The sequence below is a fragment of the Centroberyx gerrardi genome, chromosome 6 (genome assembly GCF_048128805.1).
Source record: "Centroberyx gerrardi isolate f3 chromosome 6, fCenGer3.hap1.cur.20231027, whole genome shotgun sequence".
Lineage (NCBI taxonomy): Eukaryota > Metazoa > Chordata > Actinopteri > Beryciformes > Berycidae > Centroberyx > Centroberyx gerrardi.
The window spans coordinates 7,945,333-8,013,408 of NC_136002.1; the positions used below are offsets into that span (position 1 = coordinate 7,945,333).

Here is a 68,076-nt window from a genome sequence, read left to right on the forward strand (position 1 = left end):
AACATCAAACATCTTCTTGAGGTGTGCTTGATTAAGCTCTCGGGACGCCCCAGGTGGAAGGTAGTGTACTGCACACACACACTCTGTTGGTAACGCTGCTGTTCAGCGGGCTAATTCAAAGACACCGGAAAATGAAATACTATCATGAAGCAGGTTCTGAAGTCTGTGTGGGCACCTTTACTCCCGTTCTGCTATGGCAACCAGGTGGGCCTCTGTCTCTGCCTCAGAGAGGGTCCTAGGGGAGGGAGAGGGGAGAAGAAGAGGGGAAGAAGAAGGGAGAGAAGAGGCAGGGAGGGGAGAAGACATGGGAATAACAACCAGATGAAAGAGGAAAAAGAACAAAGAACAAGGAGGAAAGACAGACAGTAGGGGAGAAAGCAAAAAGCAAGTTAGACACGGCCATGTCGAGCCCTTCATAACAGCCCAGTGCATCTATGAACTTTTTGATATGGTAGAGGGTGCATTCTTTTTTTTATTTTATTCATTAAACCTTTATTTAACAAGGTTAGTTCCACTGAGATTAAGCAGCATCATGACAAAAATAAAAGACCAACAACATACAAGAACGCATGAAGTCAGACTTACATACTGTCAACATTACACTTAAGAGAGCAAGATAAAACAATGTGTGAAATCAAAAAACAATCAAAATCACATAAAATAGTGAACATAGTCAAGTTTTCTAACCATTCCAAAAGACAATAATCCAAAGCAGAGGCAGCTCCTTTGAGTCTGAGCCACAAGATCCTTCATCATTGGTGTAAACTCACCATTCAGGCCACTATATCAAACAAAAACAAAACTACTCCAGCTAGAGTCAAGTTACCTGAACTTAGGTTGTTCCTTGGTGACTATTCCCACCTCCAGCTCACTGGCCTTGAAGTCCGTGGACAGGATGGAGGACAGACAGGAGATCGCCATCTGGAAAGAAAGAGGGGGATAACGTGAGGGTGCTGACTAGCTTAAATACATAAACACCAACTTCTGTCCCATACAGCAAACACCTAAACCATCTTTTAACACATGCTATAGAAAACAAACACACTGGAGAGGTGCTAAAATACAACCGAAGCTAGGGTTGTGGGTAGAGCAAAGGTTTTCAGTCAAGGTGAAATTGAAAAATCTACTAGTAGAGTTCTAACTTTTGCCCAAGGTGTAACTCTTTACTATTACATAAGGTGAACTTTCAGTCTTCAAAAGCCTTCATTCTACAATACATTTTATGCATAGAAATGTAGTGTGAGTGAGCAGGTAGGGGTTCAAAGTCTTACTCAAGGACACTTTGATAGGACTTATGGCTGCTGATGGCCTTTCTGTTGCGGGACGATCCCTCTAACAGCACTCAGAAAGCTCTTGTTGCTCTACCTGTACCGTCCTGTCCTGGCTCAGGTCGGGCCTCTTCTTCAGTTTCTTCTCCAGGTAGCTGTTGGCCTCTGTCTGTTTGGCCCCAACCGCTGTGGCCCTGAAGCCACAGTAGTAGCCCGCCGGGTCACATTTATACAGCACGGGGCCCTGCTGGGGGTCTATGGCCACCAGGATCATACCTAGGAGGAGAACGGAAGAGGGAGGGAGGAGGAGGATGAAGGAGGCTGATAGACAAAATTCACAACCTTAAAGTCTAAAAACTAGAGAGTGGTTACACTCACAGCAGCCAAGAGGCCTCATCTCAGCGTTCTGTGTGTAGACCTGGGAGATGTCAGCCATCCTGCGGCACAACACGTCCGCCGCGATGTCGTAACCAAACTTGTATTTCCATTCCCCCGCCTCCACTCGCGCCCGGTGAACCTGGGAACGACTGTCCGCTGCACAGGACAGAAGAGGGGAGACAGTTAAAGGTGCTACATGTGTCATTTTAACGTCAAAAAATTATTATCACATACATTTTGAGACATTCGTATAAATACCGAAACAAACAAACAAGACCATTGCCGAGAAGATTGGCTGCCTGTGTCTGTGCGTGTGTGTGTGTGTGTGTGTGTGTGTGTGTGTAGTAGATACATACCACCGTGTCCGGTCATCACACAGCCGATGCGAGGAGTCAGTTTGTACATGTTGGTGAGGGTGGAGGAGTCCAGCAGCTTGTCCTGCGTGTGGGAAAAGGCCACAGTGTCACATCCACTTTACATTATCATCTTGTGACAACGAACATCTATATTTCAGTATGTTATGTAATAAATATTAATATTACATTTACAAACAAACACATTATGATCAGGGGCGTCAATTCGCTAAACCCTAAGCTATGGCAAAGTCCCTGCATCTAATGTTATTTACCACCAAAACTATAAACCTGCTTACAGTAGGTTTCTGGGGACAAAGAGGAGCAATGACTGGTGACTGACAAGATATTATTATTTGGTCAATATGATAATTATGTAGCTTAGATGGAACCTTAGTCCTGAATGCTCTCCTGATTTATTTTTGATTTATTTTTTGATAAAAAGTCAAATTCCACCCATGATTATGATGATGATGATGATCAGAAATTGAAACCTACATGATGAAGGCTTGCTAAAGCATGAAGCTGCCTCTGGCTTGGTAATGTGAGTATTGGGTCTAGGTAATATCTTCCACTGTCAAGTCAGCAGAAAGCTGGAGTCACGACTCTGTCAGGCTTCACTGGTCATATCTGACCCCTTTACTGTTCTGCTTCATCTCACATCATCATCCCGGTGTGTGTGTGTGTGTGTGTGTGTGCGTCACAATGTCTTACTGGTACTTTCTTCTGTGTGACCACCACAGCGCAGTCCGTCCCCCGGATCCCCACTGACGTTAACCCACCCTGGGCGATGGCTTTGAAGGCATACTCTGCAAGACAGTACATATATCATATAGAATAGAATAGAATAGAATAGAATAGAACAGAATAGAAAGTTTTAAATGTGTCATATCCTGTTCATCTGTTGAGAACAAGCATGTTTGGTCCTTCAAACTTCATGAATATGTGGACAACTCAATTCTGATTTACAAAAAGTCAGATAGAACCATATAAATCCAAGCTCAATATTTCATATTAAAAGTGGCACTACAAACTTTTTAAATAAATATTAAGTAAATAAATACATATTTTTATATTTCGTGACATTGGAATTATAAGGTTATTTTTATTTATCAAAATTGAGTTATCCACATATTTACCACATACTTGCGTGGTGTTATTTTGTTAAAGAACCTTTTGGTTAAATATTTTAAAAGAAAGTAGACTACATAGCAGTTTTGCTAGCTGGTGTGTCAAATCTTTGATGCTCAGTATCTCAGAGCTGCACTCCACCCAGATAGACCCTTATCATTCAAAGCTCGCGATTTTTGTACGTTGTTTCTGCGTGTTATTATCATTAGTAGTAGTAGTCGTAGTAGTCGTAGCCGCAGTAGTATTGCGCAGTATGCATGTTCCAGGACTGTAAAACGAGGTAAAACGTCTCACCGACTTGGTAGAGGCGGCCCTCCGGTGAAAAGATGGTGATGTGTCGGTCGAAACCAGCGTTGGAACCACGGGACATTTTCTTCGTGCGCGTCAAAACAAATGTGACCTCAAATGAACTCGCGAGCACTTACTCCACCTTTACAAGTTACACCTGAACCACCGAATACTCCTGTCTTTGTGAGTGTCAGTGAAAATGAACCAGCATGACAGAGGATTAGCCTAAACGATAAGCAGCATAATGGAGTAACTTCCCTGTAAGTTTTTACTTTCTCTTTCAGTTATTCAATGAGGTGCGCGCGGTGTCATCTCACTTATTATTATTGGATGGCAGCAATAAGGAAGTCAAGTGACTTTACCAGTTAGACTAGGCTACTTTGACCGGTGGAGTAAAAAAAAAACCTCATGACTCTGGTGTACTTTAAAAAAAAAAAGTGAGGAGTTCTGTCGATATGACATAGCAGACATTTTAGGAGGAGGGTTGAATGGATAGGATCGAGGCATCTACTACAGCTCTCTCTCTCCCTCTCCCTCTCTCGCTCTCTCTCTCTCTCTCCCTCTCTCCTGTCATTTGGCCACTGGTGGCCCCCAGAGACGGAGCCAAATGTCAGGCCGCAGGGTGGGCTTCTGCCTCAGCGATAAGAAGCGCAGGAGGATGAACCTGGGCGCCTTTGCAGAGCTCTGTGCGTAAGTTGACGCTCTCTTGTACTATTCATATAGAACTTATTATTCCAGTATGTAATAGATAAAGTGACGGTGGTTCTCAAGGTGGGTTCGTGAGGAGGTTCCAGGGGGTCCCACAGCAAAATGAGGAACAGATTACTTTCACTATGATTTAATTCACTAGAAATTGGCCCAATTAGAGGATGTATGAGAATGACTGTTGTAATCAAAGGTTTCATTCTCACCACTATATACAGTTATGCAACTCAGAACGTAATCAACAACAACAAAATGTTCCCATATGAGGGTCCCAGAGACAAAACCTTATCCAATGGCGGGACATCTTTTGAGAAGTTTTGTTCTATATCATCCTTGTTTGTGATCAGAAGACTCCAGTGTATGAATCACTGGGGAAAATGACACCACCAACAGTAAAATATATAAATTGCACTTTGTACATTGTATTTTTCTGCAGGGGCCATGGGGTGGAGGTGGTAGAGGTAAGTGATTCATGAATAATAATCATTATTATTATCATTATGTTAAGACTTTGGTAATAGGCACAATGAAGGAATGAAGAAGTGTGAAATCTGTGGTGAAAAGCGTGGAAGAGGTTATGCCATTTTTTTTTAAGGCTGTAATTATGTAGCAATCAACATTGTGTGTGTGTGTGTGTGTGTGTGTGTGTGTGTGTGTGTGTGTTTAAGATAAGATAAGATAAGATAGCACTTTATTAATCCCCTTGAGGAAATTCAGGACAATTTACATTTATATTTACATGCACACATTTATTTGCGTGCATGCAAAACACACACACACACACACACACACACACACACACACAAATACAGCAGGATGACGTTACGCAAACAAAAGCAGTTAAACAAATTACAGTTAAACAAAGCATAGTGACAGTAATGACAGTAACTGTATCACAGTGTAGGTGCAACACATAGGAGAGGATTGGCACATGATCACACACACATGCACCCAAGCATAGTGTCATTTACAGGTGTCTGCCACCTTAGCATTATGTGTCACAGCCACCTGCAGCCACCCCCAACACTCTCCTTGAAGCAGTACAGTAAACAAAGCCTGCTTGGCTGGCACTACTGAAACATTTCATTGCATGTGAATGTCTCTACAGCAGCTTGGGAGAGAGTGGAATACGTACAATAATGATTTAATCATTTCCCACATGTTTTATGTGAGTTTATGACATGGCTTGATGTCAAAGTAGTGTAGCATTTTGACATCAATAAATCATCACCACTTTAATTCTGCCTAATTCAGTCTCTACACTGCACTTTACATTGTTTGCCACCGTGTCAGACTTCGCAGGAAATTTGCTGTATTGCTGTATGGCACAATGGGAGATTGATTTACAGCATAAAACAAGAAGAGGGCACTGTTCTTCTGGTGAAAATGAAGCAAGTAGCGTCAGGGAGCGCCAGGGATGGGGAGGAGGGACAAGTGGCAACATCCTCTGAATGTGAAGGAGAGGACATGTGGTCTTTGAGAAACACTGGCACTAACAACACCACTGGCGTGAGAAAGAGGCTATCGATCGTCTTGACCATGATCTCATTTGGTTACACATTACATGTCAGCATTACATTCCCAAAACATTACCCGAAAATGAGCAAAATCAAGAGTTCCTCAGAGCTCCTCATGCCCCACTGCTACTGTTTGCCAGGTCAACCAGATGAGCATAATGTATACACAGGATGCCCAGATCTGTAGTGTTTCTCCACTGTGGTAGATCGACCTCAGCCAGCCGCTGGTGTCCCAGGGACCCTTCAACGTCATCGTCCACAAATTGTCTGATGTCATCGTGGAGGCCGAGCACAACAGCCAATCGCAGCAGCTCCTCGCCAACTTCCAGGTAGACTTATTTATCATTACCTAGTATTGCTTGCACAAGCGGATAGTACTTATAACGTGCGCACAAGCCTTTATACACTGCGCCACTTTAGCCTCAAGAACTATATCCATGCTCCACAAGGTTCAGAACTCCTATTCCTATTGAGCACAACTAGGCTATCTCATGGTGTGGTGTTCCATTGCAATGCTGGACTCGCAGTTTGGCTGCAAACTACTGCATGTCACACTGCCTGAATGTGTTAAAATGCTTTGTGTATAAAATGTATCTAGAGGAATATATATTTATGTACGGTTTATGTAAAAGTTTATTTATTTAAGAAAGGGACAGTGCACATTAATAAACATAAGACCTTAGATGCCCCATGTAAATGTGCCTGACGTAGCCGTACAGCCTAATTTTCATCTGTAGTCCCTGGGCAGGTCGATGGTTTAAGGAACACAAAAGAACATTCACAACACATGAGCGCAGACAAATGAGCTAAAACTATGCAAACATTAATAAGAAGCATAATGAGCAGCATAAAAGAACATTCACAACACATAAGCTCAGACAAAGCATAGGGAAGATCATACAGCATGGAAACACATAAAGCATAGCACAGGCATCTAGATGACAGTACCATAAAGCATGAGAACACATCACAATGAATATAGCATTACTAGTAACCTCGTTTCTTCTGTTATGAGAGCATTTTTGACCAATAAGCACTGTTTTATAGATTTGGAAAAGGAGTTAAGAGATGTGATGTTCCTTAGTTCTGTGGGTATAGTGTCCCAGGTATGTGCTGCTCCATAGGAAAAGGCTGACTGCCCAAAAGCTCTGGTGGCTAAGTTCTGATTTTTATTAATGAATTCATTGAGTGGAGGGGGGGGGGGGGGGGGGGGGGGGGGGGGGCAAGCCATGGAAGATTTTATATACAAGCAGAACGTCTGAAAATTTGATCATGCTTTCCCAACTTAAGAAATTATATTTATTTAAAATTTTACAATGATATGACTTTGGCTTTTTATCCAGTATTTTCAGTGTCTGCTTATAAAGTGTTTCAACTGATTTTAATGTTGACTTACATACCTGTGTCCAGCTAGTAAGACAGTAGTAAACTCATGCACTATGTCCTGCATTGACCTTAAGGCGGCCATTGAACACCCTGACACTCTACCTGGAAGAGCAAGTAGCCTATACAGCTGTCCTACTGTTGGTAGACCGTGTAACAAGAAACAAACATTTATCATTTCACAGATTCACCACTGAAAAACATATTAGAAATGGATTTATTTGAAGAATACAGAAGGATATAGGTTGACATTTTAATATATTTTGTCCATTAACACTAGTTACCAGGGTGCTAGCTAGCTTACTTCCCTGCTAAATTCAAGCATTTGTTTTAGGATAGTTGTTGTTCCCGAGATTGTGAGTTAATTTGATAACTAGGTTAGGTTTCACTTATGTTTTGAATAAACATTAGTTTTATACCAATCCTGTAGGTAGAGTTTCCCACCCAGAGTGTTCAAAATGGCTGCCGTGGGTCAATTATCCCCTTGCACTAAATGTGAGGCCCTGTTGCTGCACCAGTGTCACCAAGACATACAGTATATAGCCTATACATTGTGCCTCTGGTTTTGATTTTGATAGGAATGTGGATTACTTGCATACTGACAACTATATACAGTATATTTGCTAATGATTAATAATGAAATGCATCAACCAGTGGTGCTGGAAGTGAGAAGTCTTCCCTCTCTCTTTCACATCACAGAGTTATGTGTCAGCTCACCCCAGTACAGTTCTTCTGGACCCCCTGCCTGCCATGACCCAGCTGCTGGACCGCTTCACCTCCTATCGGATCATGAGCAAGCTGCACAACTCGCTCCGAGGTGCAGTAGCCTACAGCTCCAACCACATGTATACTGTAAATACTGTAGATTTACTGTGTGGTGGCAGATACAGACACCTCCCTTTTTATAAGGCAAGCAGATCTTCTGAAAATGCATTATGCGCTGAAATGGACAATGGTGTTTATTTATATATTCTATTCTATTCTATTCTACAGACTGGCGTATCTGCAGTCCTCCTTATCTTGAGATCCACAGTGCCAGTGACATGTTGTCCATTCAGCAGGCGATGGTGACCCAAGGCCTCAGCTTCCCTCTCAGTCAGTATACTGTGTTTGCAGCTTCTCAGTTCAATAGTGAAGCTTTGAATGTGCTGATCTTAGTACTTCTTTGTCTTTGAATGCAAGTAAGAAGTAGTTATGAGATATTTAAGAATTCATAATAAAGAAACAATATATATAATAAAGAATGTTTCATCTTATCTCACCTGAGCAATTTACATTTCATTTCTATTCTATGTAACAATTTATGCTTACATGCAATTCATTCACTTTGTGTGTAACCTGGGTTTATAAGCTCACTTACAAAAATATCCTCAACTATTTTTCATGTTTCCTGGGAATAAAGTTTTAGTTTAACATCATTCTGACTGACACTGCTGAAACCATTAGTTAACTTTTTATTATTTTATGAAATAGGACAGGCTTAAAGCACTTCCTCTTTTTTTCTGTTGCCACCAGTTTGTAAAACCAGAGTGGCCCATGGCTCGCTTTCCCATGAGGTGAGTGGTGTGCGGATATCTTGTTCACAAAGTCTCACTTCATGCCTGTGAGAAATTCATTTTACAAGGTCCCCACGGGTCCTTGTAATCCTTGAAAGTTTGTGAATTTGAGGGGAAAAAAATCAAGGCCTTGAAAGTTTTTGAAAATAGACATAAATAGACATGGGTCATTGAAAGTGCTTGAATTTATATATTTTGTGCAAGAATAGAAATTGAAGTTCAAGAGACCACATAGTCTGCCATCACTATAACACAGCACAGTTGAGAAGTGTTCACACATTCAAGCTTCTCTCTCTTTTTAATTGTTGTCTGTGAGCTTCTGTAAAGCCTGCTAGTTCTCATTATAAAAATTCTCAGTGTTGTAACAGTAATTAACCTTGATCCGTGTCTCAAACTATGCCGTGTTGGGTCCTTGAATTTGAGGGAATTGGGCCTGGAAAGTCCTTGAAAAGTCCTTGAATTTGATGTTTAAGAAGGTGTGGGAACCCTGATTTTAGCTGTACATTTGTGTTTGTGTTGTTCGTTCATTGATGTTCATTCCTCTCTCTGTTTGTTCTCCAGATGTCTCTGATCTTCAGTGCAGGGAGCCTGGCTGATGTGCGTCGGCCCTGTGTGCTCCAGAGCTTCGTCAACCACGGGGCCGTCCTGCACAAGGTGTTTGTGGTGGGAGACAGACACTTCTGCGTGGAGAGACCCTCGCTCAAGAACTTCCCCTCTGGACCCTGTGGTAGGAGATCTCCTCTCCTCTCCTGTTGTTTTTCTCTATTCTTCTCTCTTCTACTACTTTATTCCCTGTCTCCATTGCATTTGTGGTTTCTCTGCGCCTCCAGACAGGAAGACCATCTTCTTCAACAGCCATGAGGTGTCCAAGCCAGAGTCCAACTCCCACCTCACAGCGGTCAGTATTACAAATGACATTACAAATATAAACAAACCAGCCGCAACATACATGTAACATGTCATATACTGTGTATCAAAAGTGCAGTGAAAGAAACGTCTTCAATTCCATAACTCCTTTTTTAGACAAAGTCACGAGTGGATGGTGCCAGATTGGGCCTTTGACCAAAAAACTGCTCTTTCATCACTTTCATTCCCCTCTCCTCACAGTTTCTGCCTTTTTACATCCCACATTGACCTTTTATCAATCTCTCTCACTTTCCCTCAGACCTTGTTCAAATTTTAGCTGCAAATAAGTCGTAACGTTTGTTTAAAACTCCCACCCATTTGGCACCCATAAGTAGTCTGAAATACACCCTAACAAAGCTCTCTCCTCCTGCTCTCCTCAGCTGGACGAGCAGATGCCGTGCCTCCCCCCTCCCAGCTCCGAGGCGGTGGCCGCCCTGGTCAGGGAGCTCCGGGTGCAGCTGAGCATGGCCCTGTTCGGCGTGGACGTCATCATCAACATACACACACACACCCTCACCGTCATCGACATCAACATCTTCCCAGGTAGGTGCACACGGTGGCCTACGAGCACACACACACACATGCACACACAGTGAAGTTGCGACATACACACCCCTCTCTCTCTCTCTCTCTCTCTCTCTCTCTCTCTCTCTCTCTCTCTCTCTCAGGCTATGAAGGAGTCCCCCAGTTTTTCTCCTCTCTGCTCAGCCACATTGAGTCGGTGTTGGACAGACAGACTGCTGCTGGCTCCCAGGCTGCTGGATCTTCTGAGGCAACGCAGGCTACAGGTGGCCCATCTGCGCGGACAGCTAGCCTTTAAGTAGCCTGAGGAGCGGCTTACTGATTTCTACAGTGCCTCATCGGCCTCCTGGGACCCAAGAGAAACACAAGACGCTCTTCGACGCAAGCTTTTTCACTGTGCTGTTGGGACCAAAAGGATTTCCAGTAGCAGATTTAGCTCTACATTGACTTACATTGTACCCCCTGTCCACTAAGCCTTACCCAAACCCAATTAATTAACATTGCGGTTAAGAGATGCTACTTAATTAATGACAACCACAAACCAAGCAGACGATGCAGAGTGGTTCAGTACACTTTGCGTTTATTGATTGACAGGTAGCATAGAAGAAGATACAGCAGGCACAAAATACAGCACTCTGATTGGCCAGTAATATTACGAATGGTGTTTTTATTATCCTTTTCCTATTGTTTGAAATGCCCTCTATTCCCTCATCTCTCCCCCTAGACATTTTCCTAACATCTGTCTTGCTGGTTTGTAAGATACATTTTGTGGAAACGTTTTGCACTTCTATAGAAAAAATCATAATACATTCATTTTTCAGTTAATCTCAAGTGAACAAACACCTCATAATCTTTGGAATAGACAGTAATGAGCTAAATCAGTGTTAACTGATTACATGTGTGTTATTACCATGTGTTTATACAAGTTGAAAGGCTTCGTTGCCAGCGTTCAAATACACAAATGTGTTGTAAATCTTGTTGTTGTGTAGAAAAAAAGAGATTATATTTAGAGTACTATATGATGCACTTTGATTACATATTAAAATACATTAAAGAATTCATTAGAATGTATTTGGCTAATTATTGCATTCACATGTGCTGTAGTCTATATTGTGTTATTGCAGTTAATGGGCCTCCAATGGTAACCCTGGTAATCTCCTGCGCTGTGTGCATTTCTATCCCATGACCACCTGGGGGCGCTGTTGCTTCATATGTTCCTATGACCTTGGCTTACAAAGACAATGCTCTGGTATTTACATGGGTGGCATGAGAACAACAGCCATGAAAACGGTGATGTAACACTACTGAGCAGTCATCAATATTATTTGTCAGTGTCGCTGTTACCGAGTGACAACAAATGGCTTAAGTGTCTCCCTCTTCCCTCGACTCCTCCTTGGCTTGTTAAGATAAGAGTGCAAAGCTGGCTGAGAACCCGAGGTGACACTTTTAGACCTTGTAAGCTGTAAGTACATCGCATCCTGTCGCCGCACACTCGCCGCGTGTGAGACAAACTTGACGTGTGAAGTTTGCGCGTCGGCCTGCAGGATTTGTCGTGTCACCCCGGTTCTTCGCAAACAGTCTGGTTTTAACAGTGCATGAGCCAAATGAAACACAATCCTCGTTACTATTTTATCATCGAAAGGAGAGAAATAATGAGTGTTTCCGTGTAGAAATATCAGCAATACGTTGCTTACATTAACAGTCAGAACAGCAGGAACAGCTTACACACAGTTATCGATTATTGCACAAAATATATATTGAAATAACACAGATTACGTATTGAAGAGAACTTTTTTCCCCATCAAGAACACATACTTTCAGAGAAAAGAAGCATCAGTTCTAAGGATTGCCGGTATTCATCGATGATTGGCAATCTATCGTCTAAAATAATGATTCATGAAAGTGCTGAATGCTTTGCATCCATACTGGTTCATGTGTGACCCAATTGAAATGATCTGTCTACCCTACAAACAGCATTTACATGTACAGAGACAGGGACACAAGTGGAGATGGACATGAAGGACGCTTTCACATGGTCTAGAAAATGTGTTTTCCTTTCCTCGACGCCTTAACCTCATTCACAAACATTCAAGGGAAGCGTCAAGGAAACGATGACATCACATTCCAGGCGCTCCGAAAGCAGAAATGAAACAGCGGTATGTACAGTTTTGTCCTAAAGTCCCATGTTACAGATTCACAGCTGAAGACATTTCTCTGAGTGCTGTAGGGATCTGAAGACTGTTAATCGAGAATGTGTGAACTGAATGTGTGAATGTGACAAAGGGGGTTCGACTGTCAAGTCTGCTGTGTGTGTGCGCGTGAATGTGTGTGTGTGTGTGTGTAGGTGTGTGTGTGTGTGTGGGTCTTATCCTCTGCGAAGCTCCCTCAGCTCTGCAGCAACTCTGCGCAGCTCTGCTTCGATCTCCAGCAACTCCTGCAGACAGAGAAAAAGGCTCAGAAAACAAATAAGGAGTGCACACTCTCTCCCGCACATATTATCTACAGCAGCGTACCTCCCCTTCGTCTTCCTCGGCGTCACCCTCATCGTCGTCTCCGTCCCCCCGCTCATCCTCCCTGACGTATTCGTCCTCGTCTTCCTCGTCCTCCTCATCTCCGTCTCCCTCTTCCTCTCCGCCCTCGAACCTCTCCCTCTCGAACTGCCGCGTGGCCTCGTCGCTCGCCTTCTCCATCACCCTCTTCTGCTGCGGCTCCTTCACCTCCACCTCCACCTCCACCTTCTTCTTCTCCTCCTCCTCCTCCTCCTTTTTCTTCTCCACTTTGCTCTCCGCCTTCTTCTCCGACTCCTTTTCTCCTTCTCCCTCCTTATCCCCTTCCGTCTGCTCCTTCACCCCCTCGTCTCCGGCGCCGTCCTCCTTCCTCTCCTCCTCCTCCTCCTCCTCCTCCTCCTCTTCCTTCACCCGCTTCATCTTCCCCAGCAGCTCGTCCAGCTCCTCCTGCTTCTCCTTGCGCTCCCTCTCCTGCTCCGGCTTGCTCTTGCTGTCCTGCTCCTGCAGCAGCTCCTTCAGCTCCCGCTCCACCTTCTCCTTCTCCACCATCAGCTCCACCTCGTTCTTCCGCCGCTCCTCGCTCCTCTTCTTCTCCTCCTCCTCCGCCGTCTCGCCCCCCTCCTCCTTTTTGGCACCCTTCTCCTCCTCCTCCTCCTCCTCCCCCTCCTTCTCCTCTTCCTCCTCCTCCTCCTTCTGCAGCTCCCTCTCCTTCGCCGCCTCGTAGCGCTTCTTCTTCAGCTCCTTCAGCAGCTCTTTGAGCTCGTCGTCGTTCCGCTCCTCCTTGCCCTTCTTGGTGATCTCCTCGGCCAGCAGCTCCTCCAGCTCCTTGGCTCTCGCCTCCTCGGCGGCCGTCCCTCTGTCCTCGGTGCGCGGCTCCTCCATCTTCTCCTTGGTTGCCTCGTCCTCCGTCTTCAGCTCTGTCTCATCGTCCTCGTCGTCCCTCTTCTCTTCCGTCTTCTTCCCGGGCTCGGTCACTTCTCCTCGCTCCTCCTCGTCCCTCTGCTCGAAGTCGCTCTCGTCGTCCGCCAGGTTGTACTCATATCGCTCCCTCTCATTCTCCCCCTCCCTTTCTCTCTCTGCAAGCAGACAGCGATATCCAGAGAGTCACTCGCCTGTGTGTATGTGTGTGTGTGCGTGTGTGTTTTTGTGTGAAAATGTCACCTCTGTCAGATGAAAACATGCCCAGGAGAAAAAGCGGGCAGGTTCTTGCACTAACACTGTCACCTGTGCATAATTGATACAATACACTGGCCTTTGAATGGCTTTCAGATATGGAACCTACTCAGCATATACAGTATACAAACTAGTACAAACTAGTACAAAATGGACGGGTGTCACACTCTGCATTACAAGTAATATTTAATTAAAAACATGATGTTTTGGCAAGAAGGCCTTCATAAGACAATGCAGCAACTTATAATAGAGTATGGTGTTCATCCATTTTGTACTTATAGACCACTTTTATGGTTGCACCGCTCCTTATTGGATTTTTCACTGTGTAATTCAAGCAAAAATGAAATGAAAAACACCAAAATCAGAGTTACGTTTTCTTGCAATTGCAATGATGTGTTGGAAATGCACAAATGTGTGTGTGTGTGTGTGTGTGTGTGTGTGTGTGTACCATCATCAGCCAGCTCCTGCAGCTCCCTGAGCAGACCCTGATGTCTTTGCACTTCATCGAGCTCCTCTGCAAAGAAAAAACAAAAGACACAACAACACTTAAGGATGGCAAATCCACTGAAACCACAGTACAACACAGCAATACCTTAGGAGCAAATGCAAACAAGCTAACTATTTTATACAACAAAGGAATGCATCAACTAGATTAGTGGAATATAAAGCACATAAATATGTAAAATGCAGTAAACGTGGTAAAGCAAAAGGCAAAAGCATGGATTCAGAAAGTCCTCTATCCTCTATTCTCAAGTATTGACTTTCTCTACTGTCGCATTTACTGTAAACTGGAATTGTACTGATACACTGTGAGTCACAACTGAGTGCTGATGAACAGAGGTGATGTTATGATTATAATAGAGATGTCACCTGTTAGCCGCGGGTCACAGTCGTGGTGTGACCCGTCGCCATTCAGCGTCTCCTGAATAATACATTCAACCTTGAAGCACAACACACAAAACACACATTGTTAGTGGCAAACAGATAAATAAAGCTACATAAAGATACACATTATGCTGAGTGGAAGGGGAAGAAAAGGACTTGATTCCGACCTTGGCATCATTTAGGGGCGAGGATACTGGCCGGCATCCCACTAGGACACAGAGCGCGGAGGGAGGTGTGGAGAGAGAGAGAGAGAGAGAGAGAGCGAGAGATGGAAAGACAGAGTTTAAGGGAGAATGGGCGGAGGTGAAAATCAATACATTTAGCATTTCCGCAGCAGCTACACTTGCACCAAACTACCCTGACCGCTTGAAACGAGCACCGGGGATAAAGCGGTTTGTTTACTTAGTGATGGTTTGTCCCAGGTGTGGGTGGAACTGTTCCCTCATTAAGGTAAGCACAGTCACCCTGGTACAGCGACCCAGGAAAGAAGCTTTTCTCTCTCTCTCTCTCTCTCTCTCTCTCTCTCTCTCACTGTGTGTGTGTGTCTCTCCCCCGGGAAGCAGCTATTCCCAAAGGCTTTGCCTCACAGGTAGTTTCCCACCGGAGCTAAATCAGTCGCCCAATCCCGGCCTGCCAGCAGATCATTAAAGGCACACTAAAGCAGCCATCAGTGTCTTCCTCACTGAGATACACAGGAACACATGAAGAACGATTAACAGCCACGGCAGCAAGTCTGGCAGCAGCAATGTCCATCAAACTGGATTAAATGAAGCAATACTATTTGTGAAATTGCATTAAATAAAGTATTTCCACTTATAAAAATTGACTCAAACACAGCTAACGTAAATGGAATAAATTAATTTAAATGTATGCAAGTTGTGCACATAATGCCAATGCATTTAAAATGTGTTACTTTTATTAGCTGAATGGCATTAAACGATACATTATGTGGTTTCATATATCTAATAACAGTCAAGACACTTCAAACCATTTTAGTTCATTTTATCTGGTTCAGTTTACTTCATATTAAACTGAACAAATTTGTGTTGGTTTGATTTTTTTAAAAATATTTATTGAAACTGTGTTTATTTCAATGAAATCAACAAGGATCATGTTCATTTTTGAATGTGCTGTTAGACATGGAAACCTAGCCTCATATTTCACCAATATTACCTCAAACTATGATTGATAAAGACTTCTAGCTTGGATATTGCAGATACAGACTTGAACGGAACACTGTTTTCTATTAAAGTGTTAGCTCCATTGTTTGTCACCCACACACAGAAGCCACCAGCTGTACGTTTTAAAACTCTGTGGTCTGTGTGGACACACTGCCAGACCAGCAGAGATCAGGATCAATAGGCCTAATTGACACTTGGCTATTGATGAACCTCCACAAACACGTGAGTACAGCTCCACCCTGTAAAGCTCAGCATGTCCATGTGATGGAGAGGGGTGTGCGTGTGTGTTGGTGTGTTACTGTCTCTCTAAGCTGTGACACCCGGCCCTAACACTGTGATCTGGCTCTGCTCTCATTGGCTTGTCCTGCTGCCACCCTATGGTGCCATGCTCAGCCAAATGGTCCACATTAGACAATAAGAAAGACCAAATCGTCAGTCAAAGTAGGTTACTGCAGATAATATTCAAATCATTCCACAGTTTCAGCACCAAGGTATGAAATGTTATAGATGATTAAAGGGACTGGAGCCACATATATGGACTAAAGCAGTGTTTCTGTGGTACTCAATAGTGAGTTTATAGTGACCTTACTCTACTTCATGGTTATTTTATCTCCTATAATATCACTATCATATTCCTATAGGATATTATCTGCAGTTTTGCCTTTGTTGTGATATTTTTAGTAGGCCAATCTTTCAAAAAATGTAGGCTATAGCTCTATTTCGTTAGGGTGGGGTTTGGTTATGATGTTTTTTCACAGCCATGACACACTGCTGTCTGCACCCACCAGCTGAATAAACCCTAAACCCCCAAACAAATAGGCTGTTCTATTAGTCTATGTACAATATGAAGCGTATAGCCGGTGTTACCGCATTACACTGTGCGTAACAACACTAGAAACCCTCTTTCGCACGCCATCTCACTCCAGCGCGCATTACTTAGACTCGCGTCTGACATAGCAAATCACAAACATAGCTGTTACAGCCAGTTAACACGGTTTTCACAGCGGCTCCCGCGGTGCGCACATGTGCGCCGTTCCGCTCACCTGTGCGGGACTTTAATCCGCATTTACCAGGATTGGTTTGGCTCAGTAGTTAGATATAATAGGTATTGGCTTCTATGTAAAATCTACACAACAACAGCCCAAACAGCTATAACAGTATATCGCCCGGCATAGATAATCGAGAAAACACAACAATCCAGTAGATCCATATAACATACAGACATAAAGGTGGGCGCTGAAGAAATTATGTAACAACGCCTTTGTTTATTAGTCTAAACCTACATGGGTTGTTTCGCCATTAGGTTACCACGCACCTATAATTATATTGAGGACAGTGTTTATCACTGGCAACGCATCCATGTTCCGTCTGTTTATTCTAAGGCTGGTTTCATAATATCATAACCAAAAAGGCTTCCACGGCTGAAAAAAACATAATTGTGGCTACAAATGAGCTCAGCTGCGGCAATAGGTCTATCAAAATATTGTGTGAAATATGAGGCTCGACACCGGCGTATTGAGCGCAACTGGCTACTCGAAATGTGTACCGTTATTTCATATTGAAGCGCCCTATCATAATAAAGTCTATAGACCATTAATTACTGTAATGAATCCTTACCTCCGACGGCAGTCCAGAGGAAAACTGCAAATATCAAAATTCCCATAGGATCCGAACAGTGAGGCCCCTGCAGGAGATAACCTTGAAATAACGGGCAGGATCTTCCCCACACACCCGCCGAGCGAGGTGGAGCCAAGCAGCGCAGTGTGTGTGTGTGTGTGTGTGTGTGTGTGTGTGTGTGTGTGTGTGTGTGTGTGTGTGTGCGGTGTCAGGTGACTGAGACCAGATCAATGCCGGAACCTCGTTAAGGTGCCAGAAAAAGTCAAGTAGCTTTCCTGCAACTATGTCATCACTAGGCTACTGTACATGTTAAATTATTTAAAGTTAAACACGCTCATCTGGCACCTTTCTATCTTCAGGTGTATTTATAATAGTATCAGATAGTGGTTTCCAAAGTGGGGTCCGAGGAACACCACGGGTCCTTGTGGGGGTTCCGGGAGGTCCACAGCAAAATGAGGAATACTTTAATTTCACACCCTAGAAATCCCAATGAATAATCCTAATGAGAGAATGTATAAAGATGGCTGTTCTGATCAGAGGTTCCACTGCCCTCTCCCTATCTATATGTACTGTATCTATGTGTCTATACGTCCCTATATGTCTAAACCTTATCAGAGGGGGTTCCTTGGGACACAATATTATTATTAAGTAATGTTGGGACTAGGGATAAACCTAAGTGGGTTAGTGGGTTGTGATTTAGTAAATCATTCTTTTGACATCTGAGATGGGCTTCTGAATGAATGCTCACCCTGGATTATGACTGTAATATCAAATCCTGCATATTGGTAAATGGGGTCTGTGGTCTAATATGTATTTATTTGTGGGTCCTTGGTATGAAAAGGCTTGGGAACCCCTGCTGGGAGATATTCAGTTAGTTGCGTGGCCTCTGCAAACATCACTATCACCACCTCTAGCTGTTGGTTAATTACTTTTGCACATTAATTATTGATACTTCATAACAGTTGGTAAAGGAACACACACAAACAGGACTAATGTCACCTCTGGGAGCCATTAAATACTCTTGTCTGCTCCATTTGCCAGCCTCCTCAAGGTCACAATAGTACAGCAGTGAGTGTGAGTGAGTTTAAGTGTGTGTGTCTGTATGTGTGTGTGTGCCTGTATGTGTGTGTGTGCATATGTTGGTTTCCTTCACTGAAAATGAAAAAAACTTTCAGATTTCCTGCATGCAATCCTCATGTAAAGAACAGAACATGTGAACCAGTAAGCAACAGAGGGACTGAAAGTAACTCTGGTTCTCATTGTTTATTCCTCTCTCCATTATCTTGACAGCAGACATTCAACTTGATACTGACAATTTCATGTCATTCGACAAAAGACATAAATATATTTACAGTGATAGTAAACCAGCGGAGAGATGGAAGGCTTCCGCTGAGTTGAGGTCGGATCCATTACCTCCAAACAGGGATGAACTCAATTCACACGCAACTCAAAAAGTCAACTGAGACTGCAATTAATTTATTCCAAGAAGAACGATGATCCTTAATGTGTTTGTCAATCAACCTAAAGCTCAATGTAGGAAACATCCTGGATGAAGCATGCTTCAAAAATCCACTTTCTGACTTGACTAACTTGAGCGTGAACTGGCTCCCACCTTGGATGTTTTTATGTTTGTGGGTGACGGTGGTGGCACAGTACTAGACGTGTGTGTGTGTGTGTGTCATCTGGTCTTGGGAGCGGGCCTGGGCGGACGGCTGGGCTGGTTGGGTCCAATGTATTTCAGTGGAGTGTACTCTGGTTTCTCAATTACTTCTAGACCTAAATAAGGCTGCAAGGCTCGGGGGACACGCACTGTTCCTTCCTGTGGAGACAGAGAGGGGAGCGATGGAGTTCAGTATTATCAATTTCACTGGCTATGTTTTCATCCAACTGTCAAGTGACTTTCAAGCAAACTTTGGAAATGTCGCAAAAAATTAAATGTGAAATAGGTGCGTTTCCATCAGCTGGTTTGAAGCAAATCCATGAAAAAAATTTAGTCTTTCAAGAATTGATTAGTATTGGAAAAGTCCAAAAACAAAGAAATGCTCCTGGTAATGTTCTGATACACCACCTAATGTCCATAAAACCAAGATGGCCGCCTTATACACAGGAGAGAATCTGCCTCAAGCAATTGCAAAATTATTTAATTACTTTGATGCAATGTTGAGGATATTTTATTGAAACGTGATGTTTCCATTCAGCATTTCTAGTTAAAAACACTATATTTTGCATAAAAATACTTGGATTGAAAACATGCGTCCATATGTGTATGAGTGCGTACACATGTTGGTGTCTTACTTTGGTCTGGTGAGTCTCCAGGATAGCGATGATGGTTCGGGGGATGGCGCAGGCTGTAGCGTTCACCTAGAGGAGGACACACATATCATGGAGGATTTAAACCACCGTGACGTAAACCAGTGAGAACGTACACCAGCGCTGGCCTCCTGTCCGGTCTTACCGTGTGGGCGTACTGCAGTCTGCCGTCCTCGCTCTCGTACAGGATGTTGAGGCGTCTGCTCTGGTAGTCTGTGCAGTTGGACCCACTGGAAATCTGATACATGGAGAAGGAGATCCGCCAGGCAAAAGCACAATCAGCATCAAAATACAACCGGCCTAGTGGAGTACGATGGGTACAGTAACAGTGCCGGGTTAAAGGAATAGTTCACCCCAAAATGAAAATTCCTACTCACCTCCATGACAGTCGAAATGCAATTGAAGTTTGTAGGACCATCAAACACATATGGTCCTATCTCGACCTTCTCCCAAACTACCCAAGTTAACAGTGCCATCTTTTCACAGCTCAAAATAAAAGCAAGAAAATGTCCATCAAATTTCTCCAAACAGCTTGTGCAGCATAATCCAAGTGTTTTGTAACCAAATGATGGCACTGTGGGTCTAAAAGTCCAATATTCTCCTCACTGACAACGCTCAAAGTGCAATCGTTTGGCTACAAAACACTTGGATTATGTTGCACACGCTGTTTGGAGAAATTTGATGGACATTTTATGCTTTTTTGGAGCTATAAAAAGATGGTCCCATTAACTTTAATAGTTTGTTAGAAGGCTGAGATGGAACTGCGGGGGCTAACATGCTGTGTGAAGTTGATGTGTACCAACTTCAACGGCATTTCAACTGACATGGGGGTGAGCAGATGAAGACTGACTTTTCATTTTGGGGGTGAACTATTCCTTTATGGTCTTCCATTCACACTGGAGCCATATTTACCCATATTTTATTAAATGTATGCAGTCAGCGTGGTGTAAAGCTGGCAGGTAAAAACTGTCAAATGAACCTTAAAATAAAGCATGTATACCAACACTGAGCTATTGTTTGGCTCATGCTTCAGACTTAAGGCATGCTGAGACAAATGAAACACTTCTCATATATCAGTAGAATATCACTTCAGGTCTGAGAACACTGTGAAAGTCCAGGCGACAGTGATATCATGAGGCTGACCTCTCCATAGCTGCTCCTCCCAGGCATCCAGGCTTCGATATCATACTTCCTATAGGCTGGAGGGCCGAGCTCCTGTGTCGGCATGTCCAGGACTCTGCGAGGAAAGCACACACAAGTACCACTTACATCTCATATTCAAGACACAACTGGTACCAGTATATGAAGGAGAAGGTGAGTGGGTGTCTGAGTATATGTATCCATGTGTGTGTGTGTGTGTGCTGACCTGTAGTGTAGTTCGAGCGAGGAGAAGATCTCCTTCTGCAGGGAGACAAACTCATCCAGGAGTTGAGAGCTCTCGTTCCCCGTCTCATCTGCTGTCACTCCAAACATCTCTATCTGGGGACACACACACACACACACACACACACACACACACACACACACACACACACACACAGTTAATTACAAAGACACTTCATATATATAGGGTTAGAGTATGTGCTTGTCTGTCAGTGATATCAGTAATAAAGAGCTAGGAAAGCACATCTGCAAATCTGTATGTACATGTTATCTATAGCTGTAAATTATATATGTTTGATAAGGTTAATAGATTTTTTTACATGCCCTGTATGTGTTATTTCACATACTTTACACATGTATGATCTGACATTATAGAAACGCATGTTTAGCACACCCTGCATATATGCTGTAAATTCATATATTTTTTACTTAATATGTTCTAGTGTTGAATTTGTAGGTTTTCTCTATTCTTATTTCTATCCTACCTTTCTTTGCTGTATCCCATTATCTGCTGCTGCAATGACCCAATTTCCCCATGAGGATCATTAAAGATGATTACAGTTTAAAACTCTAGTGTATCCGTTACAGAGTTGTGTTTCTCATTACCTTGTTGAAGTGATGAACTCTGTAGAGCCCCCATGTCTCTCTGCCTGTGTCTGTCTCCGCTCTGTAGCATGTGCTGCTGCACACCGTCCTGCGGCGGGAGATGACATGTCATGTTGTGTATAATTAGTCTCATATGACACTCTATCTACACCCAGCCAGGACAGGAAGTGCTGCTCACCTGACAGGCAGGTCCTTCCAGTTCACTGCATGGTCCATGAAATAACCTGGAGCAGACAGAGACACATCAGATATCTACTTACTTCATATTATAATTCACATTTATGACCGTTATCGACCTCTAGTGGCGACCAGTAGGAACTGTAACAATAACAAGAAAACTCATCTACACAGCCTACACAAGTCTCTGGCAGATTCTCTCAGATTCTAACGTGTTGAGAAGGAGCATTAACAGTAGCGAGCGGCGGAGTTTCACCTGCCACCCCGACCTCTCCGGTTCCAGCCAGGTTGAGGTCAGGGAAACGGGCCGGGTCCAGTGAGTAGACCTGAGAGCGGTGGGCGTTGGGCTGCATCCCACAACCCTCCTGGAGGGGGAGGAGACAGACAGAGGAACAAGGGGAGGGAGTGAGGGAGGGAGGGACAGTGTGAGGGTTAAAGGTGCTTGGGTCTTTCAAACCATCATGTCTGAATTTGGCACCAATTTTTAGTTAGTATATTAGTATATTAGTCACAATAACCAAAATTTCAATACTACTTTGGTACTGTTGGCAAGATGGATTCGCTATTTAATTTCTGAATGTTCAATGCGTTCACCAAATGTATTCTGCAAGCTTATATTCCATTTCAGAAGCTATGATGCTTTTGGTTAAAATAAAGTAGTGTTGACATTGCTTGATGGTTTTTCCTTGTTTGTCAAGGTATCATAGTAGTAACTAATGTTTAGATATTAAACTTAGTATTGGTATTAAGTCAAAATTCTGGTATTGTGACAACACTAATGTATGTTCAGATACACTAAAAACAAATGAGAGTGATGGTGGAATAAGCGAGCTTTGACTTACAAACACCGCCCCCTTCAGCATGTCAGGTACAACCAAGGGAATGAAGCCCTGCAGAAGTCAACAGATAAAAACACAGGCTTGAGGAAAGTGATGCAATCCATTCATTTCCACAGACTTAATATCTCAGGTTTCTACACACAGGCTTACCCGCCGCTGCAGTGTGTCCAGGGCAAAGTTTTGCAGAGCGGTCTGGAGTCTGGCCCCCGCTCCCCTCAGATAGTACGACCTGTGGCCTGACACATGAGCTAGATGTCTGGGAGAGGGGACAGAGGGACAAACATAACACAAGCATGATGGGGGGGTTATTGCTTTATTACCAATATCCAGGAAAAAGATTAAACTGAACAAAATATTACAGAACGATGAAAGAGCTAGGTAGAGAAATAAGAGACTGAGATGGACTAAACTCAAACCAACTGAGTACATAACTCAAAGCAAAGCATTATTGATGAGCTTTCTGTTTGAAACAAGTATTGCTCATATGATGTAGAACAGGAGACAACCAGTGATGTCATGGTAAACAAAAAGATGGGTAAACTATGACTTCCAGTTGGTGATCATCACAAGGCAAACAAGAAAAATAAATTCGTTTATGCTTTTTTCTCCTTAAAAAGATGCTTTTTCCATATAAATGACATCAGTTTGATACTACTTAGTATCCACTTTATATACTATGAATTTACATGTCAGCCTAAAAAGGTGGCACTATTCTGTAAATACAAAGGCAGTTAAGCTGAGTTTAGATGGGTTTACCCTCCACTACATTACCCAGAGACAACAGATGTTTAACATGAATGTCTGCCGGCCTCAGGGACGGCCTGGATGTGTTTAACTGTACATCTGTTCTCATCTAGACAATGAAGGTGCACCTCATGCAAAATTAACTAGTTATTTACTAATGACAGCTATACAAGCTGGGGCTAACGCCTGAGGGAGAGCACATTCTTTTATACCTGTTTTGTGGGCTTTCAGAGGTAATGTATTATGTGCTGATAAGTATGCTATGTGCGTGGAAGCAATGACTGAAGCGCTGAAGTTCAAGAATCTATTCAAAGGGCTTGTATAATTCAGGTTAGTGAGGTATTACAGTTGCCAATAGAAACCCCAGTAGACATGGGTCTAAATGGGAAAAACATGCGAGTGAAGTACACACTCAACTCGTCTCTCCACTTGTATTTTTTTCCCCATCGGTGGCGAACTGAACATCTACTTTTGTATTTTTGTTATCACACCTATCATAGCTGGCTGCCATTTCTATAGAAAAGGGAGTCGGACTTGTGAAGCTCAAAACATGAAGCGGAATAGAATGGAGACAGTAGAGCAAGTAGAATATAAAGTGGAGGAGTCTATTGGATAACAAAAGCCAGAGTCATGCTCACCTCTGTCTGATAAGTCCCAGCTCCTCCCCTAGCTCTACATGGCCTCTGGGCTTGAAGTCAAGCACTGCAGCAAGGAGGAGAGAAAATTGATTTTGGGATTCATGAGGATGAAGCACAGGACATTACAAGTGATTCATAGACATTTTTAAATGTCTATCCATCCACAGTTCATATCAATAAACAGAACACACTGATCACCTGGCTTCTGTCCCACCAGCTCCACCACCCTCGCCTGGCTCTCATCTCCAATTGGCTGAAAAAGGAAACAAGAACTTTAAAAAGGTTCAAACTACACTTATTTTCGAGGGCGATAGGACAGGAGAGCTTCTTAAAACTATCAACTGTGCCAAGCAAGAAGGTGTGCTTTGGCAGAGGGTACAAATATTCCACTTAAGAGGATGAGAGAAGCCAAGGCACTCAACTTGAAGTTAAAAAAATAAAAATTCCTTTATTGCATTGGCAAGTTCTACTCCCAGAGAAGGCAAGACGCCGAAACGTGCCGGAGTTCGTTTTTAATTATGTTCTGTATATAGAATTTGCCAATGCAGTAAAGGCATTTTAATTTTTACAGACGTTTTGTTTCTGGAACCATAGCAGCAGCAGTGTGTGTGTCCTCACCACATCAGGGTGTGTGGTGTTGGGCAGCCTCAGCGCTCGTCCGTAGTGTTCCTGCTCCAGCTCGCTCTCTTTAGGGTAGAGCTGACTCAGTCTGCTGCGGATCTCTCGGCCCCTCTGGCGAGCCTGGTTGTACTCTGGAAGCTGCATGAGAAAGAACCAGGACTCATCACTGTGCCCCCACACGCCATTTACTACTGACAAATGTAATGGCAAGAGAGCAAGAACATCAAGATTGGTTGACTCAATCGCACAGAAAGAAAGAGTTCAAGCTCTGATGAGTAAAAGTTGAACTCACAGTGGCAAGGGCTTTCTTGTCATTCTTGTCCTGTGAAGATGAGATTATGAACATGTCAAGTGTATGGATAAAGCTTATACTATTATTGTTTATTATCATAGAGGACTAAACAGAGCTCATTGTGGCTGTATTGTTTTTTGATATCCAGCCCTACTGTGAATGTTATCATCAATGCACTGTATGCAAGCAAAGACAGTTGTGGTAAGTCGTATTGACTACTAATAACCTTTAACCTTTACTGACCACTAGCGCTCTGACTGAGTCACTGATGTATTTCTTCTGCGCCTCCAGATCAGAGATGTCCTTCCTCACTGCTTGGAGCTGCTGCCACACACACACCTACAATGGATAGATAGAAACCGGCAAATACAGTCACACACACAAGCACACACACACACACGCAGTGAATATGATCATACAACAGTGTCAAGGTAGAGCGGACATCAAAGTGAAAAGACATCCAAGTGAAATTTAGCTTTACTTCCAATCAGGCAAGTAGCTTGAGGTAACGCCAAACTCAATTCAAAAATCTGGCTATTAAAATCTGGCCTTGCATATAGACAGACGTACATACCACATAAAACACGACTCAATATATTTCTTGAATCATTTGGAGCCACTCTTCAATTCAGCATACATACAATCCACCAAGCAGCATTCATTTCAATGAATGTTACAACTGGTTCGCACTGCTCGCTACTAAACACTGTTTTGGTGGCTGAGGCGAACCGGGTTTAAAAGTTGAAATTTTATTATAATAAGTGCTGTTTGGTGAATTGTATGTATGCCGAATTGAAGAGTGAATCCCAACGATTATAAAAAAAAAAGTCATATGAGTCACATGAATAATATTTTATGATATAAGCATTTCTGCTGATTAAATTGTCATGTTTTTTAATAGAGTTCGGAGGGTGTCGGGCTAGCTGATGCTCTGCTCCCTTGACAGGTAGTGACTTTTAGCACCGTTATGCTGGAATTGTTTCAATCTCACAAACACTATGCATCGCTATCTGCAGCAAACAAATCTTACAATTTCTCTGACATCGTCCCCTCGCAGGTCGCCCTTCCTGCTCTCCACATTGGCCATGACTTTGTCGGTCTCCTCACACACAAGTCTCATGTCCAGCTCCGGCTTGTCACTGTAACCATCACGGACATGTTCGTACAAACTGCTGCGGGCTCCGTGGGAAAAGTGATGCGGGGTGAATAAGGTTGTTCCCTGCCTTGCATACTGTCTTGTTACCGGCTTTAACGCGTGCAATGCTGTGCCTCCAACTCTAGCGACCATGCCAATGCGCGTCGCCATGTTTGTCTTCTGGTTGATGATGCATTCAAGTCATATGGGAAAAACCGGTACACAGACGATGGTTGGGATGATTAGGAGTGTCAAACGCTGTGACTGTTATCTGTGGGCTTTGTTTACTGTTGGTCAGCTTTTTAACGCTTAACGCACGTGCACTTAGTAAGTTATACATTTGATTTAATGTTTGAAATCATACCAATATGTACCACAGACGAAAACGCAGCACATAGTGCATGAATGCAACATGAATGCGGAAGTGTGTACGATTAGCGGAGGCGGGATCAAAATAAAAGCGACCAATAATAAGCGACCAGGAAGAAGAAATATTATGATGTTTTTGTTTCTTAAATGTTAATTTCAAAAGATATAAAACATTTATGCACAGGCATCGTTTTAAATTATGTCGGGGTCATGACCGACATTATAATTTCGCTCTGTTTGAGAGCACGAGCAGAGCTCAAAACAAAACGTCACGAGTCAAAGGTCAGCCAATCAGATAAGCGGAACTTTACGTTGCGGTAATGCGGTTCAGACATGACAAGTGCGGCCGACTGAACTCAGTCACATCTCCTCTGTCCTGTTCGGCTTTAAAAACTACAGTCTTTAACCTCTCGCGGCCGCGCTAGGTGTGTGTATGTAGTGCCATGGTGGACTGATATACTGCAGGGAGAAGGAGACAGACTGGCAGATGCACTTGCACAGGGGGAGAGTTTTTCTCCGCAAGCTAGGTTAGCCCGTTAGTGTCTGGTGGTGTTATCTGCATGGGGCTGGATGAGGACCGAGTAGCCTGGCGCGCCTCTCCCCGCAGGCCGGACGAGGCTTTCTGCTGAGCCCCGAGGACCAGACACACAGATGGGAGCCCTAAAAGCCGCTGGAACCGTCTGGTCTAGACATTAATAAACGGGGTGCTTAGATAGCCTACAGTTACCCTAAACTATCCTACCGGTTCCTGCTGAAACGGACACCCAAAGCTTCACGGTGGAAACGAGAAGAAGAGCAAAGGTAACGTGAGCTAAAATGCCAAGAGCAGTCAGCATTTGTCTGAAAATTTCTTGTCAGTCATTCTTATTGAAAGCAGAAATGTTATTCTCGTAATGGTAAAGATGGAAGTGGAAGGACATCTATGTAAACACGACTTACTTGGCTATAAAAGTAGGTTGCACAATAGGCTACTAGTTAGCTATCATGAACTTTGGCTAGAGAAACTCCTCTGTTCCTGTATTGGTTACATGTTGGGAGATGTTGGGCCTGTTACAGATATGACCTCCCACACACAGAGATTAAGCTGTTCGAAACCTGTTAAGGTCACTGCGCTCACACATTTTTGCATGCATGTGTATGTGTGTAAGTCTCTAACTTCAGTGTGAATGTGCACTATCCCTCAGATGAACGCGGTGCGGGGGGGCACAGTCACCTGGCGTCCCCAGCCGTGGCAGGACGGGGACGGGGGAGGAGGGGAGCCCCTGTCGGACAGCGACTCGGAGGAGGAGGACTTCCCTGATGACAGCACCACCCCGCTGGGTGACTACATCACACACGGTGAGACAGAAGAAGATGAGGCTAGAGTGGGGGGGTTGGCGGTCCAAGGACGATATTGGGAAACCTCTCTATGATCACACACTTGTCGTCTTGGCGTTGGTATCACTCATTTTCTGCCTCACCTCTTTTCTTCCCCTCCTCCACCTGTCCTCCCAACCCCTTTCTCTCACTGCCTTTCTTTGTCTATCTCTGTCACTTCCCCGCTTTCTAATTCTTACTTTGTCTGTCCCCTCCTCCCTTTCCCTCCTCCTTCTTCTTCTGTGTCTCAGGGTTGAAGCAGCTCCTGGATGCTCAGCAGTTGTGTGACGTCACTCTGTTAGTGGAGGGAAAGAAGTTCATGTGTCACAGGTAGGCCTGCCATCTCTCCTACAAAGGAGTATTGTGAGGGAATAACCTTGTAGCTTTTTCTCAGGTGGATATCTACTCCTGTCGTCTCCTGATTCCCTCCCTCTCTCCTCCCAACCTTGTCTCCCTTCAACTCAGAGTCCTCTTGGCAGCTGTTAGCCCGTATTTCCGGGCCATGTTCACCAGTCCTCTGGTGGAGTCTCGCCTCACTGAGATCCGACTGGAGGAGGTGACGCCGTCCGTCATGGAGACTGTCATCCAGTTTGTGTACACCGGTGAGGCGGGGCTTTCTCTGGACACAGCTGAGGACCTGTTTGTGGCCGCCAATCGGCTTCAAGTCATGCCCCTGCAGGACCTGTGCTCCAGGTAGCTGTTGCTGTAGCTACTGTGTAACAGCGTCAAATAATCATGTTTGCAACCTGATACATAAGGTTATGTTTTCCAATTCAGTAGGGTTTATTTTCACTTCCACATTAGCCTTCAACTGACATTTGTATTGCATGTTTCCTGCATTTTAAACAGTCCTCTCCTCACCTATTCCTTATCTTGCTCTCTCTCTGTCCCTCTCTCTTCCCTCCTTCCTTCTCTCCCCCTGCTCTTTCTCTCCTCTCCAGGTTTCTATTTGAGCACCTCTCGGTGGATAACTGCCTGGGGATGTACTCTCTGGCTCGCTCTCACCACGACCAGCTGCTGCTGCGTGCCTCTCTGAGGCTGGTAGCCCAGCACTTCCCCCGGGTGGCCCGGCAGAAAGACTTCCTCCTGTTGGACCACGGCACCCTGGGCAGCCTCCTGGGCTCCGACCGCCTGGGGGTGGACTCTGAGGCGGAGGTGTACGACGCGGCACGCCGCTGGGCGGAGCACCAACCCCTGGATCGCTACGTCCACATGCCGGCATTACTTCACCACCTGCGGCCAGGGCTGCTGTCCCAGGAGCAGAGCCGAAGACTGAGCCAGGAGCTGGGGCCCGCTGCGGCCGGCGAGGGCCTTGGAGGGCCTCTAAGACCACGGGAGGGCATGTTTGAGAAAAAGATTGTCTGCGTGGATCTGACGCCTCGGGAGGATGAGAATTTTGTGGCAACTGACTATACAGTGGACTGCTTTGACCCCCGGACAGGGAAGTGGGAGAAGTTGGCAGCGCTGGGTTCGCTGGTCTGTCCCGGCTGCACGGCTGTAGGCGACCGGTTGTTCGTAGCTGGTGGAATCCTTCGGACGGGCTCTGTGTCTGCGGCCGTCCACGAATACGATGCTGTGTTGGACCGCTGGATAGAGCGGCCTTCCATGGTCCAGCCCCGGGCGATGCTAGGCCTGCTGGGCTGTGGAGACTCACTATATGCCTTGGGCGGCAGTAACCGCTCCGCCCTGCTGGACTCCTGCGAGACCCTGGAGCTGGCGACACTGCAGTGGGCCCCCGGGCCTCGACTGCCGCTCCCCCTGCGCGCCTTTGCCTGCGCCGCCCTGCGCGGACGGCTCTACCTACTGGGTGGAACCACACTAGAGCAGAACCGGGCTGTGGTCCATTCAGGAGTGCTTATTTACCACACCCTGACCGACTGCTGGACACGTGTGGCGCTGGACTCCGGCGCCACCTGTCTCGCCGGAGGGGTGGCGGTGCGAGGGGGAGTCTGCGCCATCGGGGGCTACATGAGGGACGCCACCAAGTTCCTGGATGGAAACTACACCAATCTGGAAACGTTGGACGCTACCGGCCGCGTGCTGTTTTTCAGAGAGGGGAGGGGGTCTGGGGTGGAGAGGGAGGTGACCGGGGGAGGAGGGACGGTCACTGGGGAGCGGGGGAGCGCAGGCGGCGGGAGCGACCGAGCCCCAAGCCCTGTGGTTTTCCCCGGCCTGCCGCGGCGGATCGCGGCCGGGGGCGTGGCCAGGTGGAAACGGAGGATTTACGTGCTGGGCGGGGAGAACGGCTCGCGGTTCTACGACAGCGTGTACTGTTGGAAGCCCGGCTGGCGTAGCTGGGTCCAGAGACGCGAGAAACTCCCCGGAGACACCGGCGGGGTGAGCCAGTTCGGGTGTACCACTCTAAAGTTCCCTAAGAAACACATCCTGTCCAGACTGAGGCTAGCCAAAGACGACTGCAAGAAGGTAGCCTGATGCGGACCAGTGTGATCGGAGTGACAGCAGCGAGTCATGTGACACAGAGAGGAGTTCTAGGCTGCGTTCGAATTAGCCAGAAAATGGCCTGCTTTTCCTTGTAACTCCTCCTTGACCTCACTCATGTTGATGATTGGGTTGATGTTGATGATTAAGATGAAGTCACAAGGAAAAGACCATTTAATACAATCCGAGCGCAGCCATAGAGTAGGCCTATGATGGACTCAGTGATGCAGACAGACCGAGTGAAATTAATTACTACAGACAGTCAAAAATACAGACAGACAGTGAGTGAGTGGGGCCAGAAGCTAGGCAAAGGGCGACTTGTACCCGAATGTAACCTAATCTACCATTTGCCAGAACAGGGAACACTCAAGTCCTTTAGTAAGTTTGAGAAAGAAAAAAGGCCTTGAATGTATTCAAAATATATGTATTTTTGCCCTTTTGTAATTGCTTTTTTTTTAAATGTAATTTGAATTTAAACTTTTTGCTTTCTAAGATTTTTTCAAGGCTGTTTGGAAGTCATGTCAATGCTGAGAATTGATCAGCAGCAGTGTCAAAATGGGATTTTTGTTTCACGGGCCCCAGCCATAGGAGGTTTGAATGTACCTGGGATGGAGGTTATGATTATCTGAATACATTGTACCTTATTTATTGAAATGTATTTTGAAGATCTTTTTTTGCCGTTGTTGTTTTGGAATGATTATTTTTGCCCTGATTCTAATGCCAAGGCTCCTCTAAGACGGCACTGTGAGCTTTGAGAGCCACTGTCACAGAGAGGCAGATAAAGTAGGTGCAGATCTGAAAATGATTCTGCACTAGGAGGTAAAAAGTAACTAAATTCTGACTTTGTGAAAGTCCAGAAACTTTGTGTCCAGAGATGTAAGGTCATTGTTCCACTGTAAGCCATTATGTTTCTGTTTTCTCTTGCTGTGCTCCAGTCTCCTTTGTCCTCTGTTCTCCACTTGTCTTTTTCCATCAATCAGATTCAAATATTTCCAGGGAGATTGAGTGGTTTTAACCTGGGCCCCTTGCACACATGAAAAACACTACTAGCTGTGTCTGAAACCACCAGAAATTACAATTTCAACCAATTCTCTACCAATATTTTTGTCAGTTCATTGCCCAGACTGCAAACTGCAGGGTAAAGTGAAATGTTTGGGTGACCAAAATACATTGAAATGTAAGGATAATACTTTCCAAAAGGTTAGACATGCTTGAACATGTATTCTAAAACACCCTGTATAGTCGTCATTTGCAGTGGACATTATTTCAGTAGCATGTTTAGTAGCCATTGCATAGAGTATTAGTATTAGTTTCACATTGCCAGAGTTTGGTTCATTTGTCAGTTTGGTTGGCCGGTTGGTCCAGAGGTGTGAGGCTCCGAAAACTGAGATTCTACCGTTTGTATTTCTCGAAGATCCACGTCTCACTGTCTTTTTTTTTATTTATTTTTTTATTTTTTTATTTCCCTCTGAATTTTCACTTATTGACAAATTTTTCCCATCACCTGCATAGAGTTGTGTGCTTATAGGTTGTATGAGATGTGAAAAGTGATTGTGTGTGTGTGCATGCGTGCGTGTGTGTATGTGTGTGTGTGTTCTATGCTGGGGAACAAATCTATTCAACACGTGCTCTTTGCACACACACACACACACTCACATACTTCCACCTGAAGAAGTAAGTTGGCCTCATTCGTACAATCTGATGATGTTTTTGAACTTGAAAGGCAAATGGATGTTTTGATGACAGAAATGCTATCAAATGATTAAAGGACTATTTGCTTAAAAAAATTTTTACTGATTGTCTTTTATTCTCTTATTACAACTGTTTGTTTTTGTTTTGTTTTTTACCCACTATCCATTCATGATTTGATTAATGTTTTTCTGATGAAACACTTGGCTGATCAATGACCAGATTGAGAACCAAACCTACATAATGTGCAACAAGATGCATTTCATCATAAGTTTTGAATGATCTGGGTTGTAGTTTAAATCATTTGTAATATTTCTACTTTGGAAGTATAGATAGCTAGTTGGACATAAGAGAAGCAGAGGATAGATTTTGTCTAAACTGCTGCATTCAAGTGTTGAAAATCTAGCGAAACTACTTGACTGAAACCTGACTTGTTTTTCATTTTTAGTGGTTTGGTGTTAATAATTACTGTCATTAATAAACTGCTGAATCTGCCCATTGTCACTGCTGACCAAAGGTCTTAGCCTGCTTGTTCTGACCATCCAGCTCTGCTGCCCATGCCTCGGTCTCTCAGTCAATCCGCTGTAACTGGACTGATTGATTTTCTTGAAGTTATTTGACAGTATTTGTGCCTAAGTTCAGGCATTTTTGCGGGTGAAGGTCCCAAGCTTCATTAGAAGTGAAGTAATAAGGGAAGTTAGATCGGGGAAACAAAGGACAGCTGTTTCAAGTACAGGTGAGTCGACTGTATCTAGCTACAGGTTAATCAACGTGGATTAGAGCGATGGAGGATCCCTCCTTGAACCCCACCTCATCAGACAAGGGGACCATCAACAACCCAGCAGATATCGCCGTCATCATTGGATACTTCATCATGGTCATTGGTGTTGGCATTTGGGTGAGAGAGTCTTTTCTAATTGGTAATAGACTTATGAGGGTGGAATAATACATTTATGTCAGCTAAAACTGTAAATCCACTTGTATACTGTATGTAAGCACAGTGATATTGCATTTGGCTTGTGCAAAAAACACCAAATTGTCCTCTCTGTGTTCCAGTCCATGTTTCGGACCAACCGTGGGACGGTGGGAGGGTATTTCCTGGCAGGGCGGACCATGACCTGGTGGCCGGTGAGTTCAGCTACATATAAAAACTGCTTGACCCCTCAGATGAAGAGAGTATGAATGTGGTGTTTCACTCACTTTTGGTGGTTTTAAAGGACTGGATAAGGGAGAGGAAATGCATAGTGGCTTCAATTTGCCTCTTAATGGAATTCTCCCCATGCCTGTCAAATCCTTTTGTAATCTTGAAGAGTTACTAAGCTGCAAAAACCTGTGGTTGCTTCCAGATAAGAGGCAATAAACGGCTCTAGTTTGAAGCTCCCAGAAAGACTTAGCTGGGTCGATATTTATGCTTCACTATTCCTGTATTTCCCAGTTCTGTGCACTCCTAAAAAGTCTTAATATGATGCCATGTGTCCACTGTTTCCTCAGTGTTTTTCTGTTTATTCTCAGGTTGGTGCGTCTCTGTTTGCCAGCAACATTGGTAGCGGTCACTTTGTGGGCTTGGCAGGCACCGGGGCCGCCAGTGGAATCGCAGTGGGAGGGTTTGAGTGGAACGTAAGTCGTCCTCTATACACACTTCTTGCTCAGAAAACAACCAGACTCTACATGAGTTGATCGTACACAAGTCACCTTAAATCATGTTGACACCGTGAATCGATACATGAATCACCCTGATATGTTTGTGTTGAGAACCTCAGTCATGTTGTGTCTAGGAGAAGCCACTGTCTAACATGTCAGATGTTATAATATGCTGTTTTTCTGATGCGTCAGGCTTTATTCATTGTGCTGCTGCTGGGTTGGCTGTTTGTACCTGTCTACCTTACAGCTGGGGTGAGTAGTTCACGCTGTATGATCATTTCAATGCACTCTGCATAAGAAAAGATGCTCCACTGAACCAAAAAGCATGATAAAGGAGTGCAAAGTCCCCTAAGTAATGTACCTCATACCAGTGTTGCGTTAGATTTGTAAGTCATTTACTGCATTGACTAAACTGTGATGGCTCCTATAGTCCCCACATGGATCCCTGTTGTGTGAATGTGTGGTCTTGTAGGTGATCACCATGCCCCAGTACCTGAAGAAGAGATTTGGAGGGAGCAGGATCAGCCTCTACCTGTCAGTCATCTCTCTGTTCCTCTACATCTTCACCAAGATCTCTGTGAGTCGTCCCGTCTGAGTACATGCAGTACCATGGATGATATATGGATATATGAATTTCTTCTCTCTCTCTCTGTCTGTCTGTCTGTCTCTCTCTCTCTCTCTCTCTCTCTCTCTCTCTCTTTTTTTTTTTCTTTCTTCCCCCCTCCCTCCCTCTCTCCAGGTGGATATGTTTTCAGGAGCTGTGTTCATCCAGCAGGCGTTAGGATGGAACATCTATGTGGCCGTCATCGCCCTCCTGTCCATCACAGCCCTTTACACTGTTACAGGTGTGTGTGTGTGTGTGTGAGTGAGTGAGGGGTTGCTGGGTCCATCTACAGGTCGGCTATCAGGGCAATGCAGCTGATCCCTCTGTGGCCTTTCTGACTTTTTAATCTAATAATGAGCTAGTGGATGTTCAACACCGCTTTACAATGCTAATAATGAATATTGACTAACTGTTAATTAGCTTGTCAAAGTGATGTTAGGGTGCTGATTGATATTCCTGTGTGTGTGTATGTGTGTGTGTCACCAGGTGGCCTGGCTGCTCTGATGTACACAGACACAGTTCAGACCTTTGTCATCATTGCCGGGGCCTTGGTCCTCACCGGCTTCTGTAAGTCCAGACTGTACAGCTTCTCTTATGATTACGGTTCAACTGATATGAGTTTTTGAAGGTTTTTGTATTTAATCTGCTGATAGCTGTTATTTTGTGCCCCGACTTTCAATATCTGTAAATTTGACCATTTTCATGGAAAAAAAAAATCCAAGTATTCAGTGTTTCCCCCAAGAATTTTATTCTCGTCAGGGTGGAAAAGCCTCTGAAACAGCATTCAGACCATCATGAGACACTAAAACTCTCCACTGAAACCCAGACTGATGAAATTCTTTAAGGTGGGCTACCAGTTGCAACATTGACAGGCTGATAGGCCAATATTGATATATCAGCCTTACTCTGGTGTAGATTACCAAGAAAGTCAAAGGAACCAGGCAAGATTAGAAGGCAAGAGTGGGGAGGAGGAAAAACAGCAACGCCCTATCATGAATCGGTGGTGTTTTGACTTCATGAGCAGATAGTGCTGACTCAGCAGCTGACTCATAACTCCAGCCATGTCAGTAGCAGACAACAAGAGGTTATCTGAGCTTTCACTTTGTACTCCTTACCATGGGTTGCATGTAATATTGGCTTGAATCAACACAGTTAAGGTAAAAACAAGGATCTGAACCTCTCCATCACCACATCTCCCCCTTCACCCTGCCTATATATTGTCATTGTAAATCTATATTTTTAAATGACCACAAATGACTGATGACTCTTCCCCAAACCTCCGAAGCCTTTGCTGAAGTAGGAGGCTACAGCGCTCTGCTGGCCAGCTACAGCTCTGCGATGCCGGGTGCCACCTCGTCCCTGGAGCCCCAGCGCTACAATATCTCCCCCCAGTGCTACACCCCCAGGCAGGACGCCTTCAGCCTGCTGAGGGACCCAACCACGGGGGACCTGCCCTGGCCCGGGGTGCTGTTTGGCATCGCGATAGTGGGAGGCTGGTACTGGTGCACGGACCAGGTTAACGTCCCAGATTCTCTATCCTTCCAGATAAGTTGTCAGTTGAACGCTTTGGCTTGGTTTTACACCCACAGGGACAGAGAGCTGGGGTTAGTTCTGTAGATGTACACAGGCCATCCAGGCACTTGTTACACTCACTAGAGATGCTGCGATCATTTTTTACACCTGGCCTCATATGGAAACAAACACATTTCACATATACCTTAGAATATGTTTCAAAATTGATTAAAAAAATGGCCAAGAAATGTATTTGTACATGTATGTGACATACTTTGAGTGACCAAAATATATTTTAGATATACTTACAGACATATGTTGTCAACAACATCAGCTAGGAAGATGTATTGTGTTTCCAGTGTCCAAAATATAATTCAAATTAATGTCATCTGCATGTACAGCTACACTTTTGGCCAGTTTTTGTATATTTTGAAAAATATCTCTGAACATATTCTGAGGAATATGCAAAATAGATATATATTTTTTACAGTATGAGGAGCTGACATGGCTAACAAAAAAAACTAAAATGCAAACAGAGATTTTTACGTGTTGTTCATTGCCAAAGAAAACATACTTGGTTTGGCTGGTGTGAGAGAAAAAATACTCATTTCATAGTAAAGTAGGCCTATATCATATATATATATATATATATATATATATATGTATATATATATATATATATATATACATATGTGTAACTACTATGTATCCTTCTAGTGTGAGAGTATTATATGTGTGTTCAACTAACTATGAGAAGCCGTGCCTCACCCCTATAAACCACAAGTAGACCTGCTGCCCTGCTCTGTAGACCCATTTTGAATGTGTTGGATACAAATGTGACCTCTGTAGGTGATAGTCCAGCGGTGCCTGGCGGCTCGCAGTCTGACCCATGTGAAGGCCGGCTGCATCATGTGCGGCTACCTCAAACTGCTGCCCATGTTCCTCATGGTGTTCCCCGGCATGATCAGCAGGGTCCTCTACCCAGGTGTGCGGGTTGCACTTTTCCTGTCAAATCACATTCAAGAGTTGGTCATTGGTATCGATCCAGTGATTGTGTGTGTGTGTGTGTGTGTGTGTGTGTGTGTGTGTGTTTGTTTTCCATCCACCCATAGACGAGGTTGGCTGTGTGGTCCCAGAGGTGTGTAAGGAGGTGTGTGGGACTGAGGTGGGCTGCTCCAATATCGCTTACCCTAAACTGGTGGTGTCAGTCATGCCCAATGGTAAGGACGCATCACAGTGACTATTCACCCTTAAATCACACCCTATTTATCTCTGACAGTGACCACATCATCATGGTAGATTTTATGACTGACTACACCCAGCAAGCAAGCATAATGTGATACCTATGCCATGGTAAAAAATCATATTAAAACAGCTTTAGAAAGTGTTTTGAACTGATATCAGAAAGATATTTAGGTCCTGATTTCACAAAAATCTTTCCATCTTTCTCCTGTCTTGCCAACTCATTCTTTCACGTTTATCCCCTCTTCTCTCCCTCTCTCTCTCCCCTCTATTCTTATCACTTTGTCCCCCTTCCTCCTTCCTCCTCTCCACTGCCTCTCCTTCCCTCCTTCCTTCTCCCTCTGCAGGTTTGCGAGGTCTGATGCTGGCCGTGATGCTGGCTGCTCTCATGTCCTCCCTGGCCTCCATCTTCAACAGCAGCAGCACTCTGTTCACCATGGACATCTGGACTCGCATCAGGCCGCAGGCCGCCGAGAGCGAGCTCATGATCGTAGGCAGGTAGGGAAACAGACGCTGCTGTTGGGAACAAAAGGCACATTTCAGGTCTTTTGCATTTCCTCAACACCTTCTCTCTCTCTCTCTCCATGTAGAGCTGTCTCTTTCCTGTGGTATTAAACACATTGGGCTCTCAGTGACTTTCGCCCCGGCTAGAATGTGGATGTCAGGCCTAAACAGCAGGAATCTGTTGGAGCTCAAAGACCTGATGGCTACTGACTGCTTCTTGAAATACCTTGATGTCTTTTCACAGTGCTATAGCATTGCTCAATCAGTAGATAATGGCATTAATGCTGCCAAGGTTTGGGGTAGGGTTCAGCCAATATGGGTTTTTGAAGGCTGATAATGATATTTTTTGGGATTAAAGCTGCCAATAGCTGATATTTTGTGCCAACATTCAATATCTTGAAATTAGACTATTTTCATGGCCAAAACATCCCAAGTGTTCAGTGTTTCCACCTGAATTTTATTCTTGGTATTACACACCCTGATGAAAGCACTCTAACTGAATATTGGTGCATAAAGTAAAAATCACAGCAAATGTAAGGAGGAGTGTGCGACTGTTTCCTTTTCTATTTTTTATCATTGCCAATAGTCTGCACCTCTTTGGGTGGGCTGGCCTTCTTACAGCATTTAGACCATGGAACACAAAAACCCAGGATACTACTACTAGTACTACTCCTATTACTACTACTAATAATAATAACACTAAAACATATTCATGCATCCTTGCGTAGAATACAATCACAATGTTATATTAGAATCAATTCAGGTTAAGGGCTTCCCATAGACAACCAGTGTAAAATTGATCAATTACACAATAAATATGTATTAAACTACCATATTCATCATATCAGAGGTGGACGACTGACTGGCCAATATCAAGGCTAATATCGGCCCAAACTGCAACTGTACCTTACAGTACCATGCAGTTATGGTACTACTGTAAGGTGCTTTGGATAAAAAGCATCCACTGCATGGCACATTTCATTCACCATATCTCTGTTTTTCTCCCTCATTCATCATCAACCTCCCATACCTCCACCTCCTCCTCCTCCTCCTCCTCCTCCTCCTCTCCTCTCCAGAGTCTGGGTGCTGTGTATCGTAGCCATCAGTATCTGTTGGATCCCAGTTGTCCAGGCGGCCCAGAGTGGTCAGCTTTTCGATTACATCCAGTCAGTCACCAGCTATCTGGCTCCCCCTATCGCCTCGGTCTTCCTCCTGGCAGTGTTTGTTAAGAGAGTCAACGAACCGGTGAGAGAGCATATGTGTAGTTGGTAATACATTGTAATGGTTTATTGATATTTTTTTATATTTCAATGGCACAGAGTTACTTATCGAATAGAAAGTCTGCCAAATCATCAATATATGATCTGAAGTAGCCTAACTTCAGTTGCTCATGAGAGGCAACCTGAATTCATGTATGCTTTTATTAAGATGTTGCACAGTTTTATCTGTATTTGTGCGCATAAACAGCTCTCTGCCTGAGCTAAAATCACATTCTGGAGCTGTTTGACTTTTGAATGAGAAGCAGTAGTAAAAAAAAAAAATAGTAGGAAATACAGCCTGTCACAGTGTCTTGTGTCAATAAAACAGATCAAGTGTTTGATGACACTGCAAACTACAGTCTGGGTTCTCACTTATGTGTAGTCATACACACTGAACACTGTGTTTTTCCTCTCTCTTCACCTGCAGGGTGCGTTCTGGGGTCTGATGGGTGGCTTAGTGATGGGTCTGTGTCGGATGGTCCCGGAGTTCTGGTTCGGTACCGGCAGCTGTCTTTTCCCCTCTAACTGCCCCGGTCTGGTGTGCGGGGTCCATTACCTCTACTTCGCCGTGCTGCTCTTCCTCTGTACGTCAGCGCTGGTGCTGCTGGTCAGCTACTGCACTGAGCCCATAGAGGATCAACACGTGAGTCACTTCTAACTTACTGTACTCAATAACAGCTACGATCAGATCTGGTTTCAGCTATGGAATCGTGGTCAGATTTTGTTTGAAGCAGGGGGAAGTGTGTATACTGTAGGAGAATGAGGCAATACTCTCTCTCTCTCTCCCTCTTCCCTCCCAGCTCCATCGTTTGGTGTTCAGCCTGCGCCACTCCAAGGAGGAAAGGGAGGACTTGGACTGGAAGGACCAGGAGAGAGGGAGGAGAGCCAGAAGAGAGGCTGAGGAGAGGAAGAGGGAGAAGACCGAGAGCGACCCAGGTGAGAGAGAGGGGAAGCTGTCACAGAGAGTCACAAAGACATGGACAAATGTACTGACTCCTCTCTCTCCTCAGTGGCTGAGCAGGAGGCCAAGTCTGGTATCTGTCGCCTGGTTGGCTGGTTCTGCGGCGTGGGCGGTGGCTCCGGTGCCCCCGAGCCCATGGACCAGGAAGTGCCTGAGGCGTCAGAGCAGCTGCCCGACATCAGCGAGGACCCGGTGTGGAAGTACGCTGTGGATGCCAACGCTCTCGTGATGATGTCTGTAGCAGTTTTTATGTGGGGTTACTACGCATAACAGAGTCCTCCTCCTGGCTGAGATGACCAGTATAGTGCCTAAGATGATGAATTTATTGGAATGAGTTGGTATCTTGATATGAGTTAAGTGTGGATATGCTGTTGAATGATGAACCCAATTAAAAGTCTGGTTATTCTAATTGGTTTGATGGAATTTTGAGTCAATCTTCACTTCAGTGGACTGTAAGACAAATACTAAGCCAGTGTTGCCATCTGTTGGCAATGACTTGTCACTGCGCTGTAAAATAATGCATTGAATGAGAAACCTGCCTTCAAGTGTGTTTAAAGGAGGAAGTAAATATCAGATTCCCTTACTGTATGATGTGCAGTTGAGTCCAAGTAATACATTTTCCATGCAATTCTGTAACCAGCAACAGTCTCACTATTCTTTAAAGCAAAATAGGTTTTGCTCATTGATATCATTTGCAAAAAGCATATGCAATGCAGAGCCTCAAAACACTGTTTCATCAGGTTAGAGTGCCATTACTGTATACGGTTACATGTTGATTGAATTGCATGTCTGTCTCGTGCACTGAAATAGGTGTGAGAGGAAGAAATTATAGGCTTTTTGGATATACTGTACATTCATAGGAAGCCAAGAGGAAAATGTAACAAATCAAGACTTTGGCTGCATTCACTGTTTCCTTGGATCTCTCTGACCTCCCTCAAGCTTGTGCTGGAGAAGTCGATGGAAGATTAAAGTGGAAATGAAGGATTTTGGGTAATTTGCCCACAGTCCTTAATCAACCGTTATATATATAGCCCTCTCCCGTATTTATCACTTTACAAGAGTAAACTAAAGATCAATGCATTGTGTCAAATACTGATAAATACACCAAGTTCTAAATTAGGCCTGTGAGCATTTGCGATTTTCCTAAAGCCACATAGCTTTTCATTTGTCTGCTCTCATCTCACACCACACGGTCACACCGCAGAAACCAGGCAGTCATCCAGATTTCCAGTTTAATCATCACTTCTGTTTTTATTTAAGCAGATATTTCCCATTAGCATTGTACATGTCTGGAACCTACAGAGTTCTCCCATGCCTCCCCCACCTTCTTCCCCCATCCATGCAGAGTTTCAGCATCATTCATCCCAACAGCTCTTTATGCATGTCCAGTCTGTCAGTTTGCAGGGGGTGGGGGGGGGGGGAGGAGTGTAAAAGCAGGAGCGGTGGGGAGGGAGGGAGAGAGAAAGAGGTTCTTCAAAGAATGAGGAGTCAGAGCCGTCACCAGGCACTGTCCGTCTTACCCAACGACACTCCCAAAAGGAGTCATGGGTATGGAGTCCATCAACCATAAAAAATCTAGCTGCTTACAGGCTCCTGTGCGACTCCCAATATGCTCGATCTCTGTGGGGTATCTGACGCCTCATTCTCCTGCAGGGTGGGTAAGAGGTAGGGGGGTTTTAAGGCTGGAAGCTGGTGTAGAGAGTTTCTATGGTCTGTGGTTGTTGTTTTCACCCGCTTCGAAGCAAGAATGACGGCTTTGGCAAGCGCTGCCCTCTGCCGAATCGCACGGAGGACGGAGGGGAGGAGGAAAGGAAGAGAGTTGGGGGTTAAACCAAAGATGGAGTTTAAAAAAAAAAAAAAGATTGCATGTGGGGTGAGGGGGGACAAACTGATACTGGGAGAACACAGTCCTCAAGAATAAAAGGGAATACAACAGCAAACATTCTCTTACACACACCCCAATAAAACAACCAAACAAAAATAACAAAATGGCAAACAAGCAAGTCAATCAAACCATACAAAGTGACATCAGGCCTTTGCAAAGTGACATCAAGTTGCTCTTTTTTTCCATCCCATTCCATCCCACTGTTCTTTAGTTCTCATTCAATAAATTCTATCTCCCATAATTCTCTGTAAACCAGGAAGTCCTTGGTGGCTCTTCTGTATGCAAGGTTAGGGTCCGCTCCGAAACGGTGACAAGGATAGATCTCAGTGGCCAATAAGACTGGCTAGTATGGAGAGACCGAGCCCGTCATTGACCAATAGTATGGCTATAAACAGTTAACATCAGTGACACAGGCAATGGTTTCAGCAGCATTATCAGGGGGCTGTTCAATAGAGTACAACATTACAGCACATTCAGAGAAATAGAAAGAAAATGCATGGCGCAGGACAGGTACGAGTGGCAATCTTGTACAACGGAAAGTCAAGTTCGCTTTATACAATCACATTTCTATTGTAACGCTGAACATTCCACCACCGAAACGTTTTACATCTGTAGGACCCCGTACAGCTCGTTCCTCGAAGCACCATTGTACAGCTAACATGGACGTTTATGGATACAACACACAACATAGAACAGAACAAGTATGAAGAAGAAGAATTGGCCATAGCGGGAAAAGTAAGCAGGCTCTAGGGCATTACATTTCTATCGTCACTTTATGAATGCTAATCTCAATCAAATACACTGCAGAGTTTTCACATGAAGTACCTAACAACCAAGTATGGAGTTAGACAGAAACCCGAATGAGTAAGAGGCAGAGAGAGAGCTGACTGACAGCAGCAGGAGGGGACCCCAACCCTGGTATACAAACTTTCAAAACGTGCCACCATTGGAGCAGAGTGGGGAGAGAGGGATTCCAGAGGGTTAAAAAAAAAAAGGCAAGGAGAGAGGCACACCTCTCCTCCTTCTCTACCTCTCATCCTCCCTCCTCTGAGGGCAAACAAGAGAAAGGAGTGCTGGAGCAAAGAAAAAAAACTGTCCTGGAGTGCTAGTTCCTCCTTTGTATCCCTCTGTTCTTTCTGTTCCTCCTCTGAATGACAGAGGGACAAAAGAAGGAGGGATGCAGGAAGAGACAAGAGTTTACGTGGGAGGCCTACTCCTTCCTCCCTCTCTACCTGGCCTCCTCCCTCCTGTCCTCCCGCTTGGTGCGGACAGGCTGGGAGCCGTCGGCGGGCTGCTGGACCCAGTTGTTATCGTGGAGCCCGACGCGGCAGCCCGGCGTGTCCTTGTCTGTGCGCCGGCAGCACATCCAGTAGGAGCGTCCGTAAGGCAGGTCGTGGTGGTAAGGTTTGGGGTGCCAACGGCACAGGGAAACGTCCCCGCGCTCGTACTGCCGCTTGCACTGTTTGCAGGGATCGTCCCTGTAGAGGGGGTCCTGGTTCCAGCGCGAGTCCACCGCCCGCACCCCGTAGGTCTCGATCAGCGCCTTGAAGTCGTGGCAGGTGCACTTGAGGGCGGCCAGGGAGCGGGTCGGCAGATAGCTGAAGATGTTGACCATGATGTGGTCGGGGAGCAGCAGCATGTACTGGCGCGGTTCTAGGAGGCGCTGAATCTGAAAGCGGATCTCCAGGAAGTCGTGGGAGACGTGGCGGTAGAGGCGACACAGCGAGGGGTCCGAACAGTCCTCCACCACCCCCACGCTGGCCAGGGGAGAGTCGGGCCGAGTTGCCCGCTCCCCCGAACCCCCCACCACCCCCGCCCCAGGGCCGTTATTGTTGGCGCAGTCCAAAGAGCACATTCCTGACCCGCTGCCGGTGCCCGTTCCCTTCCCATCCTCCTCTGGGCCCCGGGGGGGCTGAAGGAAAAAGAGCTGGCCGGGAGGGGGATCGTCTGACGAAGGGTCAGTGGAGCTGCCTACACCCCCGCCACCCCCTCCCCCACTGGGCATAGCGAAACACACCGTCTCCTCCTGCACATTCTCTGTGCTGTCCTTGCCATAAAATACACACTGGTCCACAGCGCCCGTCACCACCACCTCTACGTGGAAGCCAGTCACTCTCTCCCTCCCTACACCCGCAGCCTTCTTCTCCCCAGAGGAGAGTTCCTGGGTTGTATCTGGGCTGCCACACGCCTGCCTGTCCGGGTGATGGAGGTCTCCGTCTGGTTTGGGGGCGGCAGATGTGGCAGCGAGCAGCAGACTGCTGGGGTCTCGTGAGGAGGGGCTGACAAGCTGGTAGAGGTCGCAGGTGATCTTCTCTTTGGACCTGGCCCCTGCCTGGCTGCCCCCGCCGCCACAGCTCATAAACATGCAGCGGGGCCTGCCGGCGGGCTCCGACTGGGACCGGGGGTCCAGGCTTGACACCCGGAAAGCTATCCTCACCTCACCATGACTGTGACTAGGGGGCGGAGGAGGGGCTGCGAGGCCAGTCCCCGACTCCCCTCCTCTTCTACGCTCCCTTTCTCGGTCTTGGTTAGAGGAGTCCATTCCATTCCCAGAACCAGAGCCCAGGCGGAGCCGATTCTCCAGGTTCTGGGACTCAAAGTGTGCGATGGCCTGGGCCACCCTGCATGACTCCTGCTGCTGCTGCTCCTCCAGCTCCTGGTCTGTCTGGATGGGAGAAGAGGATCCCTCCTGGGGCTCATCAGAGGGCTGGCTCTCCGAACTGTCCGACACAAACACCATGGGGGTGGGGTCTGACACCGTGCCCCGCAGAAGGGTGTGCTGGTGGGAGGAGAGGCCCTGGGTGTGCGTGGTGGTAGGGGGCTGGTGGTGCTGCTGGTTCCCCTGAACAGCCACCATCCCCTGGAGGGCCATGGCTGTCCTCTGCTCCACCAAGGCCACCATCTCCGCCACTGACAGCAGGTCCGTCTCACTCACCCCTCCCAGTGGCGGCTCATCAGGGCTAGGAGGTGCGTCGGGGGCCAGGGAGGAGTCGTGACTCAGGTGCGGCTCCGAGGAGGTTTGGGAGCGTGTTGGAGGGTCGTAGGAGGAGCATCGTCTTCGTCGTTTGGCCTTACTGCAGTCGGTCGCCCAATTACCTTTCACCTGGGAAGAAGGAAAATAAATTCATATTTAATTGAAAAATATTACTTCAAACACTGACAAAACAGTGAACTAAAATACAACTTTAGGGACAGTTGTAATCAACTCACTTTGTTCAAATTCTACTCTGAATAGCAATTGACCAGTCCTAACTTGGAAACGATAATCAACCACTAAAGGGTGCCCTGAACGGATATCAAAGATCGGAATAAGACCTAATCAAGGTGTATTTTGATTGATCCATATCGGCTACATGGCACCCTATCAAATCCCGATCCATTTATTGAATTTCTCCCCCTCCACTCCATTTATGCCAATTGCCGTAAAAAGTGTAAAAAAATTACAACATAAATGAAAGCATAGACTGTGGAAGGAGTCGAGTCGCACCATCGGTGTGGAATCATTTTAAATTGCAAACAGAAAAAAGCCCAACAGCTATGTGTAATGTTTGGAATGCAGTATTTCAAGAGGCGGCAGCAACAGAGCTGCTTTCAATGTTATTATAATGGTAAGGTATTTATTTTTATGCTTTCATTTTTGAAGGTAGTAACAATGACAAAAATTATTAAAGAAACGCAGCCATGCTGTAAGCTATTTATTCTTAATGCTGTTTACCACATTTTACGGCAACAACTAAAAGTTTTCCATCTATTTCATGTGTCTGCTTGTCTCAGTTAGCAACAATCAATGGAACAATGGAAGATAAGCAGAGGATCAGTTGGTAATAAGTTAAAATGCATTCTTTTGAATGAATAAACAAACAGAATGAGTGAGTTTAACTGATTCTATTTACTGCCTGTAGCAGAGACTTCAATGTGTAGAAATCACTGCTGCACATTTTGTTTCCAGTCAGCACCAATCTGGCAGCTCCTTACCTTCATGGCGCTGGGTCTGGGCAGCCCTGCTCCACTGAACTGGTGTGCTACAAAGAAGGCAATCTTCTCCTTGGTGTTGCCTGGCTTAATGACATACCAGGTGTCCAACAGCACGCGGCCATCCTCCATCTGGGCCCCGGAAGAGGGAGGTGAGGGAGGGGCTGAGGAGGGCGGAGGGGCCTGGCTCTGTGTCAGGGAGCTGGAGCTGAGCTCGGGGTCGGGGGGAGTGTTCTCCGAACCCACGTCCTCCTCTTCCTCGTCGCCATTCTCCTCCTGCCCCCCCACCATCATCCCTCCATCTCCACTTCCATCCAGCGACCTTCTGCCCGCTGGGGAGGGCTCAGCCTTGCAGAGGGAGGGGGACCCTGCCCCGCCAACCCCTCCGCCGCTGCCCCCTGAGCCTGGGCTGCGAGCCTTGTTCTGGGAGTAGGTGCCAAAGGGGCGTGGGCACCACAGGCGGATGTGGGAGAAGGTGTCTCGGTCCATCACGGTGCGGACCACCGGGGCATATCGGCATCTAGGCTGGCCAGCAAGCACCCAAAGCCAGACCTCTCATTCTCTGCTCCCTGTCCCAGTGCCAACCTGACAGGCACTGTCTGGCACCCAACTCACCAGCAGCACTGGGCATACAATCTGCATCAAGAGAAGGGGAGAAGAGGAGAGGGGATGAGAGAGAAGGGAGGGGTAGAAGTAAAGATAAGGGGAATAGAGGAAATAAGAGAGGGTAACATTAGCACAGTCATAAAACGGCTAAATCATGACAACAGAGTTCATATCTCTCGTGCAACAATGCTCATCAGTGTTGGGATCAATTCAGACAGTCAATGACCAATTGAGGTCGTATTGAATAGGTGCCTCGAGGTGAGAGATGGAGAATGGAGAGTGGAAGGCAAACTAGCTTTCTACACCAACACCCCAGTCACCAGTCTGGAGAGAAAAGAACTACCTTCATACTGTTATCAGAACCAATCATAACTAGACTGTCTCCTACTTTGGCCAAATTCAATTAGCAATTACATTTGCTACTTTATTCTAAGATCAATTCTCCCGCCTTGGAGCCTCTCAATCAAATTAAAGGGATTCCATTTCAGGTTATGTGTCTGGGGCCTGCAGATCAAAGGGATGAGAGGTGGAACACAAAAGCACCAAATGGATTCTCCTCTCATCCCTTTCTCCTCTCCTCCTCTCAGTGCTTCAAAGGGGACTTGCTTAATAGGAGGCAACACAGGGAGGGGCAGGCAGGCATATGCTGGACCTATTTTTAGCAAACAGCAGGAGGGGGGGGTGGGGTAGTAGTGAAACTGCTGTAGCTGTCCTCCCCTGTCCTCACCCCTCTCTCCCTGGCTGCCATAGAGCCTATGCTACAGGCTAGGGGGAAAGCCTTTAGTCCACCCAGAGTGCTTTGCTTCTGCGTCACAGACTGTGCCAGCTGTAGGAGCTGCCAGGAACGTGCCGGCATGCTTAAGGAGAGAAACAAGTGGCGATGGAGCAACATGTTTAGCTCACTGCTGATTTAAAGGCCTCCTCAGCTGTGGAACAGCTTGAACCCACAGTTACACCTCAACTCTCAGTCCTATGCTGCTCTCTTTCAGTAAGGTTAAGTAAGCAACCTTCATGCACAGATATATTGCATAATTAAACTAGCCAGGATTTTTTTTTCATATCACCCTGTAATCTGATACAGTACAATTTTCCCCATAACTGCTAAGATTGGTAACGAATTTCATTATCGATTTGTTGGGTCGCAGAGCTGGCTACGTCACTTGCTGTGTCGTGGAGCTCATAGACATGTCTATGACGGAGCTGGTCACTTCAAGAAAAAAAAACATTTGAAACATGGCGGAGGCGGAGAAAACTGTTCGACCAAAATCATCTATAGTATGGGAGCACTTCACATTAAATTCGAGTAAAAAGTGTGTTAGTTGCAAACTATGTAAAACCGATCTTGCATGGCACGGGAGCACCACGGTAATGAGAGAACACCTGAAACGAAAACATGTTGGAGCCATGAATGAAGGGGACTCAACAGCAGGGTAAGTTACTACAAAATCTTTAATTAATTAAACGAGTTTAGACCCATGGCATGCGTTGCGTTTTTAAGTGAGGAATCGTTTGTCTCACAGCAGGTAGTTCTTCTTGTTTATTTAATAGCCGGTGTTTGCTCGCGATCCAGCTTGAATGGTCTATTAAGTCAAATTTACTTCAATATTGCATGACAAGAGTATTTAACTAGCTGGCTAACGTCAGTGGTAGAGCAGAGGCGGTATAGCTAACGTTAGTCTAACAAGCTAAGGCTAAAGACACATTTTTATTCACTGGCCTTTTTGGCCCACTAATCTTTCAATCTGTTGTCATGTCTATAATTCTGTATTTTGTCCCTTGTTGTTTATTGTTGACGTTGGTATGTTTCTCTTTGTGTTTTTTTTTACTTTTTACTTTATATTTTAATGTTCTTTTGTACAGCACTTTGGTCAGCTTAAGCTGTGTTTAAATGTGCTCTAAAAATAAACTTTACTTACTTACTTATTAACACTACCCGGTAGAGCTAATCACTTATTACAATTATGGCAATTTAATGATTAAGCTATTTCAAAGTGTTAATTTTCTGAAATTAGATCGGAGTGAGACACTGTACTGTATGTAAGGAGTGAGCTAGGACAAATTGCATTGTTTGGAGCATATCTGTTATATATATTTAAAAAAATTGTAGTGTCTTGTCTGTACTTGGCCTTTGGGTTACTGGCCTTTACATAAGCAATTATTTCAGAAAAAAACAACTCACCATGAGTAGCTACTTGATGGGGAATAAAGCGCCATGCACACCACAGCAAGCAGCTGTTTTGACAGATAGTGTCCTAAACATGCTTGTCACCGACATGAGGCCACTATCAATGGCTGAAGATGATGGCTTCAGAGCAATGATCAACACCCTCCACCCTGGTTACACTCTTCCCTCAAGGACCCATTTTACTAAGCTGGTGGAGAGGAAATATCAAGAGACATTCCAGGAAGTGAAGATTGCAATAAAAGCCAACAACAGCAAAATTGCTCTCACCACTGATGTATGGACAAGTGTAGCCACTGAAGCCTACCTTGGCATTACATGCCATTACATCAAAGATGATTGGGACATGGAGTCAATTTGCCTTACCACCATGCCACTGCAGGACAGACATACAGCATCCAACATCGCAGAGTGGTCCCCACTCATGTCTTCATGAGTGGGGAGACATACATGACAATCTCTGCAGTACCTCCACTTGTGAAGGGGCTATTGAAGTCCACCCAGAGTGCTGCCTTCGAGTCAGCCCCGGTGCGGGCTTTCCAACTCACTGCTACGGAGCAGCTGCAACAGCAATGGAAGAGGGAGACTTCTTTCTCAGACCCGGCACCAAACACAGTGATCCTCTCCACTGCCCTGGACCCGAGGTTCAAAAGACTTAAGTTTCTAACACCTGACGAAGTCCTGAATGTACAAACCAAAGTGCAAACACTGGCACTCGGAGTGAGAAGGGAGATGGATGAGCAGCACCATGGCAGTCTCTGTGACCAAACCAGTGCCACCTCCACCATTACTACAGCTGCTGAACCTACAACTCCTGTCTCTTTACTTGACTCACTCCTCGATTCCGAAACCAGCAGTGAAGAAGAGAATAGAGAGCGGGAAGCTGAGGATCTCCACAGCCAAGTGAGGAATGAAGTCCTCACATACTTTGGAGAGAAGCCCCTTGCCAAGGAAGAAAGCCCATTACATTGGTGGAAGGCTAACGAGGATAGATATCCCATCTTGGCCAGGCTAGCAAAGTCCTACTTATGCATCCCTGGCACCTCAACACCATCTGAGCGGCTGTTCTCTGCAGCAGGCAACATAGCTTCCAAGAAGAGAGCTAGCCTTAGCCAGGAGCATGTGGACATGCTAACATTTTTGCATTGCAATGCAAAGTTCCTGTAGAAAGAGGAGAGAGGGTGTGTGTGGGGGTGTGAGTGAGTGAGAGATTGTGAGTGTGTGTGAAAGAGAGAGTGTGTGAGAAAGTGTTACTGCAGAAACAATCTACCTCCATAGTCCGTGGCCTGTTGTTAAAGCTATTTGATGTAGCAAATCCTGTTAACACTCAAGGCCAAAACACACCGGCGCCGTACGGCGCGCGTCAAAACAGTCGCCCCTATTATTTTCTATGTACAACCCCCACACCGGCGGCGGCTAGGCGTGCACCGGCGCGCCCCGCAACACTTCACGCCAAAAATACCTGTTTTTCGTGCACTTTATTAAAAAAACGAGCATATATCTTTTGCACATGTTGTATAGCATACATTTAGGTCTGTTATTTGTGTTAATATTGTCAATTTGGAATAACATTTTGTTTTTGAATAAAATTATGGAAATAAAATTTGTTTTTGTTTTTTTATCCGATTCATCGAAGAAATAATCGACAGATTAATCGATAATGAAAATAATCGTTAGTTGCAGCCCTAGTCTTGCTGATAGGAGCGCTGCCATCCTGACAAACACCACTCCCCTCAAGAACAAATACATCATGGGATGGGATAAAGGTGAGCATTTAAAACCATTATATTAGTACTGATTAGAATATGCCGAACCCTCTAAGAGATGATTTGATTGAGCACATGCCAAAAAATTTACCTTGCACCAGTACATAGCAACAAGAACACTTGACTGTGTTGGGACTTGCAGGTCTAGACCTGCTGTCTGCTCCAGTGAGAATCTCACACAAGTGCATTGCCATTCTATAACTTGTCTTCCTCTCTTACCACGGTGGGAAATTAGCCAAATGCTGGTAAATTTTGGGGTGTGGCAGCGACTTGAAAAAGTGGTATGCAATTTTGGCAGGTAACCAACCATTAGTATTGGCTCAGTTTGGTCTATGTAAATGAGGGGGAAGAGACACAAGATAGCGTAGCCTAAAATAAAACAAAGTCTAAAATAAAATTTGGTCCAGTTCCACTTGTTCTGTTACAGAAGTACCCTTTACCCCTAACTTATCATGCTAATATACTTTAGTGGACAGTACAAGTTAGCATTGCAGCCTCAAAACCTCCACAATGCTCTAAACCCTGGACACACAGAGTTCTTCAAACAATGTTGTTGTTGCACAAGACTATTAAAGAGCATATTTGGCAAAAGCTTGGTGTATTTGTTTAAGATTGGTTTCTCTGAGGTATGCCAAGGCAGTAGCCTGCTCTCCATTTTAGCCACCATACTCCTTCAGTCTTTGTTTTGCTGTCTGTCTGGCACACTGAATGGGTGGTGCTTTGTACTTTTGGACTAATGGAATGGTTGAGAGAGGTGCAAAAAGCAAACACCGCCCACACAATGTGGTGAACCAATTCAAATGCTTCCTCCATAATCACACAGCAACAACTCGGCTAAGAGCAGGCAGATTACACTGTTGTGAGGGAAAAAAACTAGTGAACCCTTTTCATTGCTCTCTCTCCCTGACCCCTTCTCTCTCACTCTCTCTCTGCCCAACCACTTTTATTCTCTGCCTCCTTTCCATCACCTCTTCTTTGTCCCGCCCTCTCACTGCATCACGCTCTCCTCCTCTCAAAACAGATTGGATGGAATTATAAGAGGGGCCACAGAGAGACAGTCTGTCCATTGCAGTGTTCCAGTACAAAGTCACACACGCACACACACAGAGACAGAATGGCAGGAACGCCAGTCACCTTATCAAGCTATTGACCAGCATTCACTCACACTCAGTGAGCCCATCAACATAAGATTGGGGAGAGGAGAGACCACACACACACTTAGATGGTAATGAAATCAATGGCAAATGTTTTGCACAGGGATGTGAGTGTTCAACATTCTCCAAAGGCAAACAACCTTTAATTTTTTTAAGTGGTCTGGAAAATAATTAAAAATGTCCAAGGCTAAAAAGCAGGAAGCACACAGACACACATCTAACAAATATTTTGGCATTTAGCCTATTCCTGGACTTAAGTTGCTACTATCACACTACACTTCCAAAATAAGCTGCCAGTCAGCACAAGCAACACCACCATAAAACCCTAGGGTCATCTCTGTAAATGGAAGAGGAACATGTTTCTGAGGCTAAATCTATCAGAATTAGGCCTAAACCAAAACAACTGCTTTAAAACCCCAACCAATGAGTGAGAACAGACACTCAGCTCTTGACAGTGAAATTATTACACCTGTAAGTTTCATTCTGAGAGAGCTTTATTATACATTTCACCATACAATGTCACATCCAGATAAAGTGGAGATTCGCCCCGGTGGCTCACCGAGTAGAGCGCGTACCATAAGGTTCAGTCCTTCCTGCAATGACCTGGGTTCGAATCCAGCCCGCGGTCCTTTGCTCCATGTCCTTCCCTTGCTCTCTCTCCCATACCTTCCTGTCTCTCTCTCACTATATCTGTCCAATAAAGCATAAAGTGCCAAAAATAAAAAATAAAAAAAAAAGTGGAGATCCATCTCCCATTCAGATTTCAGTGCTCCACGTCATTCCCCCGACAGCTGATATAAGCTGAAATTGTAACTCAGCCATTTCTATTTTTTCTCTTCATTTGAAACAATTCCTGCAAATGAAGGCTTGGGTTTGGTTTTAAGCTTTTTGCATCGACCTAATCCTCCAAATCCTGTCCAAGCACGGAGGCAGCCAGCAACACCACAGTGCAGTGCTAGTAGAGCAGAGCAGAGGCCTGCATCATCAGGTCCCCAAGATGCCCAATAAATTAACTGTCAAAACAGAAATTGTCAAGAAAACATATTCTAAGTGTGCACTTAAGGCAGTATGAAAATCTAGATGATACAAGCTGCCATGGTATGAGTGCACAACAGAAGTTTTATGGGAATAGATTTTTAACCAGGCCAAATCACAACACAGGTTAAACTGGCCAGAGCTATCTAAAGTGAAAGATAAGAGGAAAGAGATGTGAAGTGGATCTACAGACCAGACAGCCTAGTTCACTAACTTCACAGCTCAGCTACTTGTCTACCCAACCCACATGCATGTAATGTCAATAATACCGACTATCATTCCTGTTCTGTCTGGGGGATTCTGACAGTTACTCTAACATTGCAAAACATGACTAGACTCTCACTCCATTCTGCCAGCAAGATACAGTAATCCACACAACATTTATTTATTTGGATTTTTACAAGGTACTGACCCATTCACAGTTTGTTCTTTCAAACTGGGAGAAACATATCCTGCTGTTCGCACAGTGAGAGCAAATGTTCAACCAGAGATTGGCAGGTTTAGCATACACCCATGCACAGCAAAACCTAAGTTCTGCTAAACTAGTAATTTCCCTATACAAATCAAGGGCAGCTGGGCACTCTCACCAGGACATGCAATTCATTGTTAGTAGTTCAGAGTTCAGAGTACATACTGTAACACATCTGCATTTAAGCTGAATTTGGCTTTTCCGCATTTGTAAATGTGAGATGGTGCGCCAATGTCAAAGCTTGCACCTTGACCCACTTTGTGTTGTTTTCTCTTACGGATATTAGGGTATGGGTCTTAGGCTACCCTTTCCAATAAAAGTCAAAACTGGCAAACACAAAACACTGTCACTCCATCTCAGCAGCTCATTTTCTCCTCCACCTCTCCCCCTCTTTTTCACAGCCTTTCAGCCAGAAGGACCCAAGCAGGCGAGTGATATATTACCCATGCATGCCAAAAAGCCTTAGCTCAAGCTCCCTCTGTGTGTGTGTGTGTGTGTGTGTGTGTGTGTGTGTGTGTGTGTGTTCGCCCTGTCCCTCTGCGCCTGTGGAGACAATGCAACAGGAGCATGGCCAGCAGGCCAGCTCTGCTGCAAACTGTCAACAGAACAATAGGACTGACTGCATCACTCCAGCAGCCTGCCCAGGAACATAACCGTCTAGAGTGGCCCTTCTGTCAGGCCAGCTAGAAAGGGTGGCTGACTGGCCTACAGGGCTGTGTGTGTGTGTGTGCATGTTTGTGCTGTAACACTGTCACAACACAAGTTAGACTTTGATGCAAGCTTTGAAACCACAATCACAAAGACCATTGTGTCAACACAGCGTATAGCCCTCTGAAAGGACGCTGACAAATTATACATTGTCAAACATTTTCATAATTAACATCAGACAAAATTCCATGCAAGTACGACAATGCATGTCCAAGAACAGATAATTTTAACATGATGCCAACATGAGTGGGTAATAATTATCTGATCTATTACTGAATATTGTGACAAAAACAGACTCAATGTAGGTTGCCCCATAGGACTGCACATATTTCCTTCCAACAATGCAGGTTGTTACTTCAGTCATATGAACTTTGTTCGCCACATCAATGCGGTTTAATGACACACAGCGTGCATAACATTATGCTCGCCTTAAATCAAAACATGTATTGTAATAATCTTAAGTGTTAGATGGAAATCAAGCTTGTTTCCTTGATTCTGTTAGAGATAACCTTAAAAACACTACAAAACAGATGTGATGATGGCAACTTCCTAATGACAGCCAACTAGATTAACGCCACAGAAAACACCACAAATGATGGCAACAAAATTGACTTTAGTAAGACCAATCATTTGATAACCAACTTTGTAGCGCTTACCATTTAACGTCTTAACCAACTTAGCTCACGAGTTAGCCAACTGAGCAAAACAGTCCAATAGCGTCGTTAGTAAAATAGTAAATACTCAGCTCGTCTTCTTGATCGAGTTGGCACCAGTATCGATTTCATTTCAAAACATTAATGTTTCACATTAGCTAGGCCCGGGCCATCTACGCTTTCAGTGAATTCCATACGTTTATCTAGTTAGCTAAAGGGTAGCCAACAGGCTGGATAGCACAAACATTAGCTAACTAGCTCGCTAACTGGCTAGCATAGCTTTACCTGCGCGATGAGGACAGCGCCAGCTAGCAAGCTAACTAGGTAGAAAACTCTAAACGTTAAGCTAGTTACGTGGTTATACTTTGGTAGCCACCTTACCTTAGCAACGTTGATCTCCAGAGATGAGCTTATTGACCTGTTGGCTGTCGATGACAACTGGTTACCAAGCTGTATTGCCTACTAACCTAAGCAATTTGTCCAGACACCAGTTAGTGGGATGCAGGTGACACGAGTTACCCGTGTCCACGTAGCTAAGCTAGCTCCGTCGCTGGCTAACGACATTAGCCAGCAGCTACTTTCTAATCAACCTTGTCTAGTGGTGGTTGCTATCGAGGCCTGAGTGGCTGTCAGTTCTTTGAACACAATCTAACTGACTGTACGCCTTTTTAGGACTCTTACCAGTCCGTCTCTCGCTATCTATTTAGAAGTGACACAAGCTTTTACGGTATGTTCTCGGGGATACCAAAATAATCAGTGTCAAAACGGCAGGAGGAGGAAGGCCATCTTGTTGACAAGCAGCTGCATAAGGCCCACAGCCAATAGCAATGCAGAGTCGATGGTGTGCCCATATATGGCTTCACCACGACTCCCTCCCTCTACTGCCCCCTGCGCTCTCGCTCTCTCTCTCTCTCTCTCTCTCTCTCTCTCTCACACACACAGTCTCACATCACATCATATAGAGTACACAGTTAGTATATATAATAATAAACACTAGAGCTTGACTATCCTCTAATCGCAACACCAAAAGGTCATTGTGTCAGATAAACCCACAAGACAGGTGAACCCAGGGCAGTGACAAGTTGTTTTTGTTTTGCACAATGCATGTTTACACACTTTCAGTATGGCCCTCTGCAGACGTATTAATGTGACTATAATGTAAATTTTGCACATCATATATATTGCTATAAATTCACATATCTATGTTCATTATATTCCGTATCCTTGTCATTGTTTCATATAACATATGGTTCCACCTATTTCATACTGCATATATATCCATGTTTTTCCACCTGCTGTATTTCATATTATATATATATATATATATATATATATATATATATATATATATATATGTATATATATCATACACATCATAATACCTCTCACTCATTCTGTTCTGGTGTTGAAATGGTCAGTTGTATGTTGATATAACCCCCATTTTCTATATTCTTCATAATATTCTATTTTTTCTGTTTATATTGAATTTTCTCTGCTGTATCCTATTACTATTTGCTGCTGAAATGGCCCACTTTCTCCACAGGGATCATTAAAGTTTCATCTTATCTTCTAAAATCTGTAGGTGGGTATGTGTTGGACAGAAATGAAGCACATGATGATCTTTCAGTATGAACTGTTCAGGTATTCATGCTGTTTCTTCACTGTATGTCTACTCAGAGCAGACGTCAAAGTGAGTCCTCAGGTAGTGGTTTCAGAATAGGTCTGTGCCATAGTGGACAGTGTGTTTTGCACATGTTTGCATTTCTGCTTGGCTAGAGACAGAAGCTTAGAGCTGAACCGACTCAGTCCAGCAGAGGGCCTGCATTCTCTGTGTGTGTGTGTGTGTGTGTGTGTGTGTTTGTGTGTGTGTGTGTGTGTGTGTGTGTGTGTGTGCCCTACATATCTAGTATGCTAGACCCTAATGATGTTGATTATACCCCTGTCACCATCGATGTCTACTTTATTACCATAGCCAGACATATTTAGTCTACAATATATTACATTACATGGTAATAGATAAGATATAATAGTATAAAACAGACAAGAATCATGCAGCCATAACACTAGCCAGGAAGTATCAGGATCAGTAAGTCATGGTAAATAAAAAGATGGGTAAGCTCTGATCCCAGGTCAGTGATCATCATGAGGCAAACAGCCACCATGAGTAACAAAACTCAATTATATTTTAAGAGAAGCATTCATTTATGCTGTTTTCCCTTCAAAGACCTTATCCTTGCATAATGTATATCAGTTTGATACAACTTCTTGTGAGGAAATTATTTTCTCGGTGTCACTGACTGTCATCTGACACTATCTGACTTGTCCTGAAGTGATCTGGTTCTCCAAGTAGGGTAAAACCAATGTTGAGAAATTATTCAAACCCAGCTTTCTTCGCACCACTCTGTTAACTGTGCTAGCCTGGGATGTTTAACCTCAGTGGTGTAAAACTAGAACAAGATCGATGCTCCTAGTAATCTTCAAACAGGTTGCTCATGCTTCCGCTGACTATTTGCTCAGTCCGTTCATCATTACAGCTTGTGCTTTGTTAAAATTCGTATTGGACAAAGGTTTTGTTTGTTTGATTTTTCCCCCTTTTCTTTCGTCAACAGCACAAATTAACTGTTTCCGCTTTTGCTGTGTCTTGTCCTGCAGCCACATTTTCCATTGGTTTTGCTTATTTTCTTTAAATTTTTCCTATATACGTTTTTTTTTTAAAAACATTGGTACAGGAGCCTCACATAAAAACCCACATAATTAACCTCAAGGGGGTTATCCTGTTAATAAAAACATACACAAATGCTGCAGATCTATATGAAAAATCTGTACTCAATAGAAGGCATACCAACACCTGTTAACTTCAGAAAGATGATCTCAAAAGTACCACGTGGTCAACAGAAAATCATCAGGAAATCATCTACATGTTGCATAGGATATCTGAAGGGTAAATGAAGGTATGTTACTGTATATTACTCAAGGAGGTTCTATATTAACTTCCCAACAAACACCAGCGCATCCCCTTGGCTTGTGGTTTTGTAACCGCATCTCTACACGTGCATTTAGTGACACTCTAAAACGGCACGCCCTAAAGAAAACCTGATTGGACGTTGTTCCAATTTATCCCCGCCTTGTATGGCTCTGATTTGATCTGCAGTCGCAATTCAGACATCCATCATCTTGTAAAAACCATGGCAACGTTTGTTCTGCAATCTGCACACTATCATTGGTTTACTAAAACGGCCGTTCTGACTGAACGCATGGGGTCCCGCCCACTTATCAAACGTCCGACTGCGGTTGGAAGACGGTCACGTCTGTCAAATTTGAACTTCCGGGTGCTAAAGCGTTGCAAAACAGCAGCAGCTCCCAATCACTACAGTGGCAGAGGAGGACGCCCCAGTCAGCTACTGAGAAAACACTGGAAAACACCGCTTTACAGAGAGTGAGTGACCTTACTTTCACAGCTGAATGTCCATTCAATCATTTTGTATGTGAAAGGACGGAGGCATGTTGTAATTGTGGGCCCACGTTGGTTTTAGTGTTTGTTAGCCTCTGTCTTTAGCTAGCTTCTGATGTTACACAACATGATCAAGACTTGACTCAAGACTTGACTACAGGAGTTAGCTAAGTAGCTAATTAACTTAACTGTTAGCTTATAAATCTAACCTTTGTTCAGGTAGTTTATTGTAAATTTATATAGGTCACTGTTACTAGACAGAAAATGCAGATGACACACGTGTTCATATGGGCTAGCATGTCTTGAAACATGGGCAGCCAATCACATCCAAGGTTAAACCACATAGTATGGTATAGTGTATTGTGAAGAAACTATTTTTTTTGTCAAAACAGTCTTTAGATTTATGTAGAATCATCCTACATGTATCTTGCAAACATTGGCTTATTTACATGTTCTTTTGAGGAGTGTGGTGGGTGTGTCTCAGTTACTTTGTGAAGTTGTGAAATTTGGCTTTTAATGTGTGTATTGTCTCTCTGTCATATCATCTAACACCATTTATCTCCTGTTGTCTCTGTTTGTGTAAAGTGATGCTGTCTGAGGTCCTGCAGGTGCTGCGCGGGGCAGGTAAGGTGGGGTCTGCCATGGTCACCACCCAGGGGGAGCAGCTCCGACTGATGGCCTGCAACTCCTCCATTGGGGCTGTGGTCACAGCTGCTCAGGATGTGGTGGAAGGACTGGTGGGCACTGTCATGGGAGGCAGCAGTGCGGTGAGGAATAACACACACACATTTGAAGAGGGAGATGGAGATAGAATGATGTAAATCTGCCGTTGAGTGCTGATGTCCATGCAGTAGGGATTTGCAAGTCCATTTTCTCATGGTTGACTATTCGGTGTGAGGGTTAAAGACATATTTGACTAATCAGTGCATGCCAGAATTGACAAAGGCTAGAGCAGATGGACAAAAAGAATCAGTTACATCATGAGGGCAGATTTTCTCAGTTTGGTTCTGTCAAACCTCTGAGGAGTTTGTGCACAAATATTGTCATGCTAATTTGGCCATCAGTCCATCTTCCTTGCTTGTAGAAATAGCTGGATGCGTTTTGAGATGATTCCGCGTTGATGTCGTGAAGCCAACATACAACAACTGTGTTACACATGGATTACATTACACGGAAATATTCAGACTTTAGACTTGTTTCTTTTGTATTAAGCACTGCTTGGCAGCTGCACATGTTGGGTAGGGTTTCCCTCAAACAGGTTTTTGTGAAGACCTTCTTGATTCAGACTTGTGACTTCAGTTTCTTTCTTGATGTATAATATCTGCCCTTAAGGAGGTGGAATGAGTATAGGGAGTCCAGTGTATACACTGTTCAGTCTACAGACCTCACCATATCATCACATTTTTGTCCAACAGCAGCATCAAGAATTGTGCACACTCACTAAATGGGTAATATACTGTACGAACGCAGTGAAACATTTGGCTAAATTGCTGGTCCAACTCTACTCTGTCTGTAGCAACAGTCGATAAAGGAGGATGTGTTTCCGGATGCGGAGGGCTGGGAGGAGATGGACCCTGAAGAAGCAGCCAGATGGGCCGTAGGGTCTGAGTTCCCCCCCGACGCAGCTTGGCAAGACCAGGCTGGAACTGGGGCCGCAGCAGAGATGCCAACAGGTATTGTCAAGTCTGTCTTATTAGCATATACAGTAGGTGACATATAGATGCATGACACTGAAAAAAAATTGACAATTGTGTTATAAGAATATCATGATGCCATTGCTCCTCTGTAGTGATCGTCAAGGGTTTGGCTGTCTTTTTTTCCCTTGAGAAATCAGCCCAGTCACAGGTTTATACTCTGATAGGACTACATTTTTTTGTTTGTTTGTTTTGGTTTTGTATTTTTTAATTTTCATGTTCATTTCAATGGCAAAACTGCTCATATTTCATTCAAGGTATTAAAAAGTCTTAGCTCTAACTTGATGAAACTTGCAGGCACCCTGCTTCATGCACTGCAGTGTAGCTTCGGTCATCATGGCTCATCAAATCTGAGTCACATGTTCAGCAAGACGAGCTATAATTCACACCCCCTCCTCTCCCTACCACAGGAGTGCCTCCTACCCCAGGGGTGGCTCCAGGAGGGGCAGGCTGGCCGGGGCAGAGTGCCCGGTTCCTCCACACAGGCCCTGGCCTCCAGCGCCACCGCTACCACCAGGCCAGGTTTGTCCACGACACGGTGGTGGCCAGACTCACACCAGAGGACATCAAGAAGGCCAGGGAGGCCAAGCAGGCCCTGGTCAAACCTGTCAGACAGAAGGTTGGTTGGATGGCTGCAGCTACCAGCCGATTTAACAAAATAATATGTTTGATTATTTTTAGTTTATATTTATGTCCTCATAAGTATGGGTATAAATGAGCAGGCTAGCACCTAAAGGGAGGTATAAGGAGGAGACGGTATTATCATCTAGTCACACTAGTCACATAATGTTTACACACATACACATTTATTTTGCATGCTCATTTTAGTGACTGTTCCAGATAGAGGAAGGTGCCACTAGAATCAGCAGATTGGTGAATGTTTAGGGTGAAAGCAATATCAATATAAAACATGGCTTAGAAAATGAAACTATAAGCAGAAGAATAATTATTCACTACTAGGAGTTACTACTCCTTTTGCAATGTCATACTCCAGATTGGCTTTGTTGAAACATCTCCTCATTCTTTGTTATGAGGCTGTTGATTTAATCATTCCAGATTAGATCAGTTTATTGAACAAAGAATATGTTTGAAATATTAATTTAATCCAGGTCAGATAACAGGGGCATCCTTCTCTGTATGGTGATGGATGTATTTTTGTCTTGTCTTTGCACATGTGTTGATGGAATATAGATATATATTCATCGTGTTGCACTAGAGGTCTTTGACTTGTTGTATTCCTCCTGGTGTGCTGGAGATAAACCACTGACAGGTGCCAGGACCTTATTTTAAGTAGACTCATGTTATGTAATGTGTGTGTGTGTGTGTGTGTGTGTGTGTGTGTGTGTGTGTGTGTGTGTGTGTGTGTGTGTGTTCCTTTCATGATGTAAGTCAAGGATACTGTCTGAAGAGTTTGCCCTATGGCACATGGATAGTGTTTTAGTTAGTTTTCTCTTTTAGCACAGCTTAGATTTGCACAATGACAAATATTTAAAATACAATACTACAAAAAATATGAAATACATTTTATTATTATGACTGAGATGTGGTCTTTCTTCCCCAGCTGAGTGACCGTGCCAGAGAGAGGAAGGTGCCTGCCACTAGGATCAGCAGGCTGGTTAACTTTGGCGGTAAGAGCAACTCTATTTTAGCTGCATACAAACACATCTTGGCAATATACATTGTTCATACACCGTGGTCTGAGAGAGAATCCTTGTCTGTCCTCTCCAGGTTATCACATGATTATAAAACCAGACAAATGTGACCTTGGACAGTAAAAATGTCTAGCATGCCAAGCACACCCTTACAGTCTGCAGTAAATATAGCGTAAAGCCTAATTATACTCATACAGTGTAGCCCCAATGTCATATATCATATATCTATATGTCTTCTCTGAATCAGTTGCTATGGGATTACATAACTCTAGGAGGTCTTATATCTGTATTATACCAACACTGCCAGCGTATTATGAAGTGTTGTAACACAGAGTTACAAGGTGAGGCGAATAATATAACTCATAATTCTGCAGGCATTTTCACATCTGCAGTTAAATAAAGCCCATATATGAAGATCTCTGTATTATGAGCTGTGCTGTCATTTCTCTTTATGTCTTTAACAATGCTGTATAATGTGTTTAGGGTATTGGTATAATATATTGTGTTTAGATGTTAATGCGCTATGACTGCTTGATAGCTGTATATGAATGCGGTCTTGATAAACACCCTTAAGATGCATTATGAATATGGTGTGTTGCCAAAACGCAATCTTAATGAGGGGCTCCCAGATCAGCACTGTTGTTACTGATTAGATAAATGAGACGTGATTGTCTCCACCTAACTGTTTATTTTAGTCTATTATTTTTCTTTGCCAAGCTCCACTCAGTGTACTCTCCTGGAGTCTCTGTAGGTCTGTGTTGTCACTTGGGCTCTGTGTGACCATGTGCCTTCACTATTTATTATTATCATCATTATTTATCATTCACTCTGATCTTTTCTCCTCTTCTATTGTGTTTGTCTCCTTCTTTTGTTTTGTTTCCCTCTGTGTGTGTTGTAAAGCACTTTGGATCAACTGTGTTGTGTGTAAAGTGCTATATAAATAAAGTTGAATTGAATTGAATTAAAAGTCTCAATGTTATCTGAAGGTATTTGGGGGAAGCTGGATGGGGATAGTGAATGAGTCACACTCTACTCTCCCTTGACAACTGCTATCCAAGGGCCCTCCTTGTTTACAATGGAAAGGGCATGCGTTTTCATGTTCCCAGCAGCACTGAGAGCTTAACATGTTTTCAGTTCTCAAGTGCCAGAAGTTAAAAATACTTCAACTTTTAGCAAAAGGGGGCCAGACTTGAAATGTGATCTCATTATTCTCCAAGCAGCAGCAGCAGGAGTCAAACCAGCGTTTCCCACAAGCGTCTCTTGAGTGCTTCGAGCTAAAAGTCCCCAAACTAAACTCATGACGTGTGTTTCTGTCTCTTCGCTGCAGGACTGGCAGTAGGGCTGGGGCTCGGTGCCATTGCAGAGGTGGCAAAACAGTCGCTGGGAGGCAAACGACCAGGAGGTAACGATATTCTCTCCTGTCCTGACTCCTCCTCTAGCGTTCTCTCCTCCCATTCCTATAAAGTGTCTTTTGGTCCAGTGCGGACTTGGCAAATCCAGCAGACAGATGGTCAGCTGGTCGGCCCTGGAGATGTTTCTAATGTGTCAGCACTTGCCAGGCAGTGGACTGGCATTAAATCAAACCTGTTAACAAGCCTGTTGACAAGAGTTTTAACAAAGGTTTCAGTCTGTGTTAAATGAACAGTGTTTAATGATGTACCACTGCCCCGGTGTTTACACACTGCTACAGGTGGCTAGTTCAGGTCTTGAGCCTGGTTATGTACATGCTGCAAGTTGAAGATAGTAGCTAATTCACTGCGCTGTTATGGGGCTTCTCTTCCTGACCCTAAAGTATAATAGACGACATTGTAATTCCAATAGTTTGCACTTTGTCTCACTGCTCATAATCCTTGTGTGTGTGTTTCATAGAGGTGGGTGCCCTGCTAGACTCTCCCCTCCTGTCAGAGGCCAACGCAGAGAGAATAGTCAACACACTGTGTAAGGTCCGCGGGGCTGCTCTCAAGATAGGACAGATGCTCAGCATACAAGGTACGCAGTGCAGCAGTAGAAGCACTGCAGAATGCTCTTTGATGCTGTTCAGATATCCTCACGGAGATTTTTTTGGCCAGTGAAAAGGTTTATCTGATGGCTTCCTGATGTTCTGTCCTTCTTCCAGACAACTCCTTCATCAACCCCCAACTGCAGAAGATCTTTGAGAGGGTCCGACAGAGCGCAGACTTCATGCCCATCTGGCAGATGAATGTAAGTGGGTATAGTTACATTACATTGTGTGTATATATATATATATATATATATATATATATACACTGAGCTGTGCAGCTGACTCTTCTGTTTACTAGCTTTGATCTGCCAGCCTGCACCTCACCAACATTGGTGTGCGTTCCACTTTGCCCAAGATATTGTGGCTTTGAGTAAGACCTTTGTTTGCCATTAAATATACCAGAATCGCTTCAATAGTTCCAACTTGGTGTGTGTGTGTATGTGTATAGAAAGTTCTAGAGGAGGAGCTGGGGCCGGGCTGGAGAGAGAAGCTGTCGTCCTATGAAGACAAACCGTTTGCCGCAGCTTCCATCGGCCAGGTGCATCATGGGGTCTTACACGATGGTAGAGAAATCGCCATGAAGATCCAGGTAGGAGGGTGTTCACACACTCTATTTCTGTCTTCCTCATACCCGTTCTCTCTCTATATTTATTTTACTGTCTGTTTTTTTCTTTTTCTGTCCTGGTGTTTCTGTCCATCTCAGTACCCAGGAGTAGCAGAGAGCATCCACAGTGACATCAACAACCTGATGTCAGTACTAAAGATGAGCGTGGTCCTGCCAGAAGGTAAAAGCTAAATCAATTTTTATTTCAATGTTTGTTCATCCATCCAAGACCAAAACTTTGCTCAGTGGAAAACTGCTTGGAAATAATTGGTAACATAAGTGAGTGCTTTTAAAGTCGGAGGCATAAATCCACATATGGCAGGCCTTAGCAGTTGCCATATCCTAGTGTCATATCCAAAAATATTTTCCATTACATACATCCATTATTTCATGCCACAAATTACCTCTAATCGTCTGTGTCCAAACTTCAAACTCATCTACACAATTGGGTCAGAAAAGCCAAACCATTAGTAGCTCTATGGTACGTGATTTTCCTCTGAAAATCTTCTCAATTTCCATTTAGAGCATTACCTACAACATAAGCACGCTTAAAGAGCTAGAGGGATGGGAAGCAGTGTGATGCAGTGATAGATCACATAGATCAGCCTGGCTGTTTGGTGAGTCCACTTTGCAGAACAGGTTGCAGTCGCCAGTCGGTCTGCACTTTCTTCTACTTTAAGAATTAAAATACATCTAACAACTGATGCTACAATATGTTTTTACCAGTAATTATGCTGCTTTCCACTATGCCTCTTCTGTTTGATTGTTTGCGTGTTTGTTTGTTCATTCGTTTGTCCATCACACAAGATCTCTGAAACACCACTGATTGGGATTAAACTTGGGAATGATGCATCTCACCCCTGCATTCCAGCATTTTCAAAACGACACCAATTGGCCTAAAGGGTGCGCTAAAATGACAAGTTAAAACAGGGTGACATATTAGTTACTGATTGACCATGAGGGGGACTGCATCATTCGTGGGGGACGACATGTTTACTGTTGCCTTGTTTTATCTATCCTATCCACTTCAGTCAAGAAACACTCTTGTCATACAGATGAAACCAGTTATTGCACCAAAATGGTAATACAGTGGTATCTGACATTGACAGCTACACTTCTTTTCAGTGCTTCCCACACAAATTCAAGCAAGCACACTAAAGATCAGGCAGGGAGCACAAACCAACCCCTCCTATGTGTATATACAGAACAGGAGCAGCAGGCACACAGCCTCCTGGTGATTAATGTGCAGTCACAAGACAAGCCAAGTCTGCATGACACACTGTAGAGAGCATCTAGGTACCAGAATGGAACCAGTGGAGGGTTCAGCAACACCAGACTAAGCAGCAGTACAACAAGCAGGTCATCTTGATATAATAGACCACCATATTGTCAGTGTTTGATTGTGTTTGATGTGTGTTATGGATAAGCTGATAGCTGCTATAGCCCGCACATGGCCAAAGCTCTTTCTCAGTTTGTATTCTTGTGCATTCTTGTGTCCTCCTTGACACATTGACAAAATATCTAACAGCTGGAATACGATTCCAAAACAAAACATCGCAAGGATAGTGGACGGAAGACCCAACGTTCATTTTGAGGGCGACTCGTCATTGTCCAACCTGTACTACAGTCTATAGTACAGAGCAGGATGAAACGGCTAGGAAACTGAAAACCTGCTGTGTGTTTTAATTGATCGTGTGCGAGACGTCAAGTTCACAGCTCATCTCAAACTACAAGTTGGCAAGATCATTCTCCACAAGGACACATGTATCAACTTGGCATTTGTGGATTTGATATTCAGCCCGAATGTCCTGCCTGAACTACTGCAGGCTCCATTTCAGTCATGAAGGGGAGAGACAGGTTAAAGAGTGGAGACAAAAGAGACATGGATTGTGCAAAAGGGCATCCAACTCAGTATCAGGAAAGTGGTCGTACTACTTTGCACAGTGTATTATTGTATGCCATGACCTTATCACACCTTAGGTTTTGTTGAAACGACGCCGGTTTTAATCCATTCCCATCAATACAGATTTTTCTGCAGCATTCATTTGCAGCAGCCACGCTGTTGTGTGTGAAGATGACAGAGAGCCAGTGTGTTTCCTTCAGCTTCCCCCCCTGAGTTTTGCACTGTTTGTTTTTCCGCAGGTCTGTTTGCAGACAGCAGCTTAGAGGTGCTGCAGAGAGAGCTGGCGTGGGAGTGCGACTATAAGAGGGAAGCAGAGTGTGCCAAGAAGTTCAGGTGCGTTTCTGTGGAGCGTCGCAACATAAACCCTCCGCACACAAGTGAACCTGGCCAGCTGGCTGTTACACACCATTTAACTGCACAGACTAGAAGCCAAACAACCTTGGCTATAAAGTTTCAGGATGCTTACTCTATGCATGCATATATGTAGTAACCTCAAATTTATGACTTCATTCTAGTTTTCATCAGAAATTTCAAATATGATAAAAAAATGTCTGTTTCATTCAGAATTTGGATCATGATAGAAATCCAAAGCTTTTTACTTTTTACTGTTGATTTTGTGTTTTTGTTTTTATATGCTCCTTTTGTAAAGCATTTTGTAACCGTTTTGAAAGTGCCATACAAAAAAAGATTATTATTATATATTAGTTTAAGTTTTTGGTATATTACAGAGTATTGGAGAACCTTTTTATAAATGAAGTCCCTGGGTCAGTATTTATAGTTTGTACATTTAGTCATGTTTAGTTTACTTCTATGCAGACAACAACAGTATATCACATTATTTTGTTAATATTAGCCAGTTAATATGTGGCGTCTTGTCAGGTGATGTCAGGCCTTCTTCTTCTTTTAAACAATTTTGTGTTGTGTTGTCGCCGGCCCTCAGGTCCTTGCTGGAGGGAGAGGAGTTCTTCCAAGTCCCCGAGGTGATAGACGAGCTGTCGGGGCGCAGGGTGCTGGCCATGGAGCTGGTGCAGGGAGTCCCACTGGACCGCTGCGTGGACCTGGACCAGGAGACCAGGAACCAGGTAGGGGCTGACTCAGGGTCCACACTGGTCGTGGAATTTCTGAAATATTACGGCATTTTGAGAGGTTTCGAGAAGGGGAAAGTCAGGGACTTTGATAAATTCTCTGGGGAAGTCGGGAAATAGCAGCGGATTTTACAGTGGGTCACTTTACAGGAATATACCAGAATGTATTTCATTTCACTGCATTAGGTGGTGATTTTCAGCTGTTTTTCTCCACAGCAAGCCCAACTGTAGTGCAAACCAGACTGTTTACCCCTTTAGAACTTCTCTGAGCTGAGTCACATCAACAAGCCAGGAGGGAATAACATTTTTCATAAAAATGCTCCAATCTAGTTGTGGAACGGTCATGCAATCTTACATCAGAGCCATGGTGGAAACCCTTTATTTGAACTTTAACATATTCCATGGTGTTTCTGTATTTCATTGCTCCTGTCGCTATTGATTAATGAAAATGTATGGAAGCTCTTTTGGGAAATTCACTCTCTCTTTGGTAATCACAACCAGAATCACAATCACTTTAATTTGTGATTTGTGACACATGCAATAATGTGACAAGTACGGGAATTTGTCTTGGAAGCACTGAAGAGACAGAGGCACATTGTACAAGAACAGCAGGACCTCACATACAGTGCAAAAGAACAGCGGCAGTAGAAGATAGACTATGCGTATCATTCTACAAATATGCATTTAACATTCAAGATTTATGCACATTTGACCATGGCATACAGTATGGCTGCATCTTTGGACACGGTGAGTGTCTAGCAGTGCATCGGACCAGTGCACCATGTGGTAGTTGCACTGAATAGGATTAGATGTATGATATAGGTTATGTGCATAACAGACCAAGGACGTAATTCCTGAGGCTGAAAAGCATTGTGTCATGATAACTATCAAAGCAATAAACATAAACAGTAATAGGCGTACAGACAGCTCTATAGGGGGTGTGAGGAGGAGTTCAGAGATTGTGTAGGGTGAGGTCGAGTTTGTAATACAGTTTTAGAGGTTTTGTTTTCGGGTGAGAACAGAAAGCCCAGTCATGCAGACTTATGTTGCGATAGGTTGACACTAGTTTTCATTCTCACATTTATTTCAGCTGCAAAAACTGGGATTAAAAAGGCCTAAAAAAGTCTAGTGGACTCTCCCTCCCAAAAAAAGCAAATTTCCTCTCCTCTCCTCTTCTCTTCTCTTCTCTTCTCTTCTCTTCTCTTCTCTTCTCTTCTCTTCTCTTCTCTTCTCCTCTCCAGATCTGTTTCAACATCCTCCAGTTGTGTCTCAGGGAGGTGTTTGAGTTCAGGTTCATGCAGACCGATCCCAACTGGGCCAACTTCTTCTACAACGCAGACACCAATAAGGTGAGAGAGCAACAGTATACACACACATACATGCAAATGGAACACACAGCAGGGATGGGCTCAATTCACTTTGGAAGTGGAAATGTTGCACCATTAAAAGCTTCTTAAATCTAGTCGCAACGAAGGCTCTCATTAATAACTGAACTGTAGTTTCAATTTCGCATTTTGAATTTTGAAGACATGCCATGTTGGCCACTCAGACACAAACTCATAGT

The 68,076-nt window shown here is 44.4% G+C and overlaps 8 protein-coding genes across 12 annotated transcripts in view; 4 read left to right on the forward strand and 4 right to left on the reverse strand.

Annotated features, from left to right (window-relative positions):
• The window catches only part of psma6l (proteasome 20S subunit alpha 6, like), a 4,046-nt gene extending 341 nt beyond the window's left edge, over positions 1-3,705 (reverse strand). The window contains exons 1-7 of the mRNA XM_071897267.2: positions 3,425-3,705; positions 2,714-2,808; positions 2,003-2,084; positions 1,647-1,802; positions 1,366-1,544; positions 827-921; positions 1-235 (exon numbers count right to left, since the gene is read on the reverse strand). The exon at positions 1-235 is cut by the window's left edge and continues 341 nt beyond it. Coding sequence (XP_071753368.1) covers positions 178-235; positions 827-921; positions 1,366-1,544; positions 1,647-1,802; positions 2,003-2,084; positions 2,714-2,808; positions 3,425-3,500 — 741 coding nt within the window. The 5' untranslated portion in view covers positions 3,501-3,705 and the 3' untranslated portion in view covers positions 1-177. The remainder of the gene's footprint in view (positions 236-826; positions 922-1,365; positions 1,545-1,646; positions 1,803-2,002; positions 2,085-2,713; positions 2,809-3,424) is intronic.
• A 247-nt stretch (positions 3,706-3,952) lies between these two features.
• LOC139910068 (inositol-tetrakisphosphate 1-kinase-like) lies at positions 3,953-10,596 on the forward strand. Its single transcript, XM_071897269.2, has 10 exons — positions 3,953-4,108; positions 4,560-4,584; positions 5,847-5,969; positions 7,723-7,840; positions 8,017-8,118; positions 8,539-8,579; positions 9,141-9,306; positions 9,410-9,477; positions 9,866-10,028; positions 10,154-10,596. The coding sequence occupies exons 1-10, from the start codon at positions 4,026-4,028 to the stop codon at positions 10,303-10,305; spliced, it is 1,041 nt and encodes a 346-aa protein (XP_071753370.2). The 5' UTR covers positions 3,953-4,025; the 3' UTR covers positions 10,306-10,596.
• A 2,234-nt stretch (positions 10,597-12,830) lies between these two features.
• Positions 12,831-17,502, reverse strand: LOC139910048 (uncharacterized). Its single transcript, XM_071897245.2, has 6 exons — positions 17,371-17,502; positions 14,740-14,780; positions 14,558-14,627; positions 14,136-14,201; positions 13,150-13,590; positions 12,831-12,844 (listed from the first exon to the last, which is right to left on the reverse strand). Exons 1-6 carry the CDS (start codon positions 17,414-17,416, stop codon positions 12,831-12,833), a joined length of 678 nt encoding a protein of 225 aa, XP_071753346.1. The 5' UTR covers positions 17,417-17,502.
• Positions 17,503-18,825: 1,323 nt separating this feature from the next.
• sars2 (seryl-tRNA synthetase 2, mitochondrial) lies at positions 18,826-26,293 on the reverse strand. The gene is made up of 16 exons (XM_071897293.2): positions 26,011-26,293; positions 25,224-25,319; positions 24,981-25,010; positions 24,686-24,826; positions 24,266-24,320; positions 24,068-24,131; positions 22,836-22,941; positions 22,689-22,736; positions 22,103-22,211; positions 21,848-21,893; positions 21,670-21,757; positions 21,047-21,159; positions 20,824-20,917; positions 19,826-19,918; positions 19,666-19,731; positions 18,826-19,189 (listed from the first exon to the last, which is right to left on the reverse strand). The coding sequence occupies exons 1-16, from the start codon at positions 26,284-26,286 to the stop codon at positions 19,049-19,051; spliced, it is 1,566 nt and encodes a 521-aa protein (XP_071753394.2). The 5' UTR covers positions 26,287-26,293; the 3' UTR covers positions 18,826-19,048.
• Positions 26,294-26,835: 542 nt separating this feature from the next.
• On the forward strand, positions 26,836-32,043 carry LOC139910088 (kelch repeat and BTB domain-containing protein 8). Its single transcript, XM_071897296.2, has 5 exons — positions 26,836-27,285; positions 27,669-27,822; positions 28,092-28,170; positions 28,306-28,533; positions 28,782-32,043. The coding sequence occupies exons 2-5, from the start codon at positions 27,669-27,671 to the stop codon at positions 30,271-30,273; spliced, it is 1,953 nt and encodes a 650-aa protein (XP_071753397.1). The 5' UTR covers positions 26,836-27,285; the 3' UTR covers positions 30,274-32,043.
• Positions 32,044-32,752: 709 nt separating this feature from the next.
• On the forward strand, positions 32,753-40,038 carry slc5a2 (solute carrier family 5 member 2). 4 transcript variants are annotated; one of them, XM_071897221.2, is made up of 15 exons: positions 32,753-32,866; positions 33,025-33,096; positions 33,481-33,585; positions 33,802-33,861; positions 34,082-34,186; positions 34,349-34,454; positions 34,700-34,780; positions 35,499-35,728; positions 36,575-36,710; positions 36,838-36,945; positions 37,315-37,465; positions 38,548-38,716; positions 39,158-39,373; positions 39,531-39,666; positions 39,741-40,038. In XM_071897221.2, exons 1-15 carry the CDS (start codon positions 32,753-32,755, stop codon positions 39,959-39,961), a joined length of 2,010 nt encoding a protein of 669 aa, XP_071753322.1. In that variant the 3' UTR covers positions 39,962-40,038. The 4 variants fall into 4 exon arrangements, with proteins under 4 accessions (XP_071753322.1, XP_071753326.1, XP_071753324.1 ...); XM_071897225.2 differs by having other exon boundaries at positions 32,828-32,866; positions 39,531-39,626; positions 39,749-40,038; XM_071897223.2 differs by having other exon boundaries at positions 32,828-32,866; positions 39,531-39,614; positions 39,695-40,038.
• Positions 40,039-40,922: 884 nt separating this feature from the next.
• Positions 40,923-54,874, reverse strand: fbxo46 (F-box protein 46). The gene is made up of 3 exons (XM_071897271.2): positions 54,503-54,874; positions 45,552-46,184; positions 40,923-44,679 (listed from the first exon to the last, which is right to left on the reverse strand). Exons 2-3 carry the CDS (start codon positions 46,035-46,037, stop codon positions 42,805-42,807), a joined length of 2,361 nt encoding a protein of 786 aa, XP_071753372.2. The 5' UTR covers positions 46,038-46,184; positions 54,503-54,874; the 3' UTR covers positions 40,923-42,804.
• A 2,603-nt stretch (positions 54,875-57,477) lies between these two features.
• Positions 57,478-68,076, forward strand: part of coq8b (coenzyme Q8B) — a 13,610-nt gene continuing 3,011 nt past the window's right edge. Inside the window, exons 1-13 of one of the 2 annotated variants that reach the window (XM_071897256.2) lie at positions 57,478-57,557; positions 58,158-58,339; positions 59,089-59,245; positions 59,677-59,885; positions 60,828-60,894; positions 62,246-62,320; positions 62,788-62,907; positions 63,035-63,120; positions 63,369-63,509; positions 63,624-63,705; positions 65,667-65,760; positions 66,368-66,509; positions 67,754-67,861. In XM_071897256.2, coding sequence (XP_071753357.2) covers position 57,557; positions 58,158-58,339; positions 59,089-59,245; positions 59,677-59,885; positions 60,828-60,894; positions 62,246-62,320; positions 62,788-62,907; positions 63,035-63,120; positions 63,369-63,509; positions 63,624-63,705; positions 65,667-65,760; positions 66,368-66,509; positions 67,754-67,861 — 1,464 coding nt within the window. In that variant the 5' untranslated portion in view covers positions 57,478-57,556. The remainder of the gene's footprint in view (positions 57,558-58,157; positions 58,340-59,088; positions 59,246-59,676; positions 59,886-60,827; positions 60,895-62,245; positions 62,321-62,787; positions 62,908-63,034; positions 63,121-63,368; positions 63,510-63,623; positions 63,706-65,666; positions 65,761-66,367; positions 66,510-67,753; positions 67,862-68,076) is intronic. The other variant, XM_078284322.1, reaches the window with a different exon arrangement.

Excerpts from the sequence above, each read along its gene's own strand:
- LOC139910068 (XM_071897269.2), top strand. The coding sequence starts at position 4,026 with ATGTCAGGCCGCAGGGTGGGCTTCTGCCTCAGCGATAAGAAGCGCAGG. Across the intron at positions 4,585-5,846 it reads ATGGGGTGGAGGTGGTAGAG|ATCGACCTCAGCCAGCCGCT; the intron begins GTAAGTGATTCA and ends CCACTGTGGTAG. Across the intron at positions 9,307-9,409 it reads CTTCCCCTCTGGACCCTGTG|ACAGGAAGACCATCTTCTTC; the intron begins GTAGGAGATCTC and ends CTGCGCCTCCAG.
- LOC139910048 (XM_071897245.2), bottom strand. The coding sequence starts at position 17,416 with ATGGGAATTTTGATATTTGCAGTTTTCCTCTGGACTGCCGTCGGAG. Across the intron at positions 14,781-17,370 it reads CCTCTGGACTGCCGTCGGAG|TGGGATGCCGGCCAGTATCC; the intron begins GTAAGGATTCAT and ends TCTGTGTCCTAG. Across the intron at positions 14,628-14,739 it reads CGCCCCTAAATGATGCCAAG|GTTGAATGTATTATTCAGGA; the intron begins GTCGGAATCAAG and ends TTGTGCTTCAAG.
- sars2 (XM_071897293.2), bottom strand. The coding sequence starts at position 26,286 with ATGGCGACGCGCATTGGCATGGTCGCTAGAGTTGGAGGCACAGCATTG. Across the intron at positions 25,320-26,010 it reads GGGACGATGTCAGAGAAATT|GTGTGTGTGTGGCAGCAGCT; the intron begins GTAAGATTTGTT and ends TATCCATTGTAG. Across the intron at positions 24,321-24,685 it reads ACACCACACACCCTGATGTG|CCAATTGGAGATGAGAGCCA; the intron begins GTGAGGACACAC and ends TTCCTTTTTCAG.
- LOC139910088 (XM_071897296.2), top strand. The coding sequence starts at position 27,669 with ATGAACGCGGTGCGGGGGGGCACAGTCACCTGGCGTCCCCAGCCGTGG. Across the intron at positions 27,823-28,091 it reads GGGTGACTACATCACACACG|GGTTGAAGCAGCTCCTGGAT; the intron begins GTGAGACAGAAG and ends TCTGTGTCTCAG. Across the intron at positions 28,171-28,305 it reads AAGAAGTTCATGTGTCACAG|AGTCCTCTTGGCAGCTGTTA; the intron begins GTAGGCCTGCCA and ends CCTTCAACTCAG.
- slc5a2 (XM_071897221.2), top strand. The coding sequence starts at position 32,753 with ATGGAGGATCCCTCCTTGAACCCCACCTCATCAGACAAGGGGACCATC. Across the intron at positions 34,187-34,348 it reads ACATCTTCACCAAGATCTCT|GTGGATATGTTTTCAGGAGC; the intron begins GTGAGTCGTCCC and ends CCCTCTCTCCAG. Across the intron at positions 36,711-36,837 it reads CAGCAGGGTCCTCTACCCAG|ACGAGGTTGGCTGTGTGGTC; the intron begins GTGTGCGGGTTG and ends ATCCACCCATAG.
- fbxo46 (XM_071897271.2), bottom strand. The coding sequence starts at position 46,037 with ATGGACCGAGACACCTTCTCCCACATCCGCCTGTGGTGCCCACGCCCC. Across the intron at positions 44,680-45,551 it reads CCAGACCCAGCGCCATGAAG|GTGAAAGGTAATTGGGCGAC; the intron begins GTAAGGAGCTGC and ends CCTTCTTCCCAG.